The 72,089-nt window shown below is 42.5% G+C and overlaps 5 non-coding genes across 5 annotated transcripts; 2 read left to right on the top strand and 3 right to left on the bottom strand.

Moving 5' to 3' along the window:
* Nucleotides 1-12,892: 12,892 nt before the first annotated feature.
* LOC140274226 (U5 spliceosomal RNA) lies at nucleotides 12,893-13,006 on the bottom strand. Its single transcript, XR_011908199.1, has one exon. It is a non-coding gene; the product is annotated as a U5 spliceosomal RNA (small nuclear RNA).
* Nucleotides 13,007-30,331: 17,325 nt separating this feature from the next.
* LOC140274138 (U5 spliceosomal RNA) lies at nucleotides 30,332-30,445 on the top strand. Its single transcript, XR_011908118.1, has one exon. It is a non-coding gene; the product is annotated as a U5 spliceosomal RNA (small nuclear RNA).
* A 308-nt stretch (nucleotides 30,446-30,753) lies between these two features.
* LOC140274095 (U2 spliceosomal RNA) lies at nucleotides 30,754-30,937 on the top strand. Its single transcript, XR_011908086.1, has one exon. It is a non-coding gene; the product is annotated as a U2 spliceosomal RNA (small nuclear RNA).
* Nucleotides 30,938-51,519: 20,582 nt separating this feature from the next.
* Nucleotides 51,520-51,633, bottom strand: LOC140274225 (U5 spliceosomal RNA). The gene has a single exon (XR_011908198.1). It is a non-coding gene; the product is annotated as a U5 spliceosomal RNA (small nuclear RNA).
* A 12,871-nt stretch (nucleotides 51,634-64,504) lies between these two features.
* LOC140274224 (U5 spliceosomal RNA) lies at nucleotides 64,505-64,618 on the bottom strand. Its single transcript, XR_011908197.1, has one exon. It is a non-coding gene; the product is annotated as a U5 spliceosomal RNA (small nuclear RNA).
* Nucleotides 64,619-72,089: the final 7,471 nt, after the last annotated feature.

Below are 72,089 nucleotides of genomic sequence, written 5' to 3'. Positions count from 1 at the left end.
ATCATCAAATGCGGGAGCGGAGTTGTTCGGCTGTGAGTAGGTGTGAATCTCCGACCATAATTGCTGAAAAATGTGTTAGAATAGGTAAAAATGCCGGTCCATACATCATCAAAAGCGAGAGAGGTTGTGTTCGGCTGCAAGTAGGTGTGAATGTCCAGCCATAATTACTCACAAACGGATAAGAAAAGGTAGTATTGCCAGACCATATATGATCAAAACAGGGAGCGGAGGTGGTTCAGCTGCAAGAAGGTTTGAATGTCCGACTAAAGTTCAAATATATTAAAGAAAGCGGGAGGAGAGGTCTTCGGATGAGAGTGGTTGAAAATTTCCAACCATAATGTATAAAATGCGGTGAAAAAAAGGTGTGATAGAACACTAAAAGGTGGAGCGGAAGTGTTCGGCTGCAAGAAGGTGTGAATATCCGACTATATTTGGTGAAAAGCAGGTGAAGCAAGGTCTGAATGCCCAACCTTACATCATCAAAAGCGAGATCAGAGGTGTTTGGCTGCAAGAAGGCCATAGTTTGCCAAAAGCGGGTAAGGTGCGAATGTCCGACTAAATATCAACAAAATTTGGGGCAGAGGTCTTCGGATGCAAGTGGGTGTGAATATCCAACCATACAAGTATGGTGGAGAGGAAGCTGTGAATAGCCGACCATAGTTTGGAAAAAGCGGGTAAGAAAAGGTTTGAATACCCGAACATACACCATCAAAAGAGGGAGCGGAGGTGTTCCGCTGTACGAAGGTGTGAATGTCCGACCATAGTTGGTAAAAAGCGGGTAAGAAAAGGTTAAAATACCCGACTGTACACAATCAATAGCGGGAGCGGAGTTGTTCGGCTACTAAAAGGTGTGAAAGTCCGACCCTGGTTTGTAAAAAGCGGGTAAGAAAAGGTTCGAATGCCCGAACATACACCAACAAAAGAGGGAGCGGAGGTGTTCGGCTGCAAGAAGGTGTGAACGTCCGACCAAAGTTTGTAAAAAAGCAGTTAAGAAAAGGTTCGAATATCTAACCAAACATAATCAAAAGCGGGAGCAGAGCTGTTCGACTGCAAGTAGGCGTGAATGTCAGAGAATAATTTGCAAAAAGCTGATGAGAAAGGGTGAGAAATCCCGACTATACACCATCAAATGCGGTAGCGGAGTTGTTCGGCTGTGAGTAGGTGTGATTCTCCAACCATAATTGCTGAAAAATGTGTTAGAAAAGGTAAGAATGCCGGTCCATACATCATCAAAAGCGGGAGAGGTGGTGTTCGGCTGCAAGTAGGTGTGAATGTCCATTAATAATTGCTTTAAAACATGAAAGAAAATTTTCGAATATCAAACCTTACATGATCATTAGCGGGAGAGGAGGTGTTCAGCTGCAAGAAGATGTGAATATCCACCCATAATTACTGAAAAATGGGTAGGAAAAGATGCGAATGTCCAACCATAAATCATCAAAAGCAGGAGTGGAGTTGTTCAGCTACAAGAAGGTATGAAAGTCCAACCATGGTTTGTAAAAAGCGGGTAAGAGAAGGTTCGAATACCCGAATATATACCATCAAAAGCGGAAGCGGAGGTGTTCGGCTGCAAGAAGGTGTGAACGTCCGACCAAAGTTTGTAAAAAGCAGTTAAGAAAAGGTTTGAATATCCAACCGAACATAATCAAAAGCGGGAGCAGAGCTGTTCGACTGCAAGTAGGTGTGAATGTCAGATCATAATTGCTGAAAAATGTGATAGAAAAGACTAGAATGCCGGACAATACATCATCAAAAGCGGGAGAGGTGGTTTTTCGGCTGCAAGTAGGTGTGAATGTCCAGCCATAATCACTCACAAACGGGGGAAGAAAAGGTAGTATTTCCAGACCACACATGATCAAAACAGGGAATGGAGGTGGTTCAGCTGCAAGGTGTGAATGTCTGACTAAAGTTTGTAAAAACCGTGTAAGACAAGGGGCGAATGCCCGACAATGTATGATCAAAAGAGGGAGCGGAGGTTTTCGGCTGCAAGGTCTGAATGTCCAACCACAATTTGTAAAAATCGGGGAAGAAAAGGCTCGAAAGCCCGACTATACACCATCAAAAGCGGGAGCAGAGGTGTTCAGGTGCAAGAAGGTCTGAATATCCGACCAAAAATTAATGAAAAATGGGTAAGAAAAGGTGCAAATGCCAAATAATACATCATCAAAAGCAGGAGCGGATGTGTTCGGCTACAAGAAGGTTTGAATGTCCAACCATAGTAAGTAATAGGCGGGTAAGAAAAGGCTCGAATGCCCGACTATATACCATCAAAAGCGGAAGCGGAGGTGTTCGGCTGCAAGACGGTGTGAACGTCCGACCAAAGTTTGTAAAAAGCAGTTAAGAAAATGTTCGAATATCCAACCAAACATCAAAAGCGGGAGCAGAGCTGTTCGACTGCAAGTAGGTGTGAATATCAGATCATAATTTGCAAAAAGCTGTTGAGAAAGGGTGAGAATGCCCGACTATACACTATCAAATGTGGGAGCGGAGTTGTTCGGCTGTGAGTAGGTGTGATTCTACAACCATAATTGCTGAAAAATGTGTTAGAAAAGGTAAGAATGCCGGACCATATATCACCAAAAGCGGGAGAGGTTGTGTTCGGCTGCAAGTAGGTGTGAATGTCCAGCCATAATTACTCACAAACGGGTAAGAAAGGGTACTATTGCCAGACCATATATGATCAAAACAGGGAGCGGAGGTGGTTCAGCTGCAAGAAGGTTTGAATGTCCGACTAAAGTTTGTAAAAAGCGGGTAAGACAAGGTGTGAATTCCCGACAATGTATGATCAAAAGAGGAGTGGAGGTTTTCGGCTGCAAGAAGGTCTGAATGTCCACCCATAATTACTGAAAAATGGGTAAGAAAAGGTGCGAAAGCCCAACCGCACATGATCATAAGTGGATGAGAAGGTGTTCGACTGCAAGTAGGTGTGAATGTAAGATCATAATTTGTAAAAAGCGGGTAAGAAAAGGTAAGAATGCCCAACCATAAATGATCAAAAGCGGCAGCAGAGTTTCGACTGGTATTTATCAATGTCTAGATAGATTTCAACAAAAAACAACGTTGTACTTTGCAGTAAAAGAAAGTGCAAATCAAAAGTTTTAGGAATCCGAGAATAAGCTTATTTTCATGAGTTCTGCACGATTTCGGATTTTATGTATAAAATGAATTCCTTCACGCAAACTAAGTTAACACTGCTTTGTCATTCATATGTACCCATTTCTACATATATTTCAAGCATAAACTTCCTCATACTACCCTGAATGAGAAAGAGCAACACTTGTGATTAAGCCATACGCCCCTTTTGAGGAGTTCTGCATGGTTTGGGATTTTATCTATAAAATTAATTCCTTCACTCAAACTATGTTAAAACGGCTTTTACCTTCATATTTATCAATGTCTCGATAGATTTAAACAAAAAAACAACGTTGTACTTTGCAATAAAAGAAAGAGCAAATCAAAAGTTTTAGGAATCCGAGAATAAGCTTATTTTCATGAGTTCTGCACGATTTCGGATTTTATGTATAAAATGAATTCATTCACTCAAACCAAGTTAAAACTGCTTTTTCCTTCATATTTATTAATGTCTAGATCGACTTCAACAAAGAACAACATTGTATTTTGCAGTAGAAGAAAGAGCAAAACTGAAGGATCAGGAATCCGAGAATAAGCTTCTTTTCATACGTTCTGCATGATTTGGGATTTTATGTATAAAATTAATTCCTTCACTCAAACTAAGTTAACACTGCTTTGTCCTTCATATGTACCCATTTCTACATATATTTCAAGCATAAACTTCCTCATACTACCCTGAATGAGAAAGAGCCACACTTGTGATTAAGCCATACGCCCCTTTTGAGGAGTTCTGCATGATTTGGGATTTTATCTATAAAATCAATTCCTTCACTCAAACTATGTTAAAACGGCTTTTACCTTCATATTTATCAATGTCTCGATAGATTTAAACAAAAAAACAACGTTGTACTTTGCAGTAAAAGAAAGAGCCAATCAAAAGTTTTAGGAATCCGAGAATAAGCTTATTTTCATGAGTTCTGCACGATTTCGGATTTTATGTATAAAATGAATTCATTCACTCAAACCAAGTTAAAACTGCTTTTTCATTCATATTTATCAATGTCTAGATCGACTTAAACAAAGAACAACATTGTATTTTGCAGTAGAAGAAAGAGCAAAACTGAAGGATCAGGAATCCGAGAATAAGCTTATTTTCTTATGGGCAAGTGGGAACTGCTTTGTCCTTCGTATTTATCAATGTGTAGATGGATTTCAACTTCTTCTACTGCAAAGTCCAATGTTTTTCTTTGTTGAAGTCGATCTAGACATTGATGAATATGGAAGGACAAAGCAGTTTTAACTTGGTTTGAGCAAAGCAATTCATTTTATAGCGAAATCCGAAATCATGCAGAACTCATGAAAGCAGGCTTATACTCGGATTCCTGAAACTTTAGATTTGCTCTTTCTTTTACTGCAAAGTACAACGTTGTTTTTTTGTTTAAATCTTTCTAGACATGGTAAATATGAAGGACAAATCAGTTTTAACATAGTTTGAGTGAAGTAATGCATTTTATAAGCAAAATCCCAAATCATGCAAAACTCACGAAAAGCTTTTTCTCGCTTTTCACTGCTTTTTACAAACTTTGGTCGGACGTTCACACCTTCTTGCATCCGAACACCTCCGCTTCCGCTTTTGATGATGTATATTCGGGCATTCGAACCTTTTATTACCCGCTTTTTACAAACCATTGTTGGACTTTCACACCTTCTTGCAGCCGAACACCACCTCTCCCGCTTTTGATGATGTATGGTCCAGTATTCTTACCTTTTCTAACACATTTTTCAGCAATTATGGTCGGACATTCACACCTACTCACAGCTGGACACCTCCGCTCCCGCTTTTGATCATACAATGTCGGGACATCGCTCCTTGTCTTACCAGCTTTTTACAAACTTTAGTCGAACATTCACACCTTCTTGCAGCTGAACACCTCCGCTCCCGCTTTTGATGATGTATAGTCGGGCTTTCGAGCCTTTTCTTACCCGGTTTTTACAAATTATGGTTGGACATTCAGACCTTGCAGCCGAACACCTCCGCTCTCTCTTTTGATCATACATTGTCGGGCATTCGCACCTTGTCTTACCCGCTTTTTACAAACTATAGTCAGACATTCACACCTTGCAGCTGAACCTCCGCTCCCTGTTTTGATCATGTATGGTCTGGCAATACTACCTTTTCTTCCCCCGTTTGTGATTAATTATGGCTGGACATTCAAACCTACTTGCAGTCGAACAGATCTGCTCCCGCTTTTGATTATGTTTGGTTGGATATTCGAACCTTTTCTTAACTGCTTTTTACAAACCATGGTCGTACTTTCACACCGTCTTGTAGCCGAACAACTCCGCTCTCGCTATTGATTTTGTACAGTCGGGTATTTTAACCTTTTCTTACCCGCTTTTTACCAACTATGGTCGGACATTCACACCGTCTTACAGCGGAACACCTCCGCTCCCGCTTTTTATGGTGTATAGTCGGGCATTTGAACCTTTTCTTACCCGCTATTTACAAACTATGGTAGGACATTCAAACTTTCGTGTATCCGAAAACCTCCGCTCTCTCTTTTGATCATACATTGTCGGACATTCGCACCTTTTCTTACCGGCTTTTTACAAACCATGGTCGGACTGTCACACCTTCTTGTAGCCGAACACATCCGCTCCCGCTACTGATTGTGTACAGTCGGGTATATTAACCTTTTCTTACCCGCTTTTTACCAAGTATGGTTGGACATTCACACCTTCGTACAGCGGAACACCTCCGCTCCCTCTTTTGATGGTGTATGTTCGGGCATTCAAACCTTTTCTTACCCGCTTTTTCCAAACTATGGTCGGCTATTCACAGCTTCCTCTCCACCCACCATACTTGTATGGTGGGATATTCACACCCACTTGCATCCGAAGACCTCCGCCCCAAATTTTGTTGATATTTAGTCGGACATTCGCACCTTACCCGCTTTTGGCAAACTATGGCCTTCTTGCAGCCAAACAACTCTGATCTTGCTTTTGATGATGTAAGGTTGGGCATTCAGACCTTGCTTCACCTGCTTTTCACCAAATATAGTCGGACATTCACACCTTCTTGCAGCCGAACACTTCCGCTCCACCTTTTAGTGTTCTATCACACCTTTTTTTTCACCGCATTTTATACATTATGGTTGGAAATTTTCAACCACTCTCATCCGAAGACCTCTCCTCCCGCTTTTGTTAATATATTTGAACTTTAGTTTGACATTCAAACCTTCTTGCAGCTGAACCACCTCCGCTCCCTGTTTTGATCATATATGGTCTGGCTACTACCTTTTCTTACCCGTTTGTGAGTAATTATGTCTGGACATTCACACCTACTTGCAGTCGAACACAACCTCTCTCGCTTTTGATGATGTATGGACCGGCATTTTTACCTTTTCTAACACATTTTTCAGCAATTATGGTCGGAGATTCACACCTACTCACAGCCGAACAACTCCACTCCCGCATTTGATGATGTATAGTCGGGCATTCTCACCCTTTCTCATCAGCTTTTTGCAAATTATGATCTGACATTCACACCTACTTGCAGTCGAACAGCTCTGCTCCCGCTTTTGATTATGTTTGGTTGGATATTCGAACCTTTTCTTAACTTCTTTTTACATATTTTGGTTGGACGTTCACACCTTCTTGTAGCCGAACACTTCCACTCCTGCTTTTGATGATGTATGGTTGGGCATTCACACCTTTTTTTTGCCCATTTTTCAGGAATTATGGTTGGACATTCACACCTTGCAGCTGAACACCTCCTATCCCACTTATGATCATGTGCGGTTTGATTTTCGAAAAGTTTCTTTCATGTTTTCTAGCAATTATTGATGGACATGTAGACCTTCTTGCAGCAGAACACCTCCGCTCCCGCTTTTGATCATACATTGTCAGGCATTCGCACCTTGTCTTACCAACTTTTTACAAACTTTAGTCGAACAGTCACACCTTTTTGCAGCCGAACACCACCTCTCCCGCTTTTGATGATGTATGGTCCAGCATTCTTACCTTTTCTAACACATTCTTCAGCAATTATGGTCGGACAATCACACCTACTCAGAGCCGAACACCTCCGCTCCCGCATTTGATGGTGTATAGTCGGGCATTCTCACCCTTTCTCATCAGCTTTTTACAAATTATGATCTGACATTCACACCTGCTTTTGATAATGTATTGTTAGGCATTCGCACCTTTTTTTTTACCCATTTTTCATGAATTATGGGTGGACATTCACACCTTCTTGCAGCCGAACACCTCCTCTACCGCTTATGATCATGTGCGGTTTGATATTCGAAAATTTACTTTCTTGTTTTAAAGCAATTATTGATGGACATTCAAACCTTCTTTTTGATGGTGTATAGTCGGGCTTTCGAGCCTTTTCTTCCCGGTTTTTACAAACCATGGTTGGACTTTCACACCTTCTTGTAGCCGTACAACTCCGCTCCCGCTATTGATTGTGTACAGTCGGGTATTTTAACCTTTTCTTACCCGCTTTTTACCAACTATGGTCGGACATTCACACCGTCTTACAGCGGAACACCTCTGCTCCCGCTTTTGATGGTGTATAGTCGGGCATTCGAACCTTTTCTTACCCGCTTTTTACAAACTATGGTGGGACATTCAAACCTTCTTGTATCCGAAAACCTCCGCTCTCTCTTTTGATCATACATTGTCGGACATTCGCACCTTTTCTTACCCGCTTTTTACAAACCATGGTCGGACTTTCACATCTTCTTGTAGCCGAACACATCCGCTCCCGCTATTGATTGTGTACAGTCGGGTATTTTAACCTTTTCTTACCCGCTTTTTACAAACCATTGTTGGACTTTCACACCTTCTTGCAGCCGAACACCACCTCTCCCGCTTTTGATGATGTATGGTCCAGTATTCTTACCTTTTCTAACACATTTTTCAGCAATTATGGTCGGACATTCACACCTACTCACAGCTGGACACCTCCGCTCCCGCTTTTGATCATACAATGTCGGGACATCGCTCCTTGTCTTACCAGCTTTTTACAAACTTTAGTCGAACATTCACACCTTCTTGCAGCTGAACACCTCCCGGTTTTTACAAATTATGGTTGGACATTCAGACCTTGCAGCCGAACACCTCCGCTCTCTCTTTTGATCATACATTGTCGGGCATTCGCACCTTGTCTTACCCGCTTTTTACAAACTATAGTCAGACATTCACACCTTGCAGCTGAACCTCCGCTCCCTGTTTTGATCATGTATGGTCTGGCAATACTACCTTTTCTTCCCCCGTTTGTGAGTAATTATGGCTGGACATTCACACCTACTTGCAGTCGAACAGCTCTGCTCCCGCTTTTGATTATGTTTGGTTGGATATTCGAACCTTTTCTTAACTGCTTTTTACAAACCATGGTCGTACTTTCACACCGTCTTGTAGCCGAACAACTCCGCTCTCGCTATTGATTTTGTACAGTCGGGTATTTTAACCTTTTCTTACCCGCTTTTTACCAACTATGGTCGGACATTCACACCGTCTTACAGCGGAACACCTCCGCTCCCGCTTTTTATGGTGTATAGTCGGGCATTTGAACCTTTTCTTACCCGCTATTTACAAACTATGGTAGGACATTCAAACTTTCGTGTATCCGAAAACCTCCGCTCTCTCTTTTGATCATACATTGTCGGACATTCGCACCTTTTCTTACCGGCTTTTTACAAACCATGGTCGGACTGTCACACCTTCTTGTAGCCGAACACATCCGCTCCCGCTATTGATTGTGTACAGTCGGGTATATTAACCTTTTCTTACCAGCTTTTTACAAACCATGGTCGGACTGTCACACCTTCTTGTAGCCGAACACATCCGCTCCCGCTATTGATTGTGTACAGTCGGGTATATTAACCTTTTCTTACCCGCTTTTTACCAAGTATGGTTGGACATTCACACCTTCGTACAGCGGAACACCTCCGCACCCTCTTTTGATGGTGTATGTTCGGGCATTCAAACCTTTTCTTACCCGCTTTTTCCAAACTATGGTCGGCTATTCACAGCTTCCTCTCCATCCACCATACTTGTATGGTGGGATATTCACACCCACTTGCATCCGAAGACCTCCGCCCCAAATTTTGTTGATATTTAGTCGGACATTCGCACCTTACCTGCTTTTGGCAAACTATGGCCTTCTTGCAGCCAAACAACTCTGATCTTGCTTTTGATGATGTAAGGTTGGGCATTCAGACTTTGCTTCACCTGCTTTTCACCAAATATAGTCGGACATTCACACCTTCTTGCAGCCGAACACTTCCGCTCCACCTTTTAGTGTTCTATCACACCTTTTTTTTCACCGCATTTTATACATTATGGTTGGAAATTTTCAACCACTCTCATCCGAAGACCTCTCCTCCCGCTTTTGTTAATATATTTGAACTTTAGTCGGACATTCAAACCTTCTTGCAGCTGAACCACCTCCGCTCCCTGTTTTGATCATATATGGTCTGGCTACTACCTTTTCTTACCCGTTTGTGAGTAATTATGGCTGGACATTCACACCTACTTGCAGTCGAACACAACCTCTCTCGCTTTTGATGATGTATGGACCGGCATTTTTACCTTTTCTAACACATTTTTCAGCAATTATGGTCGGAGATTCACACCTACTCACAGCCGAACAACTCCGCTCCCGCTTTTGATGATGTATAGTCGGGCATTCTCACCCTTTCTCATCAGCTTTTTGCAAATTATGATCTGACATTCACACCTACTTGCAGTCGAACAGCTCTGCTCCCGCTTTTGATTATGTTTGGTTGGATATTCGAACCTTTTCTTAACTTCTTTTTACATATTTTGGTTGGACGTTCACACCTTCTTGTAGCCGAACACTTCCACTCCTGCTTTTGATGATGTATGGTTGGGCATTCACACCTTTTTTTTGCCCATTTTTCAGGAATTATGGGTGGACATTCACACCTTGCAGCTGAACACCTCCTATCCCACTTATGATCATGTGCGGTTTGATTTTCGAAAAGTTTCTTTCATGTTTTCTAGCAATTATTGATGGACATGTAGACCTTCTTGCAGCTGAACACCTCCGCTCCTGCTTTTGATCATACATTGTCAGGCATTCGCACCTTGTCTTACCCACTTTTTACAAACTTTAGTCGAACAGTCACACCTTTTTGCAGCCGAACACCACCTCTCCCGCTTTTGATGATGTATGGTCCAGCATTCTTACCTTTTCTAACACATTCTTCAGCAATTATGGTCGGACATTCACACCTACTCAGAGCCGAACACCTCCGCTCCCGCATTTGATGGTGTATAGTCGGGCATTCTCACCCTTTCTCATCAGCTTTTTACAAATTATGATCTGACATTCACACCTGCTTTTGATAATGTATTGTTAGGCATTCGCACCTTTTTTTTTACCCATTTTTCATGAATTATGGGTGGACATTCACACCTTCTTGCAGCCGAACACCTCCTCTCCCGCTTATGATCATGTGCGGTTTGATATTCGAAAATTTACTTTCTTGTTTTAAAGCAATTATTGATGGACATTCAAACCTTCTTTTTGATGGTGTATAGTCGGGCTTTCGAGCCTTTTCTTCCCGGTTTTTACAAACCATGGTCGGACTTTCACACCTTCTTGTAGCCGAACAACTCCGCTCCCGCTATTGATTGTGTACAGTCGGGTATTTTAACCTTTTCTTACCCGCTTTTTACCAACTATGGTCGGACATTCACACCGTCTTACAGCGGAACACCTCTATTCCCGCTTTTGATGGTGTATAGTCGGGCATTCGAACCTTTTCTTACCCGCTTTTTACAAACTATGGTGGGACATTCAAACCTTCTTGTATCCGAAAACCTCCGCTCTCTCTTTTGATCATACATTGTCGGACATTCGCACCTTTTCTTACCCGCTTTTTACAAACCATGGTCGGACTATCACATCTTCTTGTAGCCGAACACATCCGCTCCCGCTATTGATTGTGTACAGTCGGGTATTTTAACCTTTTCTTACCCGCTTTTTACCAAGTATGGTCGGACATTCACACCTTCGTACAGCGGAACACCTCCGCTCCCTCTTTTGATGGTGTATGTTCGGGCATTCAAACCTTTTCTTACCCGCTTTTTCCAAACTATGGTCGGCTATTTACAGCTTCCTCTCCACCATACTTGTATGGTGGGATATTTACACCCACTTGCATCCGAAGACCTCCGCCCCAAATTTTGTTGATATTTAGTCGGACATTCGCACCTTACCCGCTTTTGGAAAACTATGGCCTTCTTGCAGCCAAACACCTCTGATCTCGCTTTTGATGATATAAGGTTGGGCATTCAGACCTTGCTTCACCTGCTTTTCAGCAAATATAGTCGGACATTCACACCTTCTTGCAGCCGAACACTTCCGCTTTTAGTGTTCTATGAGGCATTCACATATTTTTTTTCACCGTATTTTATAGATTATGGTTGGAAATTCTCACCCACTCTCATCCGAAGACCTCTCCTCCCGCTTTTGTTAATATATAGTCGGGCATTCGAACCTTTTCTTACCCGCTTTTTACAAATTATAGTCGAACATTCACACCTACTTGCAGCTGAATACTTCCGCTCCACCTTGTAGGTATGTATGGTTGGCATTTGCACCTCTTTTTATACTGATTGCTGAAGATTAAGTTGTACTTTCTCAAACTACAACTTTTTTTTATTTGTTGAAACTTGATTTGAAGTGGATAAATAAGGAGGACAAACAGTTTTAAGTCAGGCTGATAGAAGGAATTAATTTTATAGCAAAATCTGTACTTCGTCATATGTCGAGAGATGCTTATTGCTGAAGAAGTTCTTTCTCATTCTACAAAGTACAACGTTGTTTATCGTTGAAACTTGATTAGACATGAATAAATATGAAGGACAAAGCAGTCTTAACTTGGTTTGAGTTAATGAATTCGTTTTATAGGAGAATCCGAATTCGTGCATAACTCATAAAATAGAGCTTATTTTCGGATTCCTGAAGAATGATTCTGGTTCTTTCTAATAATACAAAGTTTGTTGTTTATTGTTGAAACTTCATCAGAAGTGAAGAAATAAATGAATGCCTATCAACAAATTGACCTTCTGTTGACCTTCGGGGAGGTGAGTATCTTCACTAGACTCACCTGTCTGCTCTTCCTCCTCATTTAGCGTAGCTCCACCCTCTGCCTGTGAATTCTCACAGACTTCAACACTGAGTGGTGAGGCCTCTACAGGCCCCTCCCCTTTTTGCTCCTCACTTCCAATCCAAGCTTTTGGCGGGAAGTTTGAATTTATTGGGTCAACCTCTTCACTTTGTTCACCAACTGCCACCTTTGGTCCTTCTCTTTGTTGGCTTGACTGTGGCTTTACCGTCTTTAATTTGTTGGCAAAAGATTTAGGGCAATCTCTGAAGAGGTGATTTAATTCTCCACAGAGATTACATTTCCTGCCATTTGGACACTCTCCAAAAGTTTGCCCAATTTCTCTGCTCTTCCCACATAACACCTTGGTACAAGCCTCAACCAGGTGCCCATGCTCACCACACTTGCGGCAGAACTTGGGCTGCCCCTGGTAGTGGATGTAACCTCGGTTTTCAAGGTGGCCAGAGTGTCGCCCACCCGCTGCACTGAGCACTCTTCAGCCCTTTTAAATGGTATAACTTTGCACTCCCGCACGCTCCAGCAAGCACCATTCAAGCAACAACTTTGCACTCCAGCTTCGAACATCGGCACAGTCGCAACAAGTAAGGCGACTCTACTCAGAGAAGTCACTCTGCACAGTAACAAGATTTCTTTTGCACAGACAGAAAGGGCTTCACCCGCAAAGGTAAAGCCTGCCAAAAATAGAAACAACTCATTAGTGCTGCTCTCCACAGAAATCTTTAGTAAAAGGCGAAAGACTTGTACGTTATGAAGAGAAACCAGAGTACGATTATCCGTCACTGCGGGAGCAGGGCATCAGGCTTGTTGGCATAGCCACCTTCCCCATGGTGAGCTTTGCTTGGTTGAGACTTGGTCAACCAAGCAAAGTCAGCTCCTCGGCTGACCAAGTAGGAACAATCGGGCCCTATTCGATGGCTGCCATGTCTTTTACTCTGTGCAAAAGACAAGGCAGCAACAAAAACACCACGAGAATCCCGTATTGAGGCTTTGTTCTGACCGCTCAATCGGGGTCGCATTTCTTTCAAGCAATTCTCCTGGTTAGCCCACACTCGGCTCGCTCCCATAGCCGTGTTAAAGTCTACTTCGCATTCACTCTCTTTTCCCATCAGACTCTTGGGATTTTATCTATAAAATGAATTCCTTCACTCAAACTATGTGAAAACTGCCTTGTCCTTAATATTTACCATGTCTAGAAAGATTTAAACAAAAAAAACAACGTGTACTTTGCAGTAAAAGAAAGAGCAAATCTAAAGTTTCAGGAATCCGAGAATAAGCTTACTTTCATGAGTTCTTCACGATTTCGGATTTTGCTATAAAATGAATTCCTTCACTCAAACTAAATTAAAACTGCTAAACCGCTAATCTGTTATATGTAAGGCAGATGTCAAATTCACCGAAATAGGATCAAAGGGTATTCGGCCAATCGAGCTGTAGCAACTTCGGTAAAAGAGTATAAGTTGAAGAGTTTGTGAATAAAGGTGTGCGCACACATAGTGTGCTGTACGAAAATAGGCAGGGAGCAATGCCGGCTGGGGTATATGTTCTTGTATGTTGTCTGACTGTTTGATTTGAATGTGTTGTGTAAGTGTCTTGTTGAATGTTACATGTTTGGGCTTTGACACGCTTCACTGTGGTTGTTAACTGTGTGGTGTGTCCTGAAATGTTATATGTTTGGGCTGTGTGACATGCTTAATGCTTGTCAGTAGCTACCCACTTATTCATATACTATCAAAGTATGTCCGGACTTCTTATGTTGTCAGTTCCCATCAAAAGCGGAAGCGGAGGTCTTCGGATGCAAGTGGGTGTGAATATCCCACCATACAAGTATGGTGGAGAGGAAGCTGTGAATGGCCGACCATAGTAAAAGGCGGGTGAGAGAAGGTGCGAATGCCTAACCATACATCATCAAAAGAGGGAGCGGAGGTGTTCCGCTGTAAGACGGTGTGAATGTCCGACCATAGATGGTAAAAAGCGGGTAAGAAAAGGTTAAATTACCCGACTGTACACAATCAAAAGAGGGAGCGGAGTTGTTCAGCTAAGAGAAGGTGTGAAAGTCCGACCTTGGTTGGTAAAAAGCGGGTAAGAAAAGGTTCGTATGCCCGAATATACACCATCAAAAGCGGAAGCGGAGGTGTTCGGCTGCAAGATATTGTGAACGTCCAACCAAAGTTTGTAAAAAGCAGTTAAGAAAAGGTTCGAATATCTAACCAAACATAATCAAAAGCGGGAGCAGAGCTGTTCGACTGGAAGTAGGTGTGAATGTCAGATCATAATTTTCAAAAAGCTGATGAGAAAGGGTGAGAATGCCCGACTATACATCATCAAATGCGGGAACGGAGTTGTTCGGCTGTGAGTAGGTGTGAATCTCCGACCATAATTGCTGAAAAATGTGTTAGAATAGGTAAAAATGCCGGTCCATACATCATCAAAAGCGAGAGAGGTTGTGTTCGGCTGCAAGTAGGTGTGAATGTCCAGCCATAATTACTCACAAACGGGTAAGAAAAGGTAGTATTGCCAGACCATATATGATCAAAACAGGGAGCGGAGGTGGTTCAGCTGCAAGAAGGTTTGAATGTCCGACTAAAGTTCAAATATATTAAAGAAAGCGGGAGGAGAGGTCTTCGGATGAGAGTGGTTGAAAATTTCCAACCATAATGTATAAAATGCGGTGAAAAAAAGGTGTGATAGAACACTAAAAGGTGGAGCGGAAGTGTTCGGCTGCAAGAAGGTGTGAATATCCGACTATATTTGGTGAAAAGCAGGTGAAGCAAGGTCTGAATGCCCAACCTTACATCATCAAAAGCGAGATCAGAGGTGTTTGGCTGCAAGAAGGCCATAGTTTTCCAAAAGCGGGTAAGGTGCGAATGTCCGACTAAATATCAACCAAATTTGGGGCGAAGGTCTTCGGATGCAAGTGGGTGTGAATATCCCACCATACAAGTATGGTGGAGAGGAAGCTGTAAATAGCCGACCATAGTTTGGAAAAAGCGGGTAAGAAAAGGTTTGAATGCCCGAACATACACCATCAGAAGAGGGAGCGGAGGTGTTCCGCTGTACGAAGGTGTGAATGTCCGACCATACTTGGTAAAAAGCGGGTAAGAAAAGGTTAAAATACCCGACTGTACACAATCAATAGCGGGAGCGGATGTGTTCGGCTACAAGAAGATGTGAAAGTCCGACCATGGTTTGTAAAAAGCGGGTAAGAAAAGGTGCGAATGTCCGACAATGTATGATCAAAAGAGAGAGCGGAGGTTTTCGGATACAAGAAGGTTTGAATGTCCCACCATAGTTTGTAAAAAGCGGGTAAGAAAAGGTTCGAATGCCCGACTATACACCATCAAAAGCGGGAATAGAGGTGTTCCGCTGTAAGACGGTGTGAATGTCCGACCATAGTTGGTAAAAAGCGGGTAAGAAAAGGTTGAAATACCCGACTGTACACAATCAATAGCGGGAGCGGAGTTGTTCGGCTACAAGAAGGTGTGAAAGTCCGACCATGGTTTGTAAAAACCGGGAAGAAAAGGCTCGAAAGCCCGACTATACACCATCAAAAAGAAGGTTTGAATGTCCATCAATAATTGCTTTAAAACAAGAAAGTAAATTTTCGAATATCAAACCGCACATGATCATAAGCGGGAGAGGAGGTGTTCGGCTGCAAGAAGGTGTGAATGTCCACCCATAATTCATGAAAAATGGGTAAAAAAAAAAGGTGCGAATGCCTAACAATACATTATCAAAAGCAGGTGTGAATGTCAGATCATAATTTGTAAAAAGCTGATGAGAAAGGGTGAGAATGCCCAACTATACACCATCAAATGCGGGAGCGGAGGTGTTCGGCTCTGAGTAGGTGTGAATGTCCGACCATAATTGCTGAAGAATGTGTTAGAAAAGGTAAGAATGCTGGACCATACATCATCAAAAGCGGGAGAGGTGGTGTTCGGCTGCAAAAAGGTGTGACTGTTCGACTAAAGTTTGTAAAAAGTGGGTAAGACAAGGTGCGAATGCCTGACAATGTATGATCAAAAGCGGGAGCGGAGGTGTTCAGCTGCAAGAAGGTCTACATGTCCATCAATAATTGCTAGAAAACATGAAAGAAACTTTTCGAAAATCAAACCGCACATGATCATAAGTGGGATAGGAGGTGTTCAGCTGCAAGGTGTGAATGTCCACCCATAATTCCTGAAAAATGGGCAAAAAAAAGGTGTGAATGCCCAACCATACATCATCAAAAGCAGGAGTGGAAGTGTTCGGCTACAAGAAGGTGTGAACGTCCAACCAAAATATGTAAAAAGAAGTTAAGAAAAGGTTCGAATATCCAACCAAACATAATCAAAAGCGGGAGCAGAGCTGTTCGACTGCAAGTAGGTGTGAATGTCAGATCATAATTTGCAAAAAGCTGATGAGAAAGGGTGAGAATGCCCGACTATACATCATCAAAAGCGGGAGCGGAGTTGTTCGGCTGTGAGTAGGTGTGAATCTCCGACCATAATTGCTGAAAAATGTGTTAGAAAAGGTAAAAATGCCGGTCCATACATCATCAAAAGCGAGAGAGGTTGTGTTCGACTGCAAGTAGGTGTGAATGTCCAGCCATAATTACTCACAAACGGGTAAGAAAAGGTAGTAGCCAGACCATATATGATCAAAACAGGGAGCGGAGGTGGTTCAGCTGCAAGAAGGTTTGAATGTCAAACTAAAGTTCAAATATATTAACAAAAGCGGGAGGAGAGGTCTTCGGATGAGAGTGGTTGAAAATTTCCAACCATAATGTATAAAATGCGGTGAAAAAAAAGGTGTGATAGAACACTAAAAGGTGGAGCGGAAGTGTTCGGCTGCAAGAAGGTGTGAATGTCCGACTATATTTGGTGAAAAGCAGGTGAAGCAAGGTCTGAATGCCCAACCTTACATCATCAAAAGCAAGATCAGAGTTGTTTGGCTGCAAGAAGGCCATAGTTTGCCAAAAGCGGGTAAGGTGCGAATGTCCGACTAAATATCAACAGAATTTGGGGCGGAGGTCTTCGGATGCAAGTGGGTGTGAATATCCCACCATACAAGTATGGTGGGTGGAGAGGAAGCTGTGAATAGCTGACCATAGTTTGGAAAAAGCGGGTAAGAAAAGGTTTGAATGCCCGAACATACACCATCAAAAGAGGGAGCGGAGGTGTTCCGCTGTACGAAGGTGTGAATGTCCAACCAAACTTGGTAAAAAGCGGGTAAGAAAAGGTTAAAATACCCGACTGTACACAATCAATAGCGGGAGCGGATGTGTTCGGCTACAAGAAGGTGTGACAGTCCGACCATGGTTTGTAAAAAGCCGGTAAGAAAAGGTGCGAATGTCCGACAATGTATGATCAAAAGAGAGAGCGGAGGTTTTCGGATATACGAAAGTTTGAATGTCCTACCATAGTTTGTAAATAGCGGGTAAGAAAAGGTTCAAATGCCCGACTATACACCATAAAAAGCGGGAGCGGAGGTGTTCCGCTGTAAGACGGTGTGAATGTCCGACCATAGTTGGTAAAAAGCGGGTAAGAAAAGGTTAAAATACCCGACTGTACAAAATCAATAGCGAGAGCGGAGTTGTTCGGCTACAAGACGGTGTGAAAGTACGACCATGGTTTGTAAAAAGCAGTTAAGAAAAGGTTCGAATATCCAACCAAACATAATCAAAAGCGGGAGCAGAGCTGTTCGACTGCAAGTAGGTGTGAATGTCCAGCCATAATTACTCACAAACGGGGGAAGAAAAGGTAGTATTGCCAGACCATACATGATCAAAACAGGGAGCGGAGGTTCAGCTGCAAGGTGTGAATGTCTGACTATAGTTTGTAAAAAGCGGGTAAGACAAGGTGCGAATGCCCGACAATGTATGATCAAAAGAGAGAGCGGAGGTGTTCGGCTGCAAGGTCTGAATGTCCAACCATAATTTGTAAAAACCGGGTAAGAAAAGGCTCGAAAGCCCGACTATACATCATCAAAAGCGGGAGCGGAGGTGTTCAGCTGCAAGAAGGTGTGAATGTTCGACTAAAGTTTGTAAAAAGCTGGTAAGACAAGGAGCGATGTCCCGACATTGTATGATCAAAAGCGGGAGCGGAGGTGTCCAGCTGTGAGTAGGTGTGAATGTCCGACCATAATTGCTGAAAAATGTGTTAGAAAAGGTAAGAATACTGGACCATACATCATCAAAAGCGGGAGAGGTGGTGTTCGGCTGCAAGAAGGTGTGAAAGTCCAACAATGGTTTGTAAAAAGCGGGTAAGAAAAGGTTAAAATACCCGACTGTACACAATCAATAGCGGGAGCGGATGTGTTCGGCTACAAGAAGATGTGAAAGTCCGACCATGGTTTGTAAAAAGCGGGTAAGAAAAGGTGCGAATGTCCGACAATGTATGATCAAAAGAGAGAGCGGAGGTTTTCGGATACAAGAAGGTTTGAATGTCCCACCATAGTTTGTAAAAAGCGGGTAAGAAAAGGTTCGAATGCCCGACTATACACCATCAAAAGCGGGAGCAGAGGTGTTCCGCTGTAAGACGGTGTGAATGTCCGACCATAGTTGGTAAAAAGCGGGTAAGAAAAGGTTAAAATACCCGACTGTACACAATCAATAGCGGGAGCGGAGTTGTACGGCTACAAGAAGGTGTGAAAGTCCGACCATGGTTTGTAAAAACCGGGAAGAAAAGGCTCGAAAGCCCGACTATACACCATCAAAAAGAAGGTTTGAATGTCCATCAATAATTGCTTTAAAACAAGAAAGTAAATTTTCGAATATCAAACCGCACATGATCATAAGCGGTAGAGGAGGTGTTCGGCTGCAAGAAGGTGTGAATGTCCACCCATAATTCATGAAAAATGGGTAAAAAAAAAGGTGCGAATGCCTAACAATACATTATCAAAAGCAGGTGTGAATGTCAGATCATAATTTGTAAAAAGCTGATGAGAAAGGGTGAGAATGCCCGACTATACACCATCAAATGCGGGAGCGGAGGTGTTCGGCTCTGAGTAGGTGTGAATGTCCGACCATAATTGCTGAAGAATGTGTTAGAAAAGGTAAGAATGCTGGACCATACATCATCAAAAGCGGGAGAGGTGGTGTTCGGCTGCAAAAAGGTGTGACTGTTCGACTAAAGTTTGTAAAAAGTGGGTAAGACAAGGTGCGAATGCCTGACAATGTATGATCAAAAGCGGGAGCGGAGGTGTTCAGCTGCAAGAAGGTCTACATGTCCATCAATAATTGCTAGAAAACATGAAAGAAACTTTTCGAAAATCAAACCGCACATGATCATAAGTGGGATAGGAGGTGTTCAGCTGCAAGGTGTGAATATCCACCCATAATTCCTGAAAAATGGGCAAAAAAAAGGTGTGAATGCCCAACCATACATCATCAAAAGCAGGAGTGGAAGTGTTCGGCTACAAGAAGGTGTGAACGTCCAACCAAAATATGTAAAAAGAAGTTAAGAAAAGGTTCGAATATCCAACCAAACATAATCAAAAGCGGGAGCAGAGCTGTTCGACTGCAAGTAGGTGTGAATGTCAGATCATAATTTGCAAAAAGCTGATGAGAAAGGGTGAGAATGCCCGACTATACATCATCAAAAGCGGGAGCGGAGTTGTTCGGCTGTGAGTAGGTGTGAATCTCCGACCATAATTGCTGAAAAATGTGTTAGAAAAGGTAAAAATGCCGGTCCATACATCATCAAAAGCGAGAGAGGTTGTGTTCGACTGCAAGTAGGTGTGAATGTCCAGCCATAATTACTCACAAACGGGTAAGAAAAGGTAGTAGCCAGACCATATATGATCAAAACAGGGAGCGGAGGTGGTTCAGCTGCAAGAAGGTTTGAATGTCAAACTAAAGTTCAAATATATTAACAAAAGCGGGAGGAGAGGTCTTCGGATGAGAGTGGTTGAAAATTTCCAACCATAATGTATAAAATGCGGTGAAAACAAAGGTGTGATAGAACACTAAAAGGTGGAGCGGAAATGTTCGGCTGCAAGAAGGTGTGAATGTCCGACTATATTTGGTGAAAAGCAGGTGAAGCAAGGTCTGAATGCCCAACCTTACATCATCAAAAGCAAGATCAGAGTTGTTTGGCTGCAAGAAGGCCATAGTTTGCCAAAAGCGGGTAAGGTGCGAATGTCCGACTAAATATCAACAAAATTTGGGGCGGAGGTCTTCGGATGCAAGTGGGTGTGAATATCCCACCATACAAGTATGGTGGGTGGAGAGGAAGCTGTGAATAGCCGACCATAGTTTGGAAAAAGCGGGTAAGAAAAGGTTTGAATGCCCGAACATACACCATCAAAAGAGGGAGCGGAGGTGTTCCGCTGTACGAAGGTGTGAATGTCCAACCATACTTGGTAAAAAGCGGGTAAGAAAAGGTTAATATACCCGACTGTACACAATCAGTAGCGGGAGCGGATGTGTTCGGCTACAAGAAGGTGTGACAGTCCGACCATGGTTTGTAAAAAGCCGGTAAGAAAAGGTGCGAATGTCCGACAATGTATGATCAAAAGAGAGAGCGGAGGTTTTCGGATACACGAAAGTTTGAATGTCCTACCATAGTTTGTAAATAGCGGGTAAGAAAAGGTTCAAATGCCCGACTATACACCATAAAAAGCGGGAGCGGAGGTGTTCCGCTGTAAGATGGTGTGAATGTCCGACCATAGTTGGTAAAAAGCGGGTAAGAAAAGGTTAAAATACCCGACTGTACAAAATCAATAGCGAGAGTGGAGTTGTTCGGCTACAAGACGGTGTGAAAGTACGACCATGGTTTGTAAAAAGCAGTTAAGAAAAGGTTCGAATATCCAACCAAACATAATCAAAAGCGGGAGCAGATCTGTTCGACTGCAAGTAGGTTTGAATGTCCAGCCATAATTAATCACAAACGGGGGAAGAAAAGGTAGTATTGCCAGACCATACATGATCAAAACAGGGAGCGGAGGTTCAGCTGCAAGGTGTGAATGTGTGACTATAGTTTGTAAAAAGCGGGTAAGACAAGGTGCGAAAGCCCGACAATGTATGATCAAAAGAGAGAGCGGAGGTGTTCGGCTGCAAGGTCTGAATGTTCAACCATAATTTGTAAAAACCGGGTAAGAAAAGGCTCGAAAGCCCGACTATACATCATCAAAAGCGGGAGCGGAGGTGTTCAGCTGCAAGAAGGTGTGAATGTTCGACTAAAGTTTGTAAAAAGCTGGTAAGACAAGGAGCGATGTCCCGACATTGTATGATCAAAAGCGGGAGCGGAGGTGTCCAGCTGTGAGTAGGTGTGAATGTCCGACCATAATTGCTGAAAAATGTGTTAGAAAAGGTAAGAATACTGGACCATACATCATCAAAAGCGGGAGAGGTGGTGTTCGGCTGCAAGAAGGTGTGAAAGTCCAACAATGGTTTGTAAAAAGCGGGTAATAAAAGGTTCGAATGCCCGAATATACATCATCAAAAGCGGAAGCGGAGGTGTTCGGATGCAAGAAGGTGTGAACGTCCGACCAAAGTTTGTAAAAAGCAGTGAAAAGCGAGAAAAAGCTTTTCGTGAGTTTTGCATGATTTGGGATTTTGCTTATAAAATGCATTACTTCACTCAAACTATGTTAAAACTGATTTGTCCTTCATATTTACCATGTCTAGAAAGATTTAAACAAAAAAACAACGTTGTACTTTGCAGTAAAAGAAAGAGCAAATCTAAAGTTTCAGGAATCCGAGTATAAGCCTGCTTTCATGAGTTCTGCACGATTTCGGATTTTGCAATAAAATGAATTGCTTTGCTCAAACCAAGTTAAAACTGCTTTGTCCTTCCATATTCATCAATGTCTAGATCGACTTCAACAAAGAAAAACATTGGACTTTGCAGTAGAAGAAGTTGAAATCCATCTACACATTGATAAATACGAAGGCCAAAGCAGTTCCCACTTGCCCATAAGAAAATAAGCTTATTCTCGGATTCCTGATCCTTCAGTTTTGCTCTTTCTTCTACTGCAAAATACAATGTTGTTCTTTGTTGAAGTCGATCTAGACATTGATAAATATGAATGAAAAAGCAGTTTTAACTTGGTTTGAGTGAATGAATTCATTTTATACATAAAATCCGAAATCGTGCAGAACTCATGAAAATAAGCTTATTCTCGGATTTCTAAAACTTTTGATTGGCTCTTTCTTTTACTGCAAAGTACAACGTTATTTTTTTGTTTAAATCTATCGAGACATTGATAAATATGAAGGTAAAAGCCGTTTTAACATAGTTTGAGTGAAGGAATTGATTTTATAGATAAAATCCCAAATCATGCAGAAGTCCTAAAAAGGGGCGTATGGCTTAATCACAAGTGTGGCTCTTTCTCATTCAGGGTAGTATGAGGAAGTTTATGCTTGAAATATATGTAAAAATGGGTACATATGAAGGACAAAGCAGTGTTAACTTAGTTTGAGTGAAGGAATTAATTTTATACATAAAATCCCAAATCATGCAGAACGTATGAAAAGAAGCTTATTCTCGGATTCCTGATCCTTCAGTTTTGCTCTTTCTTCTACTGCAAAATACAATGTTGTTCTTTGTTGAAGTCGATCTAGACATTGATAAATATGAATGAAAAAGCAGTTTTAACTTGGTTTGAGTGAATTAATTCATTTTATACATAAAATCCGAAATCGTGCAGAACTCATGAAAATAAGCTTATTCTCGGATTCCTAAAACTTTTGATTTGCTCTTTCTTTTATTGCAAAGTACAACGTTGTTTTTTTGTTTAAATCTATCGAGACATTGATAAATATGAAGGTAAAAGCCGTTTTAACATAGTTTGAGTGAAGGAATTAATTTTATAGATAAAATCCCAAACCATGCAGAACTCCTCAAAAGGGGCGTATGGCTTAATCACAAGTGTTGCTCTTTCTCATTCAGGGTAGTATGAGGAAGTTTATGCTTGAAATATATGTAGAAATGGGTACATATGAATGACAAAGCAGTGTTAACTTAGTTTGCGTGAAGGAATTCATTTTATACATAAAATCCGAAATCGTGCAGAACTCATGAAAATAAGCTTATTCTCGGATTCCTAAAACTTTTGATTTGCACTTTCTTTTACTGCAAAGTACAACGTTGTTTTTTGTTGAAATCTATCTAGACATTGATAAATACCAGTCGAAACTCTGCTGCCGCTTTTGATAATTTATGGTTGGGCATTCTTACCTTTTCTCACCCGCTTTTTACAAATCATGATCTTACATTCACACCTACTTGCAGTCGAACACCTTCTCATCCACTTATGATCATGTGCGGTTGGGCTTTCGCACCTTTTCTTACCCATTTTTCAGTAATTATGGGTGGACATTCAGACCTTCTTGCAGCCGAAAACCTCCACTCCTCTTTTGATCATACATTGTCGGGAATTCACACCTTGTCTTACCCGCTTTTTACAAACTTTAGTCGAACATTCAAACCTTCTTGCAGCTGAACCACCTCCGCTCCCTGTTTTGATCATATATGGTCTGGCAATAGTACCCTTTCTTACCCGTTTGTGAGTAATTATGGCTGGACATTCACACCTACTTGCAGCCGAACACAACCTCTCCCGCTTTTGGTGATATATGGTCCGGCATTCTTACCTTTTCTAACACATTTTTCAGCAATTATGGTTGTAGAATCACACCTACTCACAGCCGAACAACTCCGCTCCCACATTTGATAGTGTATAGTCGGGCATTCTCACCCTTTCTCAACAGCTTTTTGCAAATTATGATCTGATATTCACACCTACTTGCAGTCGAACAGCTCTGCTCCCGCTTTTGATTATGTTTGGTTGGATATTCGAACATTTTCTTAACTGCTTTTTACAAACTTTGGTCGGACGTTCACACCGTCTTGCAGCCGAACACCTCCGCTTCCGCTTTTGATGGTATATAGTCGGGCATTCGAGCCTTTTCTTACCCGCCTATTACTTACTATGGTTGGACATTCAAACCTTCTTGTAGCCGAACACATCCGCTCCTGCTTTTGATGATGTATTATTTGGCATTTGCACCTTTTCTTACCCATTTTTCATTAATTTTTGGTCGGATATTCAGACCTTCTTGCACCTGAACACCTCTGCTCCCGCTTTTGATGGTGTATAGTCGGGCTTTCGAGCCTTTTCTTCCCCGATTTTTACAAATTGTGGTTGGACATTAAGACCTTGCAGCCGAAAACCTCCGCTCCCTCTTTTGATCATACATTGTCGGGCATTCGCCCCTTGTCTTACACGGTTTTTACAAACTTTAGTCAGACATTCACACCTTGCTGCTGAACCACCTCCATTCCCTGTTTTGATCATGTGTGGTCTGGAAATACTACCTTTTCTTCCCCCGTTTGTGAGTGATTATGGCTGGACATTCACACCTACTTGCAGCCGAAAAACCACCTCTCCCGCTTTTGATGATGTATTGTCCGGCATTCTAGTCTTTTCTATCACATTTTTCAGCAATTATGATCTGACATTCACACCTACTTGCAGTCGAACAGCTCTGCTCCCGCTTTTGATTATGTTCGGTTGGATATTCAAACCTTTTCTTAACTGCTTTTTACAAACTTTGGTCGGACGTTCACACCTTCTTGCAGCCGAACACCTCCGCTTCCGCTTTTGATGGTATATATTCGGGTATTCGAACCTTTTCTTACCCGCTTTTTACAAACCATGGTTGGACATTCATACCTTCTTGTAGCTGAACAACTCCACTCCTGCTTTTGATGATTTATGGTTGGACATTCGCATCTTTTCCTACCCATTTTTCAGTAATTATGGGTGGATATTCACACCTTCTTGCAGCTGAACACCTCCTCTCCCGCTAATGATCATGTAAGGTTTGATATTCGAAAATTTTCTTTCATGTTTTAAAGCAATTATTGATGGACATTCACACCTACTTGCAGCCGAACACCACCTTTCCCGCTTTTGATGATGTATGGACCGGCATTCTTACCTTTTCTAACACATTTTTCAGCAATTATGGTTGGAGAATCACACCTACTCACAGCCGAACATCTCCGCTACCGCATTTGATGGTGTATAGTCGGGATTCTCCCTCCTGAGCTGTCACCTTATCGTGGTGGGGGAGTTTGCGTGCCCCAATGAGTCTGGGAGCTATGTTGCCCGGGGCTTTAAGCCCCTGGTAGGGTCACCCAAGGCAAACAGATCCTAGATGAGGGACCAGACAAAGAACAGCTCAAAAGACCCCTTATGATGAACAAAAAATTTGGACCTCGTGATCCCTTGCCCGGATATGGGACACCGGGGCCTCCCCCCGGAGCCAGGCCCGGGGGTGGGGCCCGGCAGCGGGCGCCTGGTGGCCGGGTCTGTGCCCATGGGGCTCGGTCGGGCATAGCCCGAAATGATGACGTGGGTCCCCCTTCCGACGGGCTCACCACCCGTGGGAGGGGCTAAGGGGGTCGGGTGCGATGTGAGCTGGGTAGCGGCCGAAGGCACAGGCCTTGGCGGTCTGATCCTCGGCTACTGAAGCTAGCTCTTGGGACGTGGAATGTCACCTCTCTGTTGGGGAAGGAGCCGGAGCTGGTGCGCGAGGCTGAGCGGTTCCGGCTAGATATAGTCGGACTCACCTCGACGCACGGCTTGGGCTCTGGAACCAGTCCTCTTGAGAGGGGTTGGACTCTCTTCCACTCTGGAGTTGCCCGTGGTGAGAGGCGCAGAGCAGGTGTGGGCATACTTATTGCCGGCTGTGTGCCAGTACATTGGGGTTTACCCCAGTGAACGAGAGGGTAGCCTCCCTCCGCCTTCGGGTGGGGGGACGAGTCCTGACTTGTTTGTGCCTATGCGCCAAACAGCAGTTCAGAGTACCCACCCTTTTTGGAGTCTCTGGGGGAGGCACTGGAGAATGCTCCTACCGGAGACTCCCTCGTTCTGCTGGGGGACTTCAATGCTCACGTGGGCAATGACAGTGAGACCTGGAGGGGTGTGATTGGGAGGAACGGCCCCCCCGATCTGAACCAGAGTGGTGTTATGTTGTTGGACTTCTGTGCTGGTCATGGACTGTCTATAACGAACACCATGTTCAGACATAAGGGTGTCCATATGTGCACTTGGCACGAGGACACCCTTGGCCGCAGTTCGATGATCGACTTTGTGGTTGTATCATCGGACTTGCGGCCGTATGTCCTGGACACTCGGGTGAAGAGAGGGGCGGAGCTGTCAACTGATCACCACCTGGTGGTGAGTTGGCTCCGCTGGTGGGGGAGGATGCCGATCAGACCTGGCAGGCCCAAACGTATTGTGAGGGTCTGCTGGGAGCGTTTGTCAGAATCCCCCGTCAGAAGGAGCTTTAACTCCCACCTCCGGCAGAGCTTCAACCATATCCCGGGGGAGGTGGGGGACATTGAGTCCGAATGGGCCATGTTCCGTGACTCCATTGCCGAGGCAGCTGATCGGAGTTGTGGCCGTAAGGTGGTCGGTGCCTGTCGTGGCGGCAACCCTCGAACCTGCTGGTGGACACCAGTGGTGAGGGAAGCCGTCAAGCTGAAGAAGGAGTCCTATCGGCCCTTTTTGGCCAGTGGGACCCTGGAAGCAGCTGATAGGTACTGACAGGCCAGACGGGCTGCGGCTTCGGCGGTTGCTGAGGCAAAAACTCGGGCCTGGGAGGAGTTCGGTGAGACCATGGAGAACGATTTCCGGACGGCCTCGAAGAGATTCTGGTCCACCATCCGGCGTCTCAGGGGGGGGAAGCGGCTCACAGTCAACACTGTTTACAGTGGGGACGAGGCTTTGCTGACCTCAACTAGGGATGTTGTGAGTCGGTGGGGGGAGTACTTCGAGGAACTCCTCAATCCTACCAACACGTGCTCGGAAGAGGCAGAGTCGGAGAGCTCGGAGACGGGGCCTCCCATTTCTGGGGCTGAGGTTGCCGAGGTGGTCAAAAAGCTCCTCGGTGGCAAGGCCCCGGGGGTGGATGAGGTCCGTCCTGAGTTTCTCAAGGCTCTGGATGTTGTAGGGCTGTCTTGGCTGACACGCCTCTGCAGCATCGCGTGGACATCGGGGACAGTGCCTCTGGACTGGCAGATTGGGGTGGTGGTCCCCCTCTTTAAAAAGGGGGACCGGAGGGTGTGTTCCAACTATAGGGGTATCACACTCCTCAGCCTCCCTGGTAAGGTCTATTCGGGGGTATTGGAGAGGAGGATCCGTCGGATAATCGAGCCTCGGATTCAGGAGATGCAGTGTGGCTTTCGTCCTGGCCCATTTGTGAGTAATTATGGCTGGACATTCACACCTACTTGCAGCCGAACACCACTTCTCCCGCTTTTGATGATGTATGGACCGGCATTCTTACCTTTTCTAACACATTTTTCAGCAATTATGGTTGGAGATTCACACCTACTCACAGCCGAACACCTCCGCTCCCGCATTTGATGGTGTATATTCGGGCATACGAACCTGTTCTTACCCGCTTTTTACAAACCATGGTCGGACTTTCACACCTTCTTGTAGCTGAACAACTCCGCTCCCTCTTTTGATTGTGTACAGTCGGGCATACAAACCTGTTCTTACCCGCTTTTTACAAACTATGGTCGGACATTCAAACCTTCTTGTAGCCGAACACATCCACTCCTGCTTTTGATGATGTATGGTTGGGCATTCGCACCTTTTCTTACCCATTTTTCAGTAATTATGGGTGGATATTCACACCTTCTTGCAGCGGAACACCTCCTCTCCCGCTTACGATTATGTGCGGTTTGATATTCGAAAATTTTCTTTCATGTTTTATAGCAATTATTGATGGACATTCATACCTTCTTGAAGCCGAACACATCCACTCCTGCTTTTGATGATGTATGGTTGGAATTTCGAACCTACTTGTTGCCCGTTTTTCATTAATTATGGGTAGACATTCACACCTTGTTGCAGCCAAACACCTCCGCTCCCTGTTTTGATCATGTATGTTTTGACATTCGCACCTTTTCTCACCTGCTTTTTACTATTGTCGGCCAATCACAGCTTCCTCTCCACCATACTTGTATGGTAGGAAATTCTCACCCACTCTCATCCGAAGACCTCTCCTCCCGCTTTTGTTAATATTTAGTCGGGCATTCGAACCTTTTCTTACCCACTTTTTACAAATTTTGGTCGAACATTCACACCTACTTGACGCTGAATACTTCCGCTCCACCTTTTAGTGATGTATGGTTGGCATTTGCACCTTTTGTTGCCCTCTTTTTATACTGATTGCTGAAGATTAAGTTGTTCTTTCTCAAACTACAATTTTTTTTTAATTGTTGAAACTTGATTTGAAGTGGATAAATAAGGAGGACAAACAGTTTTAAGTCACGCTGATAGAAGAAATTAATTTTATAGCAAAATCTGTATTTCGTCATATGTCGAGAGATGCTTATTGCTGAAGAAGTTCTTTCTCATTCTACAAAGTACAACGTTGTTTATCGTTGAAACTTGATTAGACATGAATAAATATGAAGGACAAAGCAGTCTTAACTTGGTTTGAGTTAATTAATTCGTTTTATAGGAGAATCCGAATTCGTGCTTATTTTCGAATTCCTGAAGAATGAGTCTGGTTCTTTCTCATAATACAAAGTTTGTTGTTTATTGTTGAAACTTCATCAGAAGTGAAGAAATAAATGAATGCCTATCAACAAATGTGGGATCTAAACTCTACTGCTTCCTCTAAAATAATTTCTTTTCTCAATTCAGAAATGTGTGTGTGTAAGTCACAACACCCGTGACACCAAAACGGCTTTCTTTTCTCTCTTTTCTCTACACTCTGCACTATGAGCACACACACCAAATCAGAAAGGCTTTTTTCTCTCTTTTCTACATTATGGACTGTGGGGACACAAAACCGCTCTCTCTTTTTTTTTTTGATTGTGTGCCAGGGCGTTGTCTCACGTATTAGATCATGCTTAAGATACGAATGGGTTTATCAGTCACATCAGAATCCATACATACTGATCCTCCCGTAATAAAATGGTCGGATCTTATCAAACACACTTTGTTTCTTGTGACAATCAAGACAGCGAAACAGCGTATACACGTCAAGACACTGAATCAAGTTTGCCACAAGCACTCATAAGTTTGGCAGTATTGCTCTGCCGTCAGCAATCATACACCCATTTTATTTTCGTGAGACGTGCAGGCACCTGTTCATCTACTGTTCTATCACTATGAATTAGTTTATCTATTATCAATAAGGATACTTCTACAACTACTATCAAAGTATGTCCAGACTTCTTATGTTGTCAGTTGCTATATATGAATAAGTGGGTAGCTACTGACAAGCATTAAGCATGTCACACAGCCCAAACATATAACATTTCAGGACACACCACACAGTTAACAACCACAGTGAAGTGTCAAAGCCCAAACATTCAACAGGACACTTACACAACACATTCAAATCAAACAGTCAGACAACATACAAGAACATATACCCCAGCCGGCATTGCTCCCTGCCTATTTTCCTACAGTTCACTATGTGTGCGCACACCTTTATTCACAAACTCTTCAACTTATACTCTTTTACCGAAGCTGCTACAGCTCGATTGGCCGAATACCCTTAGATCCTATTTCGGTGAATTTGACATCTGCCTTACATGTAACAGATTAGCGGTTTAGCAGTTTTAATTTAGTTTGAGTGAAGGAATTCATTTTATAGCAAAATCCGAAATCGTGAAGTACTCATGAAAGTAAGCTTATTCTCGGATTCCTGAAACTTTAGATTTGCTCTTTCTTTTACTGCAAAGTACAACGTTGTTTTTTTTGTTTAAATCTTTCTAGACATGGTAAATATGAACGACAAAGCAGTTTTAACATAGTTTGAGTGAAGGAATTCATTTTATAGATAAAATCCCAATCCCAATCCCAAGAGAGAAAAGAGAGTGAATGCGAAGTAGACTTTAACACGGCTATGGGAGCGAGCCGAGTGTGGGCTAACCGGAAGAATTGCTTGAAAGAAACGCGACACTGAATGAGCGGTCAGAACAAAGCCTCAATACGGGATTCTCGTGGTGTTTTTGTTGCTGCCTTGTCTTTTGCATAGAGTAAAAGACAAGGCAGCCATCGACTCAACCAAGCGTCTCAACCAAGCAAAGCTCACCACGCCTGATGCCCTGCTCCCGCAGTGACGGATAATCGTACTCTGGTTTCTCTTCATAACATACAAGTCTTTCGCCTTTTACTAAAGACTTCCGTGGAGAGCAGCACTAATGAGTTGTTTCTATTATTGGCAGGCTTTACCTTTGCGGGTGAAGCCCTTTCTGTCTGTGCAAAATAAATCTTGCTACTTTGCAGAGTGACTTCTCTGAGTAGAGTCGCCTTACTTGTTGCGACTGTGCCGATGTTCGAAGCTGGAGTGCAAAGTTGTTGCTTGAATGGTGCTTGCTGGAGCATGCGGGAGTGCAAAGTTATACCATTTAAAAGGGCTGAAGAGTGCTCAGTGCAGCGGGTGGGCGGAGGTGCAACGTGACACTCTGGCCACCTATGGCCATAAAAAGAACACTGCTACAAGTGCGCATTGTGCCAGCAAGGACCCTCGGACCTGAAACAGTGGACAGTTATCGCTTCTCGGCCTTTTGGCTAAGATCAAGTGTAGTATCTGTTCTTATCAGTTTAATATGTCCTCTATACGAGGACAACATATTAAATGGATTTTTAAGAATAGGAGTTGAAAACGAAGCTTGCTCCGTTCACTCCAAGCCTCGACCCGGTACTGCAGTGCCGCTGGGAACGGTGCGCTCTCCTCTGCTCTTGTGAAAAAGCAAACAGCGGTGCAGGATGGAAGTTTCAGGGAGCCCAAGATGAAACTTTCTTTTAATCTGCTGAGAAAAGAGAGTGAATGCGAAGTGGACTTTAACACGGCTCTGGGAGCGAGCCGAGTGCGGGCTAACCGGGAGAATTGCTTGAAAGAAACGCGACACCGAATGAGTGGTCAGAACAAAGCCTCAATACGGTGTTCCCGTGGTGTTTGTGGCTGCCTTGTCTTTTGCACAGAGTAAAAGACAAGGCAGCCATCGAATAGATTGTTTCTACTTGGTCAGCCGAGGAGCAGGGGGGGGGGCAAGCGTCTCAACCAAGCAAAGCTCACCAAGTAGGAACAATCGGGCCCTTTTCGATGGCTGCAACACCTGAAAGAGATATTGATGCGAGACCCGATCAAATGCTTTTTCAAAGTCTAAATTTAAGATGACAAGCCGGGTGTTTCTGTCTCTAGCGTAATCAATGATGTCTCGAATCAGTACGAGGCTGTCGGTGAGTTGTCTCCCTGAGATGGCACAAGCTTGGTCTGGGTGAATTACCTCCTCTAAAACAGAGGACATCCGTGTCGCTAAAACCTTGCTAAAATGTTTACAGTCAAAGTTTAAAAGTGTGATGGGCCTCCAATTCTTTAGGTCAGTCTTATCATTTTTTTTATAAAGTAGAGTCACTATTCCCACTCTAAAACTGTCAGGCAGTCGGTCGAGTTTTTCAAAATCTTTAAAAACATCTAAAATGTCTGATGATAAAAGGTCCCAATAGGTCAGATAGAATTCTGCAGGAAGCCCGTCTAAACCCGGAGCTCGACTTCTCTTAAAACCTGTTAGGCATTTTTTTAACTCTAAAGCAGTAAAATTCTGTGTCAAGTGTGCATTCTCTTTTACGGTTTTGTCAACGAATTTTAAGATTTCTGCCGATGTTTCCAAGTGCACTGGTTTCTCTTTGTACATGTTACTATAAAAGGTATGTACAGTTTCAATCATCTCTTGTGTGGATTTTGTTAAAAACCCATCTTCTCTTTTTAGATTTTGAACACACTCCTTTTTATTTATAACTTTCTTTCTTTTTCACCTTCCTCAATTTCCTGCTCCCTGCTTCTTACAAAAATTCCTTTACTCTTTATTTCTGCTAAAACTGACATTTCCTTTTTGACATCTTTGATTTCTTCTTTAAAGTCTATGCCACACTGATTTAGTTTAAAGTAGCGCTGTAAGCGTTTATGTAGTCCCATCATACATCTATTCTCTTTCCTTTTTTTACGTTTACCTTGCTGTTTAAAAAAAGTCTGGGTCGTTTCCTTCACCATTTCCCACCATTGTGCATGTGTTTCGTAGAGGTCTTGAAGGGTCTGCCACTCTTTATAACATTCCCTGTACTGACTGACTATGATTTCATCCTCCAACAGGGAACAGTTGAGTTTCCACAGACCACTTCCTACCGTCACACCAGAAGGGGGTGAAAGGGTGCAGGAGAGCATAAGGTGGTCTGAAAAGAAAACAGGGGTTAATCTAACATCAGTGGGTGGGCAATCTCTAGTAAAGAAATAATCAATGCGAGAGGCTCTGGTGCCATCATGACTAAACCAGGTGAAGCCCTCCTCTCTGGGATGCATGGTTTTAAAACAGTCAGTAAGCTTAAAATCCCTGCATATGCCCTGAAGTAAAATCGAAGTCTTATCCACTTTAAAATCTACCCCTGCTCTTTTTCTATCTTTCCTGCTCAAGATACAGTTAAAATCCCCTCCTACAACTAAAGGTACTTGCCCTAGCATGTAAAGCTGTATATCTTCTAAAAGGTCATACCTTTCATTTTTTCATTACATGTTTGGGCTTTGACACTTCACTGTGGTTGTTAACTGTGTGGTGTGTCCTGAAATGTTATATGTTTGGGCTGTGTGACATGCTTAATGCTTGTCAGTAGCTACCCACTTATTCATATATAGCAACTGACAACATAAGAAGTCCGGACATACTTTGATAGTAGTTGTAGAAGTATCTTTATTGATAATAGATCACTAATTCATAGTGATAGAACAGTAGATGAACAGGTGTTTGCACATGTCTCACGAAAATAAAATGGGTGTATGATTGCTGACGGCAGAGCAATACTGCCAAACTTATGAGTTCTTGTGGCAAACTTGATTCAGTGTCTTGACGTGTATACGCTGTTTCGCTGACTTGATTGTCACAAGAAACAAAGTGTGTTTGATAAGATCCGACCATTTTATTACGGGAGGATCAGTATGTATGGATTCTGATGTGACTGATAAACCCATTCGTATCTTAAGCATAATCTAATACGTGAGACAACGCCCTGGCACACGATAAAAAAAAAAAAAGAGAGAGAGCGGTTTTGTGTCCCCACAGTCCATAATGTAGAAAAGAGAGAAAAAAGCCTTTCTGATTTGGTGTGTGTGCTCATAGTGCAGAGTGTAGAGAAAAGAAAGCCGTTTTGGTGTCACGGGTGTTGTGACTTACACACACACATTTCTAAATTGAGAAAGGAAATTATTTTAGAGGAAGCACTAGAGTTTAGATCCCACATTTGTTGATAGGCATTCATTTATTTCCTCACTTCTGATGAAGTTTCAACAATAAACAACAAACTTTGTATTATGAGAAAGAACCAGACTCATTCTTCAGGAATCCGAAAATAAGCTCTATTTTATGAGTTATGCACGAATTCGGATTCTCCTATAAAAAGAATTCATTAACTCAAACCAAGTTAAGACTGCTTTGTCCTTCATATTTATTCATGTCTAATCAAGTTTCAACGATAAACAACGTTGTACTTTGTAGAATGAGAAAGAACTTCTTCAGAAATAAGCATCTCTCGACATATGACGAAATACAGATTTTGCTATAAAATTAATTCCTTCTATCAGCCTGACTTAAAACTGTTTGTCCTCCTTATTTATCCACTTCAAATCAAGTTTCAACAATTAAAAAAAAATTGTAGTTTGAGAAAGAACAACTTAATCTTCAGCAATCAGTATAAAAAGAGGTGCAAATGCCAACCATACATACCTAAAAGGTGGAGCAGAAGTATTCAGCTGCAAGTAGGAGTGAATGTTCGACTATAATTTGTAAAAAGCGGGTAAGAAAAGGTTCGAATGCCCGACTATATATTAACAAAAGCGGGAGGAGAGGTCTTCGGATGAGAGTGGGTGAGAATTTCCAACCATAATCTATAAAATACGGTGAAAAAAAATATGTGAATGCCTCATAGAACACTAAAAGCGGAAGTGTTCGGCTGCAAGAAGGTGTGAATGTCCGACTATATTTGGTGAAAAACAGGTGAAGCAAGGTCTGAATGCCCAACCTTACATCATCAAAAGCGAGATCAGAGGTGTTTGGATGCAAGAAGGCCATAGTTTGCCAAAAGCGGGTAAGGTGCGAATGTCCGACTAAATATCAACAAAATTTGGGGCGGAGGTCTTCGGATGCAAGTGGGTGTGAATGTCCGACTATATTTGGTGAAAAGCAGGTGAAGCAAGGTCTGAATGCCCAACCTTACATCATCAAAAACGAGATCAGAGGTGTTTGGCTGCAAGAAGGCCATAGTTTGCCAAAAGCGGGTAAGGTGCGAATGACCGACTAAATATCAACAAAAGTGGGGGCGGAGGTCTTCGGATGCAAGTGGGTGTGAATATCCCACCATACAAGTATGGTGGAGAGGAAGCTGTGAATGGCCGACCATAGTAAAAGGCGGGTGAGAGAAGGTGCGAATGTCAAACCATACATAATCAAAACAGGGAGCGGAGGTGTTCTGCTGTAAGAAGGTGTGAATGTCCAACCATAGTTGGTAAAAAGCGGGTAAGAAAAGGTTAAAATACCCGACTGTACACAATCAATAGCAGGAGCGGAGTTGTTCGGCTACTAAAAGGTGTGAAAGTCCGACCATGGTTTGTAAAAAGCGGGTAAGAAAAGGTGCGAATGCCCGACAATGTATGATCAAAAGAGGGAGTGGAGGTTTTCGGCTGCAAGAAGGTCTGAATGTCCAACCATAATTTGTAAAAACCGGGGAAGAAAAGGCTCGAAAGCCCGACTATACACCATCAAAAGTGGGAGCGGAGGTGTTCAGCTGCAAGACGGTCTGAATGTCCATCAATAATTGCTAGAAAACATGAAAGAAAATTTTCGAATATCAAACTGCACATGATCATAAGCGGGAGAGGAGGTGTTCAGCTGCAAGAAGGTGTGAATGTCTACCCATAATTACTGAAAAATGGGTAAGAAAAGGTGCGAATGCCTAACCATACATCATCAAAAGAGGGAGCGGAGGTGTTCCGCTGTAAGACGGTGTGAATGTCCGACCATAGATGGTAAAAAGCGGGTAAGAAAAGGTTAAATTACCCGACTGTACACAATCAAAAGAGGGAGCGGAGTTGTTCAGCTAAGAGAAGGTGTGAAAGTCCGACCTTGGTTTGTAAAAAGCGGGTAAGAAAAGGTTCGTATGCCCGAATATACACCATCAAAAGCGGAAGCGGAGGTGTTCGGCTGCAAGATATTGTGAACGTCCGACCAAAGTTTGTAAAAAGCAGTTAAGAAAAGGTTCGAATATCTAACCAAACATAATCAAAAGCAGGAGCAGAGCTGTTCGACTGGAAGTAGGTGTGAATGTCAGATCATAATTTGCAAAAAGCTGATGAGAAAGGGTGAGAATGCCCGACTATACACCATCAAATGCGGTAGCGGAGTTGTTCGGCTGTGAGTAGGTGTGAATCTCCAACCATAATTGCTGAAAAATGTGTTAGAAAAGGTAAAAATGCCGGTCCATACATAATCAAAATCGGGAGAGGTGGTGTTCAGCTGCAAGAAGGTCTAAATGTCCATCAATAATTGCTAGAAAACATGAAAGAAAATTTTCGAAAATCAAACCACACATGATCATAAGTGGGAGAGGAGGTGTTCAGCTGCAAGAAGGTGTGAATGTCCGCCCATAATACCTGAAAAATGGGTAAAAAAAAGGTGCGAATGCCCAACCATACATCATCAAAAGCAGGAGTGCATGTGTTCGGCTACAAGAAGGTGTGAACGTCCGACCAAAGTTTGTAAAAAGCAGTTAAGAAAAGGTTCGAATATCCAACCATACATAATCAAAAGCGGGAGCAGAGCTGTTCGACTGCAAGTAGGTGTGAATGTCAGATCATAATTTGCAAAAAGCTGATGAGAAAGGGTGAGAATGCCCGACTATACACCATCAAATGCGGGAGCGGAGTTGTTCGGCTGTGAGTAGGTGTGAATCTCCGACCATAATTGCTGAAAAATGTGTTAGAAAAGGTAAGAATGCCGGTCCATACATCATCAAAAGCGAGAGAGGTTGTGTTCGGCTGCAAGTAGGTGTGAATGTCCAGCCATAATTACTCACAAACGGGTAAGAAAAGGTAGTATTGCCAGACCATATATGATCAAAACAGGGAGCGGAGGTGGTTCAGCTGCAAGAAGGTTTGAATGTCCAACTAAAGTTGAAATATATTAACAAAAGCGGGAGGAGAAGTCTTCGGATGAGAGTGGTTGAAAATTTCCAACCATAATGTATAAAATGCGGTGAAGAAAAAGGTGTGATAGAACACTAAAAGGTGGAGCGGAAGTGTTCGGCTGCAAGAAGGTGTGAATGTCCGACTATATTTGGTGAAAAGCAGGTGAAGCAAGGTCTGAATGCCCAACCTTACATCATCAAAAGCGAGATCAGAGGTGTTTGGCTGCAAGAAGGCCATAGTTTGCCAAAAGCGGGTAAGGTGCGAATGTCCGACTAAATATCAACAAAATTTGGGGCGGAGGTCTTCGGATGCAAGTGGGTGTGAATGTCCGACTATATTTGGTGAAAAGCAGGTGAAGCAAGGTCTGAATGCCCAACCTTACATCATCAAAAGCGAGATCAGAGGTGTTTGGCTGCAAGAAGGCCATAGTTTGCCAAAAGCGGGTAAGGTGCGAATGACCGACTAAATATCAACAAAAGTGGGGGCGGAGGTCTTCGGATGCAAGTGGGTGTGAATATCCCACCATACAAGTATGGTGGAGAGGAAGCTGTGAATGGCCGACCATAGTAAAAGGCGGGTGAGAGAAGGTGCGAATGTCAAACCATACATAATCAAAACAGGGAGCGGAGGTGTTCTGCTGTAAGAAGGTGTGAATGTCCAACCATAGTTGGTAAAAAGCGGGTAAGAAAAGGTTAAAATACCCGACTGTACACAATCAATAGCAGGAGCGGAGTTGTTCGGCTCCTAAAAGGTGTGAAAGTCCGACCATGGTTTGTAAAAAGCGGGTAAGAAAAGGTGCGAATGCCCGACAATGTATGATCAAAAGAGGGAGTGGAGGTTTTCGGCTGCAAGAAGGTCTGAATGTCCAACCATAATTTGTAAAAAACGGGGAAGAAAAGGCTCGAAAGCCCGACTATAACACCATCAAAAGTGGGAGCGGAGGTGTTCAGCTGCAAGACGGTCTGAATGCCCATCAATAATTGCTAGAAAACATGAAAGAAAATTTTCGAATATCAAACTGCACATGATCATAAGCGGGAGAGGAGGTGTTCAGCTGCAAGAAGGTGTGAATGTCTACCCATAATTAGTGAAAAATGGGTAAGAAAAGGTGCGAATGCCTAACCATACATCATCAAAAGAGGGAGCGGAGGTGTTCCGCTGTAAGACGGTGTGAATGTCCGACCATAGATGGTAAAAAGCGGGTAAGAAAAGGTTAAATTACCCGACTGTACACAATCAAAAGAGGGAGCGGAGTTGTTCAGCTAAGAGAAGGTGTGAAAGTCCGACCTTGGTTTGTAAAAAGCGGGTAAGAAAAGGTTCGTATGCCCGAATATACACCATCAAAAGCGGAAGCGGAGGTGTTCGGCTGCAAGATATTGTGAACGTCCGACCAAAGTTTGTAAAAAGCAGTTAAGAAAAGGTTCGAATATCTAACCAAACATAATCAAAAGCAGGAGCAGAGCTGTTCGACTGGAAGTAGGTGTGAATATCAGATCATAATTTGCAAAAAGCTGATGAGAAAGGGTGAGAATGCCCGACTATACACCATCAAATGCGGTAGCGGAGTTGTTCGGCTGTGAGTAGGTGTGAATCTCCAACCATAATTGCTGAAAAATGTGTTAGAAAAGGTAAAAATGCCGGTCCATACATAATCAAAATCGGGAGAGGTGGTGTTCAGCTGCAAGAAGGTCTAAATGTCCATCAATAATTGCTAGAAAACATGAAAGAAAATTTTCGAAAATCAAACCACACATGATCATAAGTGGGAGAGGAGGTGTTCAGCTGCAAGAAGGTGTGAATGTCCGCCCATAATACCTGAAAAATGGGTAAAAAAAAGGTGCGAATGCCCAACCATACATCATCAAAAGCAGGAGTGCATGTGTTCGGCTACAAGAAGGTGTGAACGTCCGACCAAAGTTTGTAAAAAGCAGTTAAGAAAAGGTTCGAATATCCAACCATACATAATCAAAAGCGGGAGCAGAGCTGTTCGACTGCAAGTAGGTGTGAATGTCAGATCATAATTTGCAAAAAGCTGATGAGAAAGGGTGAGAATGCCCGACTATACACCATCAAATGCGGGAGCGGAGTTGTTCGGCTGTGAGTAGGTGTGAATCTCCGACCATAATTGCTGAAAAATGTGTTAGAAAAGGTAAGAATGCCGGTCCATACATCATCAAAAGCGAGAGAGGTTGTGTTCGGCTGCAAGTAGGTGTGAATGTCCAGCCATAATTACTCACAAACGGGTAAGAAAAGGTAGTATTGCCAGACCATATATGATCAAAACAGGGAGCGGAGGTGGTTCAGCTGCAAGAAGGTTTGAATGTCCAACTAAAGTTGAAATATATTAACAAAAGCGGGAGGAGAAGTCTTCGGATGAGAGTGGTTGAAAATTTCCAACCATAATGTATAAAATGCGGTGAAGAAAAAGGTGTGATAGAACACTAAAAGGTGGAGCGGAAGTGTTCGGCTGCAAGAAGGTGTGAATGTCCGACTATATTTGGTGAAAAGCAGGTGAAGCAAGGTCTGAATGCCCAACCTTACATCATCAAAAGCGAGATCAGAGGTGTTTGGCTGCAAGAAGGCCATAGTTTGCCAAAAGCGGGTAAGGTGCGAATGTCCGACTAAATATCAACAAAATTTGGGGCGGAGGTCTTCGGATGCAAGTGGGTGTGAATGTCCGACTATATTTGGTGAAAAGCAGGTGAAGCAAGGTCTGAATGCCCAACCTTACATCATCAAAAGCGAGATCAGAGGTGTTTGGCTGCAAGAAGGCCATAGTTTGCCAAAAGCGGGTAAGGTGCGAATGACCGACTAAATATCAACAAAAGTGGGGGCGGAGGTCTTCGGATGCAAGTGGGTGTGAATATCCCACCATACAAGTATGGTGGAGAGGAAGCTGTGAATGGCCGACCATAGTAAAAGGCGGGTGAGAGAAGGTGCGAATGTCAAACCATACATAATCAAAACAGGGAGCGGAGGTGTTCTGCTGTAAGAAGGTGTGAATGTCCAACCATAGTTGGTAAAAAGCGGGTAAGAAAAGGTTAAAATACCCGACTGTACACAATCAATAGCAGGAGCGGAGTTGTTCGGCTCCTAAAAGGTGTGAAAGTCCGACCATGGTTTGTAAAAAGCGGGTAAAAAAAGGTGCGAATGCCCGACAATGTATGATCAAAAGAGGGAGTGGAGGTTTTCGGCTGCAAGAAGGTCTGAATGTCCAACCATAATTTGTAAAAAACGGGGAAGAAAAGGCTCGAAAGCCCGACTATACACCATCAAAAGTGGGAGCGGAGGTGTTCAGCTGCAAGACGGTCTGAATGCCCATCAATAATTGCTAGAAAACATGAAAGAAAATTTTCGAATATCAAACTGCACATGATCATAAGCGGGAGAGGAGGTGTTCAGCTGCAAGAAGGTGTGAATGTGTACCCATAATTAGTGAAAAATGGGTAAGAAAAGGTGCGAATGCCTAACCATACATCATCAAAAGAGGGAGCGGAGGTGTTCCGCTGTAAGACGGTGTGAATGTCCGACCATAGATGGTAAAAAGCGGGTAAGAAAAGGTTAAATTACCCGACTGTACACAATCAAAAGAGGGAGCGGAGTTGTTCAGCTAAGAGAAGGTGTGAAAGTCCGACCTTGGTTTGTAAAAAGCGGGTAAGAAAAGGTTCGTATGCCCGAATATACACCATCAAAAGCGGAAGCGGAGGTGTTCGGCTGCAAGATATTGTGAACGTCCGACCAAAGTTTGTAAAAAGCAGTTAAGAAAAGGTTTGAATATCTAACCAAACATAATCAAAAGCGGGAGCAGAGCTGTTCGACTGGAAGTAGGTGTGAATGTCAGATCATAACTTGCAAAAAGCTGATGAGAAAGGGTGAGAATGCCCGACTATACACCATCAAATGCGGTAGCGGAGTTGTTCGGCTGTGAGTAGGTGTGAATCTCCAACCATAATTGCTGAAAAATGTGTTAGAAAAGGTAAAAATGCCGGTCCATACATAATCAAAATCGGGAGAGGTGGTGTTCAGCTGCAAGAAGGTCTAAATGTCCATCAATAATTGCTAGAAAACATGAAAGAACATTTTCGAAAATCAAACCACACATGATCATAAGTGGGAGAGGAGGTGTTCAGCTGCAAGAAGGTGTGAATGTCCACCCATAATACCTGAAAAATGGGTAAAAAAAAAGGTGCGAATGCCCAACCATACATCATCAAAAGCAGGAGTGCATGTGTTCGGCTACAAGAAGGTGTGAACGTCCGACCAAAGTTTGTAAAAAGCAGTTAAGAAAAGGTTCGAATATCCAACCATACATAATCAAAAGCGGGAGCAGATCTGTTCGACTGCAAGTAGGTGTGAATGTCAGATCATAATTTGCAAAAAGCTGATGAGAAAGGGTGAGAATGCCCGACTATACACCATCAAATGCGGGAGCGGAGTTGTTCGGCTGTGAGTAGGTGTGAATCTCCGACCATAATTGCTGAAAAATGTGTTAGAAAAGGTAAGAATGCCGGTCCATACATCATCAAAAGCGAGAGAGGTTGTGTTCGGCTGCAAGTAGGTGTGACTGTTCGACTAAAGTTTGTAAAAAGTGGGTAAGACAAGGTGCGAATGCCTGACAATGTATGATCAAAAGCGGGATCGGAGGTGTTCAGCTGCAAGAAGGTCTACATGTCCATCAATAATTGCTAGAAAACATGAAAGAAACTTTTCGAAAATCAAACCGCACATGATCATAAGTGGGATAGGAGGTGTTCAGCTGCAAGGTGTGAATGTCCACCCATAATTCCTGAAAAATGGGCAAAAAAAAGGTGTGAATGCCCAACCATACATCATCAAAAGCAGGAGTGGAAAAGTTCGGCTACAAGAAGGTGTGAACGTCCAACCAAAATATGTAAAAAGCAGTTAAGAAAAGGTTCGAATATCCAACCATACATCATCAAATGCGGGAGCGGAGTTGTTCGGCTGTGAGTAGGTGTGAATGTCCGACCATAATTGCTGAAAAATGTGTTAGAAAAGGTAAAAATTCCGGTCCATACATCATCAAAAGCGAGAGAGGTTGTGTTCGGCTGCAAGTAGGTGTGAATGTCCAGCCATAATTACTCACAAACGGATAAGAAAAGGTAGTATTGCCAGACCATATATGATCAAAACATGGAGCGGAGGTGGTTCAGCTGCAAGAAGGTTTGAATGTCCGACTAAAGTTCAAATATATTAAAGAAAGCGGGAGGAGAGGTCTTCGGATGAGAGTGGTTGAAAATTTCCGACCATAATGTATAAAATGCGGTGAAAAAAAGGTGTGATAGAACACTAAAAGGTGGAGCGGAAGTGTTCGGCTGCAAGAAGGTGTGAATGTCCGACTATATTTGGTGAAAAGCAGGTGAAGCAAGGTCTGAATGCCCAACCTTACATCATCAAAAGCGAGATCAGAGGTGTTTGGCTGCAAGAAGGCCATAGTTTGCCAAAAGCGGGTAAGGTGCGAATGTCCGACTAAATATCAACAAAATTTGGGGCAGAGGTCTTTGGATGCAAGTGGGTGTGAATATCCAACCATACAAGTATGGTGGAGAGGAAGCTGTGAATAGCCGACCATAGTTTGGAAAAAGCGGGTAAGAAAAGGTTTGAATACCCGAACATACACCATCAAAAGAGGGAGCGGAGGTGTTCCGCTGTACGAAGGTGTGAATGTCCGACTATAGTTGGTAAAAAGCGGATAAGAAAAGGTGCGAATGTCCGACAATGTATGATCAAAAGAGAGAGCGGAGGTTTTCGGATACAAGAAGGTTTGAATGTCCCACCATAGTTTGTAAAAAGCGGGTAAGAAAAGGTTCGAATGCCCGAACATACACCATCAAAAGAGGGAGCGGAGGTGTTCCGCTGTAAGAAGGTGTGAATGTCAGACCATAGTTGCTAAAAAGCGGGTAAGAAAAGGTTAAAATACCCGACTGTACACAATCAATAGCGGGAGCGGAGTTGTTCGGCTACTAAAAGGTGTGAAACTCCGACCCTGGTTTGTAAAAAGCGGGTAAGAAAAGGTTCGAATGCCCGAACATACACCATCAAAAGAGGGAGCGGAGGTGTTCCGCTGTAAGACGGTGTGAATGTCCGATCATAGTTGGTAAAAAGCGGGTAAGAAAAGGTTAAAATACCCGACTGTACACAATCAAAAGAGGGAGCGGAGTTGTTCAGCTAAGAGAAGGTGTGAAAGTCCGACCATGGTTTGTAAAAAGTGGGTAAGAAAAGGTTCGTATGCCCGAATATACACTATCAAAACCGGAAGCGTAGGTGTTCCGCTGCAAGAAGGTGTGAACGTCCCACCAAAGTTTGTAAAAAAGCAGTTAAGAAAAGGTTCGAATATCTAACCAAACATAATCAAAAGCGGGAGCAGAGCTGTTCGACTGCAAGTAGGTGTGAATGTCAGAGAATAATTTGCAAAAAGCTGATGAGAAAGGGTGAGAAATCCCGACTATACACCATCAAATGCGATTCTCCAACCATAATTGTTGAAAAATGTGTTAGAAAAGGTAAGAATGCCGTTCCATACATCATCAAAAGCGGGAGAGGTGGTGTTCGGCTGCAAGTAGGTGTGAATGTCCATTAATAATTGTTTTAAAACATGAAAGAAAATGTTCGAATATCAAACCTTACATGATCATTAGTGGGAGAGGAGGTCTTCAGCTGCAAGAATGTGTGAATGTCCAGCCATAATTGCTCACAAACGGGTAAGAAAAGGTACTATTGCCAGACCATATATGATCAAAACAGGGAGCGGAGGTGGTTCAGCTGCAAGAAGGTTTGAATGTCCGACTAAAGTTTGTAAAAAGCGGGTAAGACAAGGTGTGAATGCCCGACAATGTATGATCAAAAGAGGAGCGGAGGTTTTCGGGTGCAAGAAGGTCTGAATGTCCACCCATAATTACTGAAAAATGGGTAAGAAAAGGTGCGAAAGCCCAACCGCACATGATCATAAGTGGATGAGAAGGTGTTCGACTGCAAGTAGGTGTGAATGTAAGATCATAATTTGTAAAAAGCGGGTAAGAAAAGGTAAGAATGCCCAACCATAAATTATCAAAAGCGGCAGCAGAGTTTCGGCTGGTATTTATCAATGTCTAGATAGATTTCAACAAAAAACAACGTTGTACTTTGCAGTAAAAGAAAGTGCAAATCAAAAGTTTTAGGAATCCGAGAATAAGCTTATTTTCATGAGTTCTGCACGATTTCGGATTTTATGTATAAAATGAATTTCTTCACGCAAACTAAGTTAACACTGCTTTGTCCTTCATATGTACCCATTTCTACATATATTTCAAGCATAAACTTCCTCATATTACCCTGAATGAGAAAGAGCCACACTTGTGATTAAGCCATACCTCCCTTTTGAGGAGTTCTGCATGATTTGGGATTTTATCTATAAAATTAATTCCTTCACTCAAACTATGTTAAAACGGCTTTTACCTTCATATTTATCAATGTCTCGATAGATTTAAACAAAAAAACAACGTTGTACTTTGCAATAAAAGAAAGAGCAAATCAAAAGTTTTAGGAATCCGAGAATAAGCTTATTTTCATGTGTTCTGCACGATTTCGGATTTTATGTATAAAATGAATTCATTCACTCAAACCAAGTTAAAACTGCTTTTTCCTTCATATTTATCAATGTCTAGATCGACTTCAACAAAGAACAACATTGTATTTTGCAGTAGAAGAAAGAGCAACACTGAAGGATCAGGAATCCGAGAATAAGCTTCTTTTCATACGTTCTGCATGATTTGGGATTTTATGTATAAAATGAATTCCTTCACTCAAACTAAGTTAACACTGCTTTGTCCTTCATATGTACCCATTTCTACATATATTTCAAGCATAAACGTCCTCATACTACCCTGAATGAGAAAGAACCAAACTTGTGATTAAGCCATACGCCCCTTTTGAGGAGTTCTGCATGATTTGGGATTTTATCTATAAAATCAATTCCTTCACTCAAACTATGTTAAAACGGCTTTTACCTTCATATTTATCAATGTCTCGATATATTTAAACAAAAAAACAACGTTGTACTTTGCAGTAAAAGAAAGAGCCAAGCAAAAGTTTTAGGAATCCGAGAATAAGCTTATTTTCATGAGTTCTGCACGATTTCGGATTTTATGTATAAAATGAATTAATTCACTCAAACCAAGTTAAAACTGCTTTTTCCTTCATATTTATCAATGTCTAGATCGACTTCAACAAAGAACAACATTGTACTTTGCAGTAGAAGAAAGAGCAACACTGAAGGATCAGGAATCCGAGAATAAGCTTATTTTCTTATGGGCAAGTGGGAACTGCTTTGTCCTTCATATTTATCAATGTGTAGATGGATTTCAACTTCTTCTACTGCAAAGTCCAATGTTGTACTTGTTGAAGTCGATCATTGATGAATATGGAAGGACAAAGCAGTTTTAACTTGGTTTGAGCAAAGCAATTCATTTTATAGCAAAATCCGAAATCGTGCAGAACTCATGAAAGCAGGCTTATACTCGGATTCCTGAAACTTTAGATTTGCTCTTTCTTTTACTGCAAAGTACAACGTTGTTTTTTTGTTTAAATATTTCTAGACATGGTAAATATGAAGGACAAATCAGTTTTAAAATAGTTTGAGTGAAGTAATGCATTTTATAAGCAAAATCCCAAATCATGCAGAACTCACGAAATGCTTTTTCTCGCTTTTCACTGCTTTTTACAAACTTTGGTCGGACGTTTACACCTTCTTGCATCCGAACACCTCCGCTTCCGCTTTTGATGATGTATATTCGGGCATTCGAACCTTTTTTTACCCGCTTTTTACAAACCATTGTCGGACTTTCACACCTTCTTGCAGCCGAACACCACCTCTCCCGCTTTTCATGGTCCAGTATTCTTACCTTTTCTAACACATTTTTCAGCAATTATGGTCGGACATTCACACCTACTCACAGCTGGACACCTCCGCTCCCGCTTTTGATCATACAATGTCGGGACATCGCTCCTTGTCTTACCTGCTTTTTACAAACTTTAGTCGAACATTCACACCTTCTTGCAGCTGAACACCTCCGCTCCCGCTTTTGATGATGTATAGTCGGGCTTTCGAGCCTTTTCTTACCCGGTTTTTACAAATTATGGTTGGACATTCAGACCTTGCAGCCGAACACCTCCGCTCTCTCTTTTGATCATACATTGTTGGGCATTCGCACCTTGTCTTACCCGCTTTTTACAAACTATAGTCAGACATTCACACCTTGCAGCTGAACCTCCGCTCCCTGTTTTGATCATGTATGGTCTGGCAATACTACCTTTTCTTCCCCCGTTTGTGAGTAATTATGGCTGGACATTCACACCTACTTGCAGTCGAACTGCTCTGCTCCCGCTTTTGATTATGTTTGGTTTGGATATTCGAACCTTTTCTTAACTGCTTTTTACAAACCATGGTCGGACTTTCACACCTTGTAGCCGAACAACTCCGCTCCCGCTATTGATTGTGTACAGTCGGGTATTTTAACCTTTTCTTACCCGCTTTTTACCAACTATGGTCGGACATTCACACCGTCTTACAGCGGAACACCTCCGCTCCCGCTTTTTATGGTGTATAGTCGGGCATTCGAACCTTTTCTTACCCGCTATTTACAAACTATGGTAGGACATTCAAACCTTCGTGTATCCGAAAACCTCCGCTCTCTCTTTTGATCATACATTGTCGGACATTCGCACCTTTTCTTACCCACTTTTTACAAACCATGGTCGGACTGTCACACCTTCTTGTAGCCGAACACATCCGCTCCCGCTATTGATTGTGTACAGTCGGGTATTTTAACCTTTTCTTACCCGCTTTTTACCAAGTATGGTGGGACATTCACACCTCCGTACAGCGGAACACCTCCGCTCCCTCTTTTGATGGTGTATGTTCGGGCATTCAAACCTTTTCTTACCCGCTTTTTCCAAACTACGGTCGGCTATTCACAGCTTCCTCTCCACCATACTTGTATGGTGGGATATTCACACCCACTTGCATCCGAAAACCTCCGCCCCAAATTTTGTTGATATTTAGTCGGACATTCGCACCTTACCCGCTTTTGGCAAACTATGGCCTTCTTGCAGCCAAACACCTCTGATCTCGCTTTTGATGATGTAAGGTTGGGCATTCAGACCTTGCTTCACCTGCTTTTCACCAAATATAGTCGGACATTCACACCTTCTTGCAGCCGAACACTTCCGCTCCACCTTTTAGTGTTCTATCACACCTTTTTTTTCACCGCATTTTATACATTATGGTTGGAAATTTTCAACCACTTTCATCCGAAGACCTCTCCTCCCACTTTTGTTAATATATTTGAACTTTAGTTTGACATTCAAACCTTCTTGCAGCTGAACCACCTCCGCTCCCTGTTTTGATCATATATGGTCTGGCAATACTACCTTTTCTTACCCGTTTGTGAGTAATTATGGCTGGACATTCACACCTACTTGCAGCCGAACACAACCTCTCTCGCTTTTGATGATGTATGGACCGGCATTTTTACCTTTTCTAACACATTTTTCAGCAATTATGGTCGGAGATTCACACCTACTCACAGCCGAACAACTCCGCTCCCGCATTTGATGATGTATAGTCGGGCATTCTCACCCTTTCTCATCAGCTTTTTGCAAATTATGATCTGACATTCACACCTACTTGCAGTCGAACAGCTCTGCTCCCGCTTTTGATTATGTTTGGTTAGATATTCGAACCTTTTCTTAACTTCTTTTTACATATTTTGGTTGGACGTTCACACCTTCTTGTAGCCGAACACTTCCACTCCTGCTTTTGATGATGTATGGTTGGGTTTTCACACCTTTTTTTTGCCCATTTTTCAGGAATTATGGGTGGACATTCACACCTTGCAGCTGAACACCTATCCCACTTATGATCATGTGCGGTTTGATTTTCGAAAAGTTTCTTTCATGTTTTCTAGCAATTATTGATGGACATGTAGACCTTCTTGCAGCTGAACACCTCCGCTCCCGCTTTTGATCATACATTGTCAGGCATTCGCACCTTGTCTTACCCACTTTTTACAAACTTTAGTCGAACAGTCACACCTTTTTGCAGCCGAACACCACCTCTACCGCTTTTGATGATGTATGGTCCAGCATTCTTACCTTTTCTAACACATTCTTCAGGAATTATGGTCGGACATTCACACCTACTCAGAGCCGAACACCTCCGCTCCCGCATTTGATGGTCTATAGTCGGGCATTCTACAGCGGAAAAGACTCATTCTTATGTTTGGTTAGATATTCGAACCTTTTCTTAACTGCTTTTTACAAACTTTGGTCGGACGTTCACAATATCTTGCAGCCGAACACCTCCGCTTCCGCTTTTGATGGTGTATATTCGGGCATACGAACCTTTTCTTACCCGCTTTTTACAAACCAAGGTCGGACTTTCACACCTTCTCTTAGCTGAACAACTCCGCTCCCTCTTTTGATTGTGTACAGTCGGGTAATTTAACCTTTTCTTACCCGCTTTTTACCATCTATGGTCGGACATTCACACCGTCTTACAGCGGAACACCTCCGCTCCCTCTTTTGATGATGTATGGTTAGGCATTCGCACCTTTTCTTACCCATTTTTCAGTAATTATGGGTAGACATTCACACCTTCTTGCAGCTGAACACCTCCTCTCCCGCTTATGATCATGTGCAGTTTGATATTCGAAAATTTTCTTTCATGTTTTCTAGCAATTATTGATGGACATTCAGACCGTCTTGCAGCTGAACACCTCCGCTCCCACTTTTGATGGTGTATAGTCGGGCTTTCGAGCCTTTTCTTCCCCGGTTTTTACAAATTATGGTTGGACATTCAGACCTTCTTGCAGCCGAAAACCTCCACTCCCTCTTTTGATCATACATTGTCGGGCATTCGCACCTTTTCTTACCCGCTTTTTACAAACCATGGTCGGACTTTCACACCTTTTAGTAGCCGAACAACTCCGCTCCCGCTATTGATTGTGTACAGTCGGGTATTTTAACCTTTTCTTACCCGCTTTTTACCAACTATGGTTGGACATTCACACCTTCTTACAGCAAAACACCTCCGCTCCCTGTTTTGATTATGTATGGTTTGACATTCGCACCTTCTCTCACCCGCCTTTTACTATGGTCGGCCATTTACAGCTTCCTCTCCACCATACTTGTATGGTGGGATATTCACACCCACTTGCATCCGAAGATCTCCGCCCCCACTTTTGTTGATATTTAGTCGGTCATTCGCACCTTACCCGCTTTTGGCAAACTATGGCCTTCTTGCAGCCAAACACCTCTGATCTCGCTTTTGATGATGTAAGGTTGGGCATTCAGACCTTGCTTCACCTGCTTTTCACCAAATATAGTCGGACATTCACACCCACTTGCATCCGAAGACCTCCGCCCCAAATTTTGTTGATATTTAGTCGGACATTCGCACCTTACCCGCTTTTGGCAAACTATGGTCGGACGTTCACACCTTCTTGTAGCCGAACACATGCACTCCTGCTTTTGATGATGTATGGTTGGGCATTCGCACCTTTTTTTTTTACCCATTTTTCAGGTATTATGGGTGGACATTCACACCTTCTTGCAGCTGAACACCTCCTCTCCCACTTATGATCATGTGTGGTTTGATTTTCGAAAATTTTCTTTCATGTTTTCTAGCAATTATTGATGGACATTTAGACCTTCTTGCAGCTGAACACCACCTCTCCCGATTTTGATTATGTATGGACCGGCATTTTTACCTTTTCTAACACATTTTTCAGCAATTATGGTTGGAGATTCACACCTACTCACAGCCGAACAACTCCGCTACCGCATTTGATGGTGTATAGTCGGGCATTCTCACCCTTTCTCATCAGCTTTTTGCAAATTATGATCTGACATTCACACCTACTTGCAGTCGAACAGGTCTGCTCCCGCTTTTGATTATGTATGGTTGGATATTCGAACCTTTTCTTAACTGCTTTTTACAAACTTTGGTTGGACGTTCACACCTTCTTGTAGCCGAACACATGCACTCCTGCTTTTGATGATGTATGGTTGGGCATTCGCACCTTTTTTTTTACCCATTTTTCAGGTATTATGGGTGGACATTCACACCTTCTTGCAGCTGAACACCTCCTCTCCCACTTATGATCATGTGTGGTTTGATTTTCGAAAATTTTCTTTCATGTTTTCTAGCAATTATTGATGGACATTTAGACCTTCTTGCAGCTGAACACCTCCTCTCCCGCTTATGATCATGTGCAGTTTGATATTCGAAAATTTTCTTTCATGTTTTCTAGCAATTATTGATGGACATTCAGACCTTCTTTCAGCTGAACACCTCCGCTTCCGCTTTTGATTGTGTATAGTCGGGCTTTCGAGCCTTTTCTTCCCCGGTTTTTACAAATTATGGTTGGACATTCAGACCTTCTTGCAGCCGAAAACCTCCGCTCCCTCTTTTAATCATACATTGTCGGGCATTCGCAGCTTTTCTTACCTGCTTTTTACAAACCAGGGTCGGACTTTCACATCTTTTAGTAGCCTAACACCTCCGCTCCCGTTATTGATTGTGTACAGTTGGGTATTTTAACCTTTTCTTACCCGCTTTTTACCAACTATGGTCTGACATTCACACCTTCTTGCAGCCGAACACTTCCGCTTCACCTTTTAGTGTTCTATGGGGTATTCACACCTTTTTTTTCACCGCATTTTATAGATTATGGTTGGAAATTCTCACCCACTCTCATCCGAAGACCTCTCCTCCCGCTTTTGTTAATATATAGTCGGGCATTCGAACCTTTTCTTACCCGCTTTTTACAAATTATAGTCGAACATTCACACCTACTTGCAGCTGAATACTTCCGCTCCACCTTGTAGGTATGTATGGTTGGCATTTGCACCTCTTTTTATACTGATTGCTGAAGATTAAGTTGTACTTTCTCAAACTACAACTTTTTTTTATTTGTTGAAACTTGATTTGAAGTGGATAAATAAGGAGGACAAACAGTTTTAAGTCAGGCTGATAGAAGGAATTAATTTTATAGCAAAATCTGTACTTCGTCATATGTCGAGAGATGCTTATTGCTGAAGAAGTTCTTTCTCATTCTACAAAGTACAACGTTGTTTATCGTTGAAACTTGATTAGTCATGAATAAATATGAAGGACAAAGCAGTCTTAACTTGGTTTGAGTTAATGAATTCGTTTTATAGGAGAATCCGAATTCGTGCATAACTCATAAAATAGAGCTTATTTTCGGATTCCTGAAGAATGATTCTGGTTCTTTCTAATAATACAAAGTTTGTTGTTTATTGTTGAAACTTCATCAGAAGTGAAGAAATAAATGAATGCCTATCAACAAATTGACCTTCTGTTGACCTTCGGGGAGGTGAGTATCTTCACTAGACTCACCTGTCTGCTCTTCCTCCTCATTTAGCGTAGCTCCACCCTCTGCCTGTGAATTCTCACAGACTTCAACACTGAGTGGTGAGGCCTCTACAGGCCCCTCCCCTTTTTGCTCCTCACTTCCAATCCAAGCTTTTGGCGGGAAGTTTGAATTTATTGGGTCAACCTCTTCACTTTGTTCACCAACTGCCACCTTTGGTCCTTCTCTTTGTTGGCTTGACTGTGGCTTTACCGTCTTTAATTTGTTGGCAAAAGATTTAGGGCAATCTCTGAAGAGGTGATTTAATTCTCCACAGAGATTACATTTCCTGCCATTTGGACACTCTCCAAAAGTTTGCCCAATTTCTCTGCTCTTCCCACATAACACCTTGGTACAAGCCTCAACCAGGTGCCCATGCTCACCACACTTGCGGCAGAACTTGGGCTGCCCCTGGTAGTGGATGTAACCTCGGTTTTCAAGGTGGCCAGAGTGTCGCCCACCCGCTGCACTGAGCACTCTTCAGCCCTTTTAAATGGTATAACTTTGCACTCCCGCACGCTCCAGCAAGCACCATTCAAGCAACAACTTTGCACTCCAGCTTCGAACATCGGCACAGTCGCAACAAGTAAGGCGACTCTACTCAGAGAAGTCACTCTGCACAGTAACAAGATTTCTTTTGCACAGACAGAAAGGGCTTCACCCGCAAAGGTAAAGCCTGCCAAAAATAGAAACAACTCATTAGTGCTGCTCTCCACAGAAATCTTTAGTAAAAGGCGAAAGACTTGTACGTTATGAAGAGAAACCAGAGTACGATTATCCGTCACTGCGGGAGCAGGGCATCAGGCTTGTTGGCATAGCCACCTTCCCCATGGTGAGCTTTGCTTGGTTGAGACACTTGCTCCCCCCCCCCCTTGCTCCTCGGCTGACCAAGTAGGAACAATCGGGCCCTATTCGATGGCTGCCATGTCTTTTACTCTGTGCAAAAGACAAGGCAGCAACAAAAACACCACGAGAATCCCGTATTGAGGCTTTGTTCTGACCGCTCATTCGGGGTCGCATTTCTTTCAAGCAATTCTCCTGGTTAGCCCACACTCGGCTCGCTCCCATAGCCGTGTTAAAGTCTACTTCGCATTCACTCTCTTTTCCCATCAGACTCTTGGGATTTTATCTATAAAATGAATTCCTTCACTCAAACTATGTGAAAACTGCTTTGTCCTTAATATTTACCATGTCTAGAAAGATTTAAACAAAAAAAACAACGTGTACTTTGCAGTAAAAGAAAGAGCAAATCTAAAGTTTCAGGAATCCGAGAATAAGCTTACTTTCATGAGTTCTTCACGATTTCGGATTTTGCTATAAAATGAATTCCTTCACTCAAACTAAATTAAAACTGCTAAACCGCTAATCTGTTATATGTAAGGCAGATGTCAAATTCACCGAAATAGGATCAAAGGGTATTCGGCCAATCGAGCTGTAGCAACTTCGGTAAAAGAGTATAAGTTGAAGAGTTTGTGAATAAAGGTGTGCGCACACATAGTGTGCTGTACGAAAATAGGCAGGGAGCAATGCCGGCTGGGGTATATGTTCTTGTATGTTGTCTGACTGTTTGATTTGAATGTGTTGTGTAAGTGTCTTGTTGAATGTTACATGTTTGGGCTTTGACACGCTTCACTGTGGTTGTTAACTGTGTGGTGTGTCCTGAAATGTTATATGTTTGGGCTGTGTGACATGCTTAATGCTTGTCAGTAGCTACCCACTTATTCATATACTATCAAAGTATGTCCGGACTTCTTATGTTGTCAGTTCCCATCAAAAGCGGAAGCGGAGGTCTTCGGATGCAAGTGGGTGTGAATATCCCACCATACAAGTATGGTGGAGAGGAAGCTGTGAATGGCCGACCATAGTAAAAGGCGGGTGAGAGAAGGTGCGAATGCCTAACCATACATCATCAAAAGAGGGAGCGGAGGTGTTCCGCTGTAAGACGGTGTGAATGTCCGACCATAGATGGTAAAAAGCGGGTAAGAAAAGGTTAAATTACCCGACTGTACACAATCAAAAGAGGGAGCGGAGTTGTTCAGCTAAGAGAAGGTGTGAAAGTCCGACCTTGGTTTGTAAAAAGCGGGTAAGAAAAGGTTCGTATGCCCGAATATACACCATCAAAAGCGGAAGCGGAGGTGTTCGGCTGCAAGATATTGTGAACGTCCGACCATGGTTTGTAAAAAGCAGTTAAGAAAAGGTTCGAATATCTAACCAAACATAATCAAAAGCGGGAGCAGAGCTGTTCGACTGGAAGTAGGTGTGAATCTCCGACCATAATTGCTGAAAAATGTGTTAGAATAGGTAAAAATGCCGGTCCATACATCATCAAAAGCGAGAGAGGTTGTGTTCGGCTGCAAGTAGGTGTGAATGTCCAGCCATAATTACTCACAAACGGGTAAGAAAAGGTAGTATTGCCAGACCATATATGATCAAAACAGGGAGCGGAGGTGGTTCAGCTGCAAGAAGGTTTGAATGTCCGACTAAAGTTCAAATATATTAAAGAAAGCGGGAGGAGAGGTCTTCGGATGAGAGTGGTTGAAAATTTCCAACCATAATGTATAAAATGCGGTGAAAAAAAGGTGTGATAGAACACTAAAAGGTGGAGCGGAAGTGTTCGGCTGCAAGAAGGTGTGAATATCCGACTATATTTGGTGAAAAGCAGGTGAAGCAAGGTCTGAATGCCCAACCTTACATCATCAAAAGCGAGATCAGAGGTGTTTGGCTGCAAGAAGGCCATAGTTTGCCAAAAGCGGGTAAGGTGCGAATGTCCGACTAAATATCAACAAAATTTGGGTCAGAGGTCTTCGGATGCAAGTGGGTGTGAATATCCAACCATACAAGTATGGTGGAGAGGAAGCTGTGAATAGCCGACCATAGTTTGGAAAAAGCGGGTAAGAAAAGGTTTGAATACCCGAACATACACCATCAAAAGAGGGAGCGGAGGTGTTCCGCTGTACGAAGGTGTGAATGTCCGACCATAGTTGGTAAAAAGCGGGTAAGAAAAGGTTAAAATACCCGACTGTACACAATCAATAGCGGGAGCGGAGTTGTTCGGCTACTAAAAGGTGTGAAAGTCCGACCCTGGTTTGTAAAAAGCGGGTAAGAAAAGGTTCGAATGCCCGAACATACACCAACAAAAGAGGGAGCGGAGGTGTTCGGCTGCAAGAAGGTGTGAACGTCCGACCAAAGTTTGTAAAAAAGCAGTTAAGAAAAGGTTCGAATATCTAACCAAACATAATCAAAAGCGGGAGCAGAGCTGTTCGACTGCAAGTAGGTGTGAATGTCAGAGAATAATTTGCAAAAAGCTGATGAGAAAGGGTGAGAAATCCCGACTATACACCATCAAATGCGGTAGCGGAGTTGTTCGGCTGTGAGTAGGTGTGATTCTCCGACCATAATTGCTGAAAAATGTGTTAGAAAAGGTAAGAATGCCGGTCCATACATCATCAAAAGCGGGAGAGGTGGTGTTCGGCTGCAAGTAGGTGTGAATGTCCATTAATAATTGCTTTAAAACATGAAAGAAAATTTTCGAATATCAAACCTTACATGATCATTAGCGGGAGAGGAGGTGTTCAGCTGCAAGAAGATGTGAATATCCACCCATAATTACTGAAAAATGGGTAGGAAAAGATGCGAATGTCCAACCATAAATCATCAAAAGCAGGAGTGGAGTTGTTCAGCTACAAGAAGGTATGAAAGTCCAACCATGGTTTGTAAAAAGCGGGTAAGAGAAGGTTCGAATACCCGAATATATACCATCAAAAGCGGAAGTGGGGGTGTTCGGCTGCAAGAAGGTGTGAACGTCCGACCAAATATTGTAAAAAGCAGTTAAGAAAAGGTTTGAATATCCAACCGAACATAATCAAAAGCGGGAGCAGAGCTGTTCGACTGCAAGTAGATGTGAATGTCAGATCATAATTGCTGAAAAATGTGATAGAAAAGACTAGAATGCCGGACAATACATCATCAAAAGCGGGAGAGGTGGTTTTTCGGCTGCAAGTAGGTGTGAATGTCCAGCCATAATTACTCACAAACGGGGGAAGAAAAGGTAGTATTTCCAGACCACACATGATCAAAACAGGGAATGGAGGTGGTTCAGCTGCAAGGTGTGAATGTCTGACTAAAGTTTGTAAAAACCGTGTAAGACAAGGGGCGAATGCCCGACAATGTATGATCAAAAGAGGGAGCGGAGGTTTTCGGCTGCAAGGTCTGAATGTCCAACCATAATTTGTAAAAATCGGGGAAGAAAAGGCTCGAAAGCCCGACTATACACCATCAAAAGCGGGAGCAGAGGTGTTCAGGTGCAAGCAGGTCTGAATGTCCGACCAATAATTACTGAAAAATGGGTAAGAAAAGGTGCGAATGCCAAACCATACATCATCAAAAGCAGGAGCGGATGTGTTCGGCTACAAGAAGGTTTGAATGTCCAACCATAGTAAGTAATAGGTGGGTAAGAAAAGGCTCGAATGCCCGACTATACACCATCAAAAGCGGAAGCGGAGGTGTTCGGCTGCAAGATATTGTGAACGTCCGACCAAAGTTTGTAAAAAGCAGTTAAGAAAAGGTTCGAATATCTAACCAAACATAATCAAAAGCGGGAGCAGAGCTGTTCGACTGCAAGTAGGTGTGAATATCAGATCATAATTTGCAAAAAGCTGATGAGAAAGGGTGAGAATGCCCGACTATACACCATCAAATGCGGGAGCGGAGTTGTTCGGCTGTGAGTAGGTGTGAATCTCCGACCATAATTGCTGAAAAATGTGTTAGAAAAGGTAAGAATGCCGGTCCATACATCATCAAAAGCGAGAGAGGTTGTGTTCGGCTGCAAGTAGGTGTGAATGTCCATTAATAATTGCTTTAAAACATGAAAGAAAATTTTCGAATATCAAACCTTACATGATCATTAGCGGGAGAGGAGGTGTTCAGCTGCAAGAAGATGTGAATATCCACCCATAATTACTGAAAAATGGGTAGGAAAAGATGCGAATGTCCAACCATAAATCATCAAAAACAGGAGTGGAGTTGTTCAGCTACAAGAAGGTATGAAAGTCCAACCATGGTTTGTAAAAAGCGGGTAAGAAAAGGTTCGAATACCCGAATATATACCATCAAAAGCGGAAGCGGAGGTGTTCGGCTGCAAGAAGGTGTGAACGTCCGACCAAAGTTTGTAAAAAGCAGTTAAGAAAAGGTTTGAATATCCAACCGAACATAATCAAAAGCGGGAGCAGAGCTGTTCGACTGCAAGTAGGTGTGAATGTCAGATCATAATTGCTGAAAAATGTGATAGAAAAGACTAGAATGCCGGACAATACATCATCAAAAGCGGGAGAGGTGGTTTTTCGGCTGCAAGTAGGTGTGAATGTCCAGCCATAATCACTCACAAACGGGGGAAGAAAAGGTAGTATTTCCAGACCACACATGATCAAAAAAGGGAATGGAGGTGGTTCAGCTGCAAGGTGTGAATGTCTGACTAAAGTTTGTAAAAACCATGTAAGACAAGGGGCGAATGCCCGACAATGTATGATCAAAAGAGGGAGCGGAGGTTTTCGGCTGCAAGGTCTGAATGTCCAACCACAATTTGTAAAAATCGGGGAAGAAAAGGCTCGAAAGCCCGACTATACACCATCAAAAGCGGGAGCAGAGGTGTTCAGGTGCAAGAAGGTCTGAATATCCGACCAAAAATTAATGAAAAATGGGTAAGAAAAGGTGCAAATGCCAAATAATACATCATCAAAAGCAGGAGCGGATGTGTTCGGCTACAAGAAGGTTTGAATGTCCAACCATAGTAAGTAATAGGCGGGTAAGAAAAGGCTCGAATGCCCGACTATATACCATCAAAAGCGGAAGCGGAGGTGTTCGGCTGCAAGACGGTGTGAACGTCCGACCAAAGTTTGTAAAAAGCAGTTAAGAAAATGTTCGAATATCCAACCAAACATAATCAAAAGCGGGAGCAGAGCTGTTCGACTGCAAGTAGGTGTGAATTTCAGATCATAATTTGCAAAAAGCTGTTGAGAAAGGGTGAGAATGCCCGACTATACACTATCAAATGTGGGAGCGGAGTTGTTCGGCTGTGAGTAGGTGTGATTCTACAACCATAATTGCTGAAAAATGTGTTAGAAAAGGTAAGAATGCCGGACCATATATCACCAAAAGCGGGAGAGGTTGTGTTCGGCTGCAAGTAGGTGTGAATGTCCAGCCATAATTACTCACAAACGGGTAAGAAAGGGTACTATTGCCAGACCATATATGATCAAAACAGGGAGCGGAGGTGGTTCAGCTGCAAGAAAGTTTGAATGTCCACCCATAATTACTGAAAAATGGGTAAGAAAAGGTGCGAAAGCCCAACCGCACATGATCATAAGTGGATGAGAAGGTGTTCGACTGAAAGTAGGTGTGAATGTAAGATCATAATTTGTAAAAAGCGGGTAAGAAAAGGTAAGAATGCCCAACCATAAATTATCAAAAGCGGCAGCAGAGTTTCGACTGGTATTTATCAATGTCTAGATAGATTTCAACAAAAAACAACGTTGTACTTTGCAGTAAAAGAAAGTGCAAATCAAAAGTTTTAGGAATCCGAGAATAAGCTTATTTTCATGAGTTCTGCACGATTTCGGATTTTATGTATAAAATGAATTCCTTCACGCAAACTAAGTTAACACTGCTTTGTCATTCATATGTACCCATTTCTACATATATTTCAAGCATAAACTTCCTCATACTACCCTGAATGAGAAAGAGCCACACTTGTGATTAAGCCATACGCCCCTTTTGAGGAGTTCTGCATGATTTGGGATTTTATCTATAAAATCAATTCCTTCACTCAAACTATGTTAAAACGGCTTTTACCTTCATATTTATCAATATCTCGATAGATTTAAACAAAAAAACAACGTTGTACTTTGCAGTAAAAGAAAGAGCCAATCAAAAGTTTTAGGAATCCGAGAATAAGCTTATTTTCATGAGTTCTGCACGATTTCGGATTTTATGTATAAAATGAATTCATTCACTCAAACCAAGTTAAAACTGCTTTTTCATTCATATTTATCAATGTCTAGATCGACTTCAACAAAGAACAACATTGTATTTTGCAGTAGAAGAAAGAGCAAAACTGAAGGATCAGGAATCCGAGAATAAGCTTATTTTCTTATGGGCAAGTGGGAACTGCTTTGTCCTTCGTATTTATCAATGTGTAGATGGATTTCAACTTCTTCTACTGCAAAGTCCAATGTTTTTCTTTGTTGAAGTCGATCTAGACATTGATGAATATGGAAGGACAAAGCAGTTTTAACTTGGTTTGAGCAAAGCAATTCATTTTATAGCAAAATCCGAAATCGTGCAGAACTCATGAAAGCAGGCTTATACTCGGATTCCTGAAACTTTAGATTTGCTCTTTCTTTTACTGCAAAGTACAACGTTGTTTTTTTGTTTAAATCTTTCTAGACATGGTAAATATGAAGGACAAATCAGTTTTAACATAGTTTGAGTGAAGTAATGCATTTTATAAGCAAAATCCCAAATCATGCAAAACTCACGAAAAGCTTTTTCTCGCTTTTCACTGCTTTTTACAAACTTTGGTCGGACGTTCACACCTTCTTGCATCCGAACACCTCCGCTTCCGCTTTTGATGATGTATATTCGGGCATTCGAACCTTTTATTACCCGCTTTTTACAAACCATTGTTGGACTTTCACACCTTCTTGCAGCCGAACACCACCTCTCCCGCTTTTGATGATGTATGGTCCAGTATTCTTACCTTTTCTAACACATTTTTCAGCAATTATGGTCGGACATTCACACCTACTCACAGCTGGACACCTCCGCTCCCGCTTTTGATCATACAATGTCGGGACATCGCTCCTTGTCTTACCAGCTTTTTACAAACTTTAGTCGAACATTCACACCTTCTTGCAGCTGAACACCTCCGCTCCCGCTTTTGATGATGTATAGTCGGGCTTTCGAGCCTTTTCTTACCCGGTTTTTACAAATTATGGTTGGACATTCAGACCTTGCAGCCGAACACCTCCGCTCTCTCTTTTGATCATACATTGTCGGGCATTCGCACCTTGTCTTACCCGCTTTTTACAAACTATAGTCAGACATTCACACCTTGCAGCTGAACCTCCGCTCCCTGTTTTGATCATGTATGGTCTGGCAATACTACCTTTTCTTCCCCCGTTTGTGATTAATTATGGCTGGACATTCAAACCTACTTGCAGTCGAACAGATCTGCTCCCGCTTTTGATTATGTTTGGTTGGATATTCGAACCTTTTCTTAACTGCTTTTTACAAACCATGGTCGTACTTTCACACCGTCTTGTAGCCGAACAACTCCGCTCTCGCTATTGATTTTGTACAGTCGGGTATTTTAACCTTTTCTTACCCGCTTTTTACCAACTATGGTCGGACATTCACACCGTCTTACAGCGGAACACCTCCGCTCCCGCTTTTTATGGTGTATAGTCGGGCATTTGAACCTTTTCTTACCCGCTATTTACAAACTATGGTAGGACATTCAAACTTTCGTGTATCCGAAAACCTCCGCTCTCTCTTTTGATCATACATTGTCGGACATTCGCACCTTTTCTTACCGGCTTTTTACAAACCATGGTCGGACTGTCACACCTTCTTGTAGCCGAACACATCCGCTCCCGCTATTGATTGTGTACAGTCGGGTATATTAACCTTTTCTTACCCGCTTTTTACCAAGTATGGTTGGACATTCACACCTTCGTACAGCGGAACACCTCCGCTCCCTCTTTTGATGGTGTATGTTCGGGCATTCAAACCTTTTCTTACCCGCTTTTTCCAAACTATGGTCGGCTATTCACAGCTTCCTCTCCACCCACCATACTTGTATGGTGGGATATTCACACCCACTTGCATCCGAAGACCTCCGCCCCAAATTTTGTTGATATTTAGTCGGACATTCGCACCTTACCCGCTTTTGGCAAACTATGGCCTTCTTGCAGCCAAACAACTCTGATCTTGCTTTTGATGATGTAAGGTTGGGCATTCAGACCTTGCTTCACCTGCTTTTCACCAAATATAGTCGGACATTCACACCTTCTTGCAGCCGAACACTTCCGCTCCACCTTTTAGTGTTCTATCACACCTTTTTTTTCACCGCATTTTATACATTATGGTTGGAAATTTTCAACCACTCTCATCCGAAGACCTCTCCTCCCGCTTTTGTTAATATATTTGAACTTTAGTTTGACATTCAAACCTTCTTGCAGTTGAACCACCTCCGCTCCCTGTTTTGATCATATATGGTCTGGCTACTACCTTTTCTTACCCGTTTGTGAGTAATTATGGCTGGACATTCACACCTACTTGCAGTCGAACACAACCTCTCTCGCTTTTGATGATGTATGGACCGGCATTTTTACCTTTTCTAACACATTTTTCAGCAATTATGGTCGGAGATTCACACCTACTCACAGCCGAACAACTCCGCTCCCGCATTTGATGATGTATAGTCGGGCATTCTCACCCTTTCTCATCAGCTTTTTGCAAATTATGATCTGACATTCACACCTACTTGCAGTCGAACAGCTCTGCTCCCGCTTTTGATTATGTTTGGTTGGATATTCGAACCTTTTCTTAACTTCTTTTTACATATTTTGGTTGGACGTTCACACCTTCTTGTAGCCGAACACTTCCACTCCTGCTTTTGATGATGTATGGTTGGGCATTCACACCTTTTTTTTGCCCATTTTTCAGGAATTATGGGTGGACATTCACACCTTGCAGCTGAACACCTCCTATCCCACTTATGATCATGTGCGGTTTGATTTTCGAAAAGTTTCTTTCATGTTTTCTAGCAATTATTGATGGACATGTAGACCTTCTTGCAGCTGAACACCTCCGCTCCCGCTTTTGATCATACATTGTCAGGCATTCGCACCTTGTCTTACCCACTTTTTACAAACTTTAGTCGAACAGTCACACCTTTTTGCAGCCGAACACCACCTCTCCCGCTTTTGATGATGTATGGTCCAGCATTCTTACCTTTTCTAACACATTCTTCAGCAATTATGGTCGGACATTCACACCTACTCAGAGCCGAACACCTCCGCTCCCGCATTTGATGGTGTATAGTCGGGCATTCTCACCCTTTCTCATCAGCTTTTTACAAATTATGATCTGACATTCACACCTGCTTTTGATAATGTATTGTTAGGCATTCGCACCTTTTTTTTTACCCATTTTTCATGAATTATGGGTGGACATTCACACCTTCTTGCAGCCGAACACCTCCTCTCCCGCTTATGATCATGTGCGGTTTGATATTCGAAAATTTACTTTCTTGTTTTAAAGCAATTATTGATGGACATTCAAACCTTCTTTTTGATGGTGTATAGTCGGGCTTTCGAGCCTTTTCTTCCCGGTTTTTACAAACCATGGTCGGACTTTCACACCTTCTTGTAGCCGTACAACTCCGCTCCCGCTATTGATTGTGTACAGTCGGGTATTTTAACCTTTTCTTACCCGCTTTTTACCAACTATGGTCGGACATTCACACCGTCTTACAGCGGAACACCTCTGCTCCCGCTTTTGATGGTGTATAGTCGGGCATTCGAACCTTTTCTTACCCGCTTTTTACAAACTATGGTGGGACATTCAAACCTTCTTGTATCCGAAAACCTCCGCTCTCTCTTTTGATCATACATTGTCGGACATTCGCACCTTTTCTTACCCGCTTTTTACAAACCATGGTCGGACTTTCACATCTTCTTGTAGCCGAACACATCCGCTCCCGCTATTGATTGTGTACAGTCGGGTATTTTAACCTTTTCTTACCCGCTTTTTACAAACCATTGTTGGACTTTCACACCTTCTTGCAGCCGAACACCACCTCTCCCGCTTTTGATGATGTATGGTCCAGTATTCTTACCTTTTCTAACACATTTTTCAGCAATTATGGTCGGACATTCACACCTACTCACAGCTGGACACCTCCGCTCCCGCTTTTGATCATACAATGTCGGGACATCGCTCCTTGTCTTACCAGCTTTTTACAAACTTTAGTCGAACATTCACACCTTCTTGCAGCTGAACACCTCCGCTCCCGCTTTTGATGATGAATAGTCTGGCTTTCGAGCCTTTTCTTACCCGGTTTTTACAAATTATGGTTGGACATTCAGACCTTGCAGCCGAACACCTCCGCTCTCTCTTTTGATCATACATTGTCGGGCATTCGCACCTTGTCTTACCCGCTTTTTACAAACTATAGTCAGACATTCACACCTTGCAGCTGAACCTCCGCTCCCTGTTTTGATCATGTATGGTCTGGCAATACTACCTTTTCTTCCCCCGTTTGTGAGTAATTATGGCTGGACATTCACACCTACTTGCAGTCGAACAGCTCTGCTCCCGCTTTTGATTATGTTTGGTTGGATATTCGAAGCTTTTCTTAACTGCTTTTTACAAACCATGGTCGTACTTTCACACCGTCTTGTAGCCGAACAACTCCGCTCTCGCTATTGATTTTGTACAGTCGGGTATTTTAACCTTTTCTTACCCGCTTTTTACCAACTATGGTCGGACATTCACACCGTCTTACAGCGGAACACCTCCGCTCCCGCTTTTTATGGTGTATAGTCGGGCATTTGAACCTTTTCTTACCCGCTATTTACAAACTATGGTAGGACATTCAAACTTTCGTGTATCCGAAAACCTCCGCTCTCTCTTTTGATCATACATTGTCGGACATTCGCACCTTTTCTTACCCGCTTTTTACAAACCATGGTCGGACTTTCACATCTTCTTGTAGCCGAACACATCCGCTCCCGCTATTGATTGTGTACAGTCGGGTATTTTAACCTTTTCTTACCCGCTTTTTACCAAGTATGGTCGGACATTCACACCTTCGTACAGCGGAACACCTCCGCTCCCTCTTTTGATGGTGTATGTTCGGGCATTCAAACCTTTTTTTACCCGCTTTTTCCAAACTATGGTCGGCTATTTACAGCTTCCTCTCCACCATACTTGTATGGTGGGATATTCACACCCACTTGCATCCGAAGACCTCCGCCCCAAATTTTGTTGATATTTAGTCGGACATTCGCACCTTACCCGCTTTTGGAAAACTATGGCCTTCTTGCAGCCAAACACCTCTGATCTCGCTTTTGATGATATAAGGTTGGGCATTCAGACCTTGCTTCACCTGCTTTTCACCAAATATAGTCGGACATTCACACCTTCTTGCAGCCGAACACTTCCGCTTTTAGTATTCTATGAGGCATTCACATATTTTTTTTCACCATATTTTATAGATTATGGTTGGAAATTCTCACCCACTCTCATCCGAAGACCTCTCCTCCCGCTTTTGTTAATATATAGTCGGGCATTCGAACCTTTTCTTACCCGCTTTTTACAAATTATAGTCGAACATTCACACCTACTTGCAGCTGAATACTTCCGCTCCACCTTGTAGGTATGTATGGTTGGCATTTGCACCTCTTTTTATACTGATTGCTGAAGATTAAGTTGTACTTTCTCAAACTACAACTTTTTTTTTATTTGTTGAAACTTGATTTGAAGTGGATAAATAAAGAGGACAAACAGTTTTAAGTCAGGCTGATAGAAGGAATTAATTTTATAGCAAAATCTGTACTTCGTCATATGTCGAGAGATGCTTATTGCTGAAGAAGTTCTTTCTCATTCTACAAAGTACAACGTTGTTTATCGTTGAAACTTGATTAGACATGAATAAATATGGAGGACAAAGCAGTCTTAACTTGGTTTGAGTTAATGAATTCGTTTTATAGGAGAATCCGAATTCGTGCATAACTCATAAAATAGAGCTTATTTTCGGATTCCTGAAGAATGATTCTGGTTCTTTCTAATAATACAAAGTTTGTTGTTTATTGTTGAAACTTCATCAGAAGTGAAGAAATAAATGAATGCCTATCAACAAATTGACCTTCTGTTGACCTTCGGGGAGGTGAGTATCTTCACTAGACTCACCTGTCTGCTCTTCCTCCTCATTTAGCGTAGCTCCACCCTCTGCCTGTGAATTCTCACAGACTTCAACACTGAGTGGTGAGGCCTCTACAGGCCCCTCCCCTTTTTGCTCCTCACTTCCAATCCAAGCTTTTGGCGGGAAGTTTGAATTTATTGGGTCAACCTCTTCACTTTGTTCACCAACTGCCACCTTTGGTCCTTCTCTTTGTTGGCTTGACTGTGGCTTTACCGTCTTTAATTTGTTGGCAAAAGATTTAGGGCAATCTCTGAAGAGGTGATTTAATTCTCCACAGAGATTACATTTCCTGCCATTTGGACACTCTCCAAAAGTTTCCCCAATTTCTCTGCTCTTCCCACATAACACCTTGGTACAAGCCTCAACCAGGTGCCCATGCTCACCACACTTGCGGCAGAACTTGGGCTGCCCCTGGTAGTGGATGTAACCTCGGTTTTCAAGGTGGCAAGAGTGTCGCCCACCCGCTGCACTGAGCACTCTTCAGCCCTTTTAAATGGTATAACTTTGCACTCCCGCACGCTCCAGCAAGCACCATTCAAGCAACAACTTTGCACTCCAGCTTCGAACATCGGCACAGTCGCAACAAGTAAGGCGACTCTACTCAGAGAAGTCACTCTGCACAGTAACAAGATTTCTTTTGCACAGACAGAAAGGGCTTCACCCGCAAAGGTAAAGCCTGCCAAAAATAGAAACAACTCATTAGTGCTGCTCTCCACAGAAATCTTTAGTAAAAGGCGAAAGACTTGTACGTTATGAAGAGAAACCAGAGTACGATTATCCGTCACTGCGGGAGCAGGGCATCAGGCTTGTTGGCATAGCCACCTTCCCCATGGTGAGCTTTGCTTGGTTGAGACGCTTGCTCCCCACCCCCCCTTGCTCCTCGGCTGACCAAGTAGGAACAATCGGGCCCTATTCGATGGCTGCCTTGTCTTTTACTCTGTGCAAAAGACAAGGCAGCAACAAAAACACCACGAGAATCCCGTATTGAGGCTTTGTTCTGACCGCTCATTCGGGGTCGCATTTCTTTCAAGCAATTCTCCTGGTTAGCCCACACTCGGCTCGCTCCCATAGCCGTGTTAAAGTCTACTTCGCATTCACTCTCTTTTCCCATCAGACTCTTGGGATTTTATCTATAAAATGAATTCCTTCACTCAAACTATGTGAAAACTGCTTTGTCCTTAATATTTACCATGTCTAGAAAGATTTAAACAAAAAAAACAACGTTGTACTTTGCAGTAAAAGAAAGAGCAAATCTAAAGTTTCAGGAATCCAAGAATAAGCTTACTTTCATGAGTTCTTCACGATTTCGGATTTTGCTATAAAATGAATTCCTTCACTCAAACTAAATTAAAACTGCTAAACCGCTAATCTGTTATATGTAAGGCAGATGTCAAATTCACCGAAATAGGATCAAAGGGTATTCGGCCAATCGAGCTGTAGCAACTTCGGTAAAAGAGTATAAGTTGAAGAGTTTGTGAATAAAGGTGTGCGCACACATAGTGTGCTGTACGAAAATAGGCAGGGAGCAATGCCGGCTGGGGTATATGTTCTTGTATGTTGTCTGACTGTTTGATTTGAATGTGTTGTGTAAGTGTCCTGTTGAATGTTACATGTTTGGGCTTTGACACGCTTCACTGTGGTTGTTAACTGTGTGGTGTGTCCTGAAATGTTATATGTTTGGGCTGTGTGACATGCTTAATGCTTGTCAGTAGCTACCCACTTATTCATATACTATCAAAGTATGTCCGGACTTCTTATGTTGTCAGTTCCCATCAAAAGCGGAAGCGGAGGTCTTCGGATGCAAGTGGGTGTGAATATCCCACCATACAAGTATGGTGGAGAGGAAGCTGTGAATGGCCGACCATAGTAAAAGGCGGGTGAGAGAAGGTGCGAATGCCTAACCATACATCATCAAAAGAGGGAGCGGAGGTGTTCCGCTGTAAGACGGTGTGAATGTCCGACCATAGATGGTAAAAAGCGGGTAAGAAAAGGTTAAATTACCCGACTGTACACAATCAAAAGAGGGAGCGGAGTTGTTCAGCTAAGAGAAGGTGTGAAAGTCCGACCTTGGTTTGTAAAAAGCGGGTAAGAAAAGGTTCGTATGCCCGAATATACACCATCAAAAGCGGAAGCGGAGGTGTTCGGCTGCAAGATATTGTGAACGTCCGACCATGGTTTGTAAAAAGCAGTTAAGAAAAGGTTCGAATATCTAACCAAACATAATCAAAAGCGGGAGCAGAGCTGTTCGACTGGAAGTAGGTGTGAATCTCCGACCATAATTGCTGAAAAATGTGTTAGAATAGGTAAAAATGCCGGTCCATACATCATCAAAAGCGAGAGAGGTTGTGTTCGGCTGCAAGTAGGTGTGAATGTCCATTAATAATTGCTTTAAAACATGAAAGGAAATTTTCGAATATCAAACCTTACATGATCATTAGCGGGAGAGGAGGTGTTCAGCTGCAAGAAGATGTGAATATCCACCCATAATTACTGAAAAATGGGTAGGAAAAGATGCGAATGTCCAACCATAAATCATCAAAAGCAGGAGTGGAGTTGTTCAGCTACAAGAAGGTATGAAAGTCCAACCATGGTTTGTAAAAAGCGGGTAAGAAAAGGTTCGAATACCCGAATATATACCATCAAAAGCGGAAGCGGAGGTGTTCGGCTGCAAGAAGGTGTGAACGTCCGACCAAAGTTTGTAAAAAGCAGTTAAGAAAAGGTTTGAATATCCAACCGAACATAATCAAAAGCGGGAGCAGAGCTGTTCGACTGCAAGTAGGTGTGAATGTCAGATCATAATTGCTGAAAAATGTGATAGAAAAGACTAGAATGCCGGACAATACATCATCAAAAGCGGGAGAGGTGGTTTTTCGGCTGCAAGTAGGTGTGAATGTCCAGCCATAATCACTCACAAACGGGGGAAGAAAAGGTAGTATTTCCAGACCACACATGATCAAAACAGGGAATGGAGGTGGTTCAGCTGCAAGGTGTGAATGTCTGACTAAAGTTTGTAAAAACCGTGTAAGACAAGGGGCGAATGCCCGACAATGTATGATCAAAAGTGGGAGCGGAGGTTTTCGGCTGCAAGGTCTGAATGTCCAACCACAATTTGTAAAAATCGGGGAAGAAAAGGCTCAAAAGCCCGACTATACACCATCAAAAGCGGGAGCAGAGGTGTTCAGGTGCAAGAAGGTCTGAATATCCGACCAAAAATTAATGAAAAATGGGTAAGAAAAGGTGCAAATGCCAAATAATACATCATCAAAAGCAGGAGCGGATGTGTTCGGCTACAAGAAGGTGTGAACGTCCGACCAAAGTTTGTAAAAAGCAGTTAAGAAAAGGTTTGAATATCCAACCGAACATAATCAAAAGCGGGAGCAGAGCTGTTCGACTGCAAGTAGGTGTGAATGTCAGATCATAATTGCTGAAAAATGTGATAGAAAAGACTAGAATACCGGACAATACATCATCAAAAGCGGGAGAGGTGGTTTTTCGGCTGCAAGTAGGTGTGAATGTCCAGCCATAATCACTCACAAACGGGGGAAGAAAAGGTAGTATTTCAAGACCATACATGATCAAAACAGGGAATGGAGGTGGTTCAGCTGCAAGGTGTGAATGTCTGACTAAAGTTTGTAAAAACCGTGTAAGACAAGGGGCGAATGCCCGACAATGTATGATCAAAAGAGGGAGCGGAGGTTTTCGGCTGCAAGGTCTGAATGTCCAACCACAATTTGTAAAAATCGGGGAAGAAAAGGCTCGAAAGCCCGACTATACACCATCAAAAGCGGGAGCAGAGGTGTTCAGGTGCAAGAAGGTCTGAATATCCGACCAAAAATTAATGAAAAATGGGTAAGAAAAGGTGCAAATGCCAAATAATACATCATCAAAAGCAGGAGCGGATGTGTTCGGCTACAAGAAGGTTTGAATGTCCAACCATAGTAAGTAATAGGCGGGTAAGAAAAGGCTCGAATGCCCGACTATATACCATCAAAAGCGGAAGCGGAGGTGTTCGGCTGCAAGACGGTGTGAACGTCCGACCAAAGTTTGTAAAAAGCAGTTAAGAAAATGTTCGAATATCCAACCAAACATAATCAAAAGCGGGAGCAGAGCTGTTCGACTGCAAGTAGGTGTGAATATCAGATCATAATTTGCAAAAAGCTGTTGAGAAAGGGTGAGAATGCCCGACTATACACTATCAAATGTGGGAGCGGAGTTGTTCGGCTGTGAGTAGGTGTGATTCTACAACCATAATTGCTGAAAAATGTGTTAGAAAAGGTAAGAATGCCGGACCATATATCACCAAAAGCGGGAGAGGTTGTGTTCGGCTGCAAGTAGGTGTGAATGTCCAGCCATAATTACTCACAAACGGGTAAGAAAGGATACTATTGCCAGACCATATATGATCAAAACAGGGAGCGGAGGTGGTTCAGCTGCAAGAAGGTTTGAATGTCCGACTAAAGTTTGTAAAAAGCGGGTAAGACAAGGTGTGAATTCCCGACAATGTATGATCAAAAGAGGAGTGGAGGTTTTCGGCTGCAAGAAGGTCTGAATGTCCACCCATAATTACTGAAAAATGGGTAAGAAAAGGTGCGAAAGCCCAACCGCACATGATCATAAGTGGATGAGAAGGTGTTCGACTGCAAGTAGGTGTGAATGTAAGATCATAATTTGTAAAAAGCGGGTAAGAAAAGGTAAGAATGCCCAACCATAAATTATCAAAAGCGGCAGCAGAGTTTCGACTGGTATTTATCAATGTCTAGATAGATTTCAACAAAAAACAACGTTGTACTTTGCAGTAAAAGAAAGTGCAAATCAAAAGTTTTAGGAATCCGAGAATAAGCTTATTTTCATGAGTTCTGCACGATTTCGGATTTTATGTATAAAATGAATTCCTTCACGCAAACTAAGTTAACACTGCTTTGTCATTCATATGTACCCATTTCTACATATATTTCAAGCATAAACTTCCTCATACTACCCAGAATGAGAAAGAGCAACACTTGTGATTAAGCATACGCCCCTTTTGAGGAGTTCTGCATGGTTTGGGATTTTATCTATAAAATTAATTCCTTCACTCAAACTATGTTAAAACGGCTTTTACCTTCATATTTATCAATGTCTCGATAGATTTAAACAAAAAACAACGTTGTACTTTGCAATAAAAGAAAGAGCAAATCAAAAGTTTTAGGAATCCGAGAATAAGCTTATTTTCATGAGTTCTGCACGATTTCGGATTTTATGTATAAAATGAATTCATTCACTCAAACCAAGTTAAAACTGCTTTTTCCTTCATATTTATTAATGTCTAGATCGACTTCAACAAAGAACAACATTGTATTTTGCAGTAGAAGAAAGAGCAAAACTGAAGGATCAGGAATCCGAGAATAAGCTTCTTTTCATACGTTCTGCATGATTTGGGATTTTATGTATAAAATTAATTCCTTCACTCAAACTAAGTTAACACTGCTTTGTCCTTCATATGTACCCATTTCTACATATATTTCAAGCATAAACTTCCTCATACTACCCTGAATGAGAAAGAGCCACACTTGTGATTAAGCCATACGCCCCTTTTGAGGAGTTCTGCATGATTTGGGATTTTATCTATAAAATCAATTCCTTCACTCAAACTATGTTAAAACGGCTTTTACCTTCATATTTATCAATGTCTCGATAGATTTAAACAAAAAACAACGTTGTACTTTGCAATAAAAGAAAGAGCAAATCAAAAGTTTTAGGAATCCGAGAATAAGCTTATTTTCATGAGTTCTGCACGATTTCGGATTTTATGTATAAAATGAATTCATTCACTCAAACCAAGTTAAAACTGCTTTTTCCTTCATATTTATTAATGTCTAGATCGACTTCAACAAAGAACAACATTGTATTTTGCAGTAGAAGAAAGAGCAAAACTGAAGGATCAGGAATCCGAGAATAAGCTTCTTTTCATACGTTCTGCATGATTTGGGACTTTATGTATAAAATTAATTCCTTCACTCAAACTAAGTTAACACTGCTTTGTCCTTCATATGTACCCATTTCTACATATATTTCAAGCATAAACTTCCTCATACTACCCTGAATGAGAAAGAGCCACACTTGTGATTAAGCCATACGCCCCTTTTGAGGAGTTCTGCATGATTTGGGATTTTATCTATAAAATCAATTCCTTCACTCAAACTATGTTAAAACGGCTTTTACCTTCATATTTATCAATGTCTCGATAGATTTAAACAAAAAAACAACGTTGTACTTTGCAGTAAAAGAAAGAGCCAATCAAAAGTTTTAGGAATTCGAGAATAAGCTTATTTTCATGAGTTCTGCACGATTTCGGATTTTATGTATAAAATGAATTAATTCACTCAAACCAAGTTAAAACTGCTTTTTCATTCATATTTATCAATGTCTAGATCGACTTCAACAAAGAACAACATTGTATTTTGCAGTAGAAGAAAGAGCAAAACTGAAGGATCAGGAATCCGAGAATAAGCTTATTTTCTTATGGGCAAGTGGGAACTGCTTTGTCCTTCGTATTTATCAATGTGTAGATGGATTTCAACTTCTTCTACTGCAAAGTCCAATGTTTTTCTTTGTTGAAGTCGATCTAGACATTGATGAATATGGAAGGACAAAGCAGTTTTAACTTGGTTTTAGCAAAGCAATTCATTTTATAGCAAAATCCGAAATCGTGCAGAACTCATGAAAGCAGGCTTATACTCGGATTCCTGAAACTTTAGATTTGCTCTTTCTTTTACTGCAAAGTACAACGTTGTTTTTTTGTTTAAATCTTTCTAGACATGGTAAATATGAAGGACAAATCAGTTTTAACATAGTTTGAGTGAAGTAATGCATTTTATAAGCAAAATCCCAAATCATGCAAAACTCACGAAAAGCTTTTTCTCGCTTTTCACTGCTTTTTACAAACTTTGGTCGGACGTTCACACCTTCTTGCATCCGAACACCTCCGCTTCCGCTTTTGATGATGTATATTCGGGCATTCGAACCTTTTATTACCCGCTTTTTACAAACCATTGTTGGACTTTCACACCTTCTTGCAGCCGAACACCACCTCTCCCGCTTTTGATGATGTATGGTCCAGTATTCTTACCTTTTCTAACACATTTTTCAGCAATTATGGTCGGACATTCACACCTACTCACAGCTGGACACCTCCGCTCCCGCTTTTGATCATACAATGTCGGGACATCGCTCCTTGTCTTACCAGCTTTTTACAAACTTTAGTCGAACATTCACACCTTCTTGCAGCTGAACACCTCCGCTCCCGCTTTTGATGATGTATAGTCGGGCTTTCGAGCGTTTTCTTACCCGGTTTTTACAAATTATGGTTGGACATTCAGACCTTGCAGCCAAACACCTCCGCTCTCTCTTTTGATCATACATTGTCGGGCATTCGCACCTTGTCTTACCCGCTTTTTACAAACTATAGTCAGACATTCACACCTTGCAGCTGAACCTCCGCTCCCTGTTTTGATCATGTATGGTCTGGCAATACTACCTTTTCTTCCCCCGTTTGTGAGTAATTATGGCTGGACATTCACACCTACTTGCAGTCAAACAGCTCTGCTCCCGCTTTTGATTATGTTTGGTTGGATATTCGAACCTTTTCTTAACTGCTTTTTACAAACCATGGTCGTACTTTCACACCTTCTTGTAGCCGAACAACTCCGCTCCCGCTATTGATTTTGTACAGTCGGGTATTTTAACCTTTTCTTACCCGCTTTTTACCAACTATGGTCGGACATTCACACCGTCTTACAGTGGAACACCTCCGCTCCCGCTTTTTATGGTGTATAGTCGGGCATTTGAACCTTTTCTTACCCGCTATTTACAAACTATGGTAGGACATTCAAACTTTCGTGTATCCGAAAACCTCCGCTCTCTCTTTTGATCATACATTGTCGGACATTCGCACCTTTTCTTACCGGCTTTTTACAAACCATGGTCGGACTGTCACACCTTCTTGTAGCCGAACACATCCGCTCCCGCTATTGATTGTGTACAGTCGGGTATATTAACCTTTTCTTACCCGCTTTTTACCAAGTATGGTTGGACATTCACACCTTCGTACAGCGGAACACCTCCGCTCCCTCTTTTGATGGTGTATGTTCGGGCATTCAAACCTTTTCTTACCCGCTTTTTCCAAACTATGGTCGGCTATTCACAGCTTCCTCTCCACCCACCATACTTGTATGGTGGGATATTCACACCCACTTGCATCCGAA

Source organism: Leuresthes tenuis, unplaced genomic scaffold (assembly GCF_036924035.1).
Source record: "Leuresthes tenuis unplaced genomic scaffold, fLeuTen1.0.hap1 SCAF_17, whole genome shotgun sequence".
NCBI lineage: Eukaryota > Metazoa > Chordata > Actinopteri > Atheriniformes > Atherinopsidae > Leuresthes > Leuresthes tenuis.
This window is presented reverse-complemented; position numbering and strand designations above follow the sequence as displayed.